Here is a 72,089-nt window from a genome sequence, read left to right on the forward strand (position 1 = left end):
CTGAAAGGTACGATCCACTTAGATGCTTATGAAAATTTTATCTAGAAATGCTTCCTCTCCCCTCCACCTTCGGACTGTATGTGCAGCACCTAGAACCATGAAGCCCTGCTTTTGACCAAGAGTTCTGGGCACTACTATATTCCTTCCTTACAAGATAGGAAGAAAGCCTTTCAAACATCTATATGTATCCAACATATCTTTATTGGTCTATGTTTTAAAGACAACTCTTTCTTTCTTTCTTTCTTTTAGCATAGCTTGTTAAGTAAAATACTGAAGGTTACCTGGGTTCCACTTAAAACTAATTAGAATTGAATGGAGCCTCGAAAATCTCTTTGGTACAGGGACACTCTTCTGTCTCTATTATCATCCTCCATGTACCTTAAACTGGATTTGCAGCAGCATAGTTCCATTGATTTCATTTATGGTTTACTACTCGTGTAAGTGAGAAGAGAATTAGACTTATTGGGCTTCACTGTAAACTCTCTCCTATTGGTGTACGTTACAAACAGCTTCCCTGAGATTAATGGGAGTTACACTGGTGTAAACTGCAGAACCAGAGTGGAAAAGCAGGCACATAGTGGTCATTTTTCTCCATTCGTACCTGAATTTCTCTCCTCACTCAAGCAAAAAAGTCTCCATCCATTTTTGGTTCCAGCTGAGATAGGACTACTGTGTAGTTAGTTTCATGATATTGAGCAATTCTTCAGAGGATGAAAGAAAGAAGACAATTACATGCAGAGCACAAACAAGGAAAACTTATAAAAGACACGGACCAGACTGTGCTTGATTTACTATATTTTCAAAGCATCAATGGTACATACTTAAAGGAGGTCCAGCTCCCTTCATATAAACTGTTTTATTATTTTTTTTATTAAAACTAATATTCCATCGGGAGTTATGGTGAATTTTTTAAAGTTAACATGAACAAATGCACTGTAGAGTAATACAACCTCCCAGGCCTAGCCCCAAAGCATGTAGGGTGATATAAAGTCTCTGAGCTTCATGTGTGACTCCTGCTGACACCAAGGGTGGCCCTTGGACACCCTTAGAGTGAAGCTCTCTCTTATCTGAAAGCACAAAGCTAATTGGTGTCATGTTGCTGCATGTGTTCAAGAATGAAATGTAATAAATTGAAGGGAAGCATAATGGAATTAACCCCCTCATCCCCAACCCCAGCCTGGACAATCATCCACCTTTCAGTGTACAACAACCATAGTTACATACGGGACCTACGTTATCTCAAAGGAAAAGTTATTTCATCGCTAACTCTAAATAACAGCCCTTGAGAGGTTGGGAGGAAAGCTGGAGACCAGCAGCACAGCTCACCCATAGAGCTTTTGTTCTCCCATGGCTGCCTGTTCCACCTTCCCCAATCCTGCAACTCACTAGTTTTAATCACTTGACTATAGCCATTTCCTTGCAATAGAAAAGCATTTTCTTGACTCTTCAGCACTATCCATAGCTCAGCTAATGAACTTAGCTAAGCTAAGCTGTCGTTGGGGCCCAAATGGCACACCGGGCCCAATGGCAGGACCCATTGTAGAGACCATAAACTTAAAGACAAAGGGTTCCCGCTCAGGCATTGAGCATCACTCGTAACAGAAATGAAATGCTTTTTTCTTCTCTTGATCTCTTCACCCTTCCCCAACCCAGCAAGAATATAATATACAATGGGGCCTTTACCAAGCCTGAGGTATGCCTCTGAATTTGGGGCTGGATTGAGTGGGATGATATCATGGAGCTTTTGCCCATCCCTTTATACTGAATCGCCATTTTCTCCTGTTGGGAATTCCTTCTTTCCCCTGCTCAGGCCCCTTCTGCATGGGGCTATATATCCTACCACCAAGGGAGACCCACCACTCTCCTTGATTCCAGCCCAAAGAGCTGGAGACAGGATGCACCTTCCTCCTGGAGATTATATTAATATCTCCTCTGGCACATGTTTTGAGTCCATATTATGATGAAAAGCCAAGGTCAGTCTTGAATCAGATCTACCATGCAACAATGCAGTTTCTGACAAGTCAGTGGACTAGTCCAAGCCTAGGTTTTTAAGGTGAGCCTTAGACAAGGTTGGTCTGACCATTCATATCTCTGTGGAAGTGTTCACTGCAGGTATATTTCTATTTCTCCCTTGCACACCAACAAAAGTCTAATGTGAGGCTGTTGGGATGAGTGGAGGGCAACCAGAGAATTTAGGAGAAGGGAGGGGGGGGGGAAATTTTAAAAAGAAAGCAACTAACTTTCTTAAAAGCTTGGATGAAAATATTTATCACCTTTGAGGGTTTTCCATACACATGTATGATGAATTTCCAAATCAAGCACTGCAAAATCTCAAGTTATTCTTGACAGGTATTGCTAGTAGACAGTAAGGACGAGAAGAAGGAATCCTTTTCCAGAATTAGCAGTGCACAACTGTTAAATTTGTAGCCATTTATATAGGGAAGGACACACATAGGCAGACACTAATAGCTTTTTCCTTGGTTTATAACCCAATTTCCATCCTTCATTGCTTGCCTTTTGAAGCACTTAATGCCCCTGAAGAACATCCAAGAGTGGAGAGAATTTGCATTCCTCAGCAGACTCCAAGAACATCTTAGCTTTTGCTGCTATAAAGCTCTGGTCTCGTATTTATTTATTTTTATTTTATTTTAGAAACACAGCTAACGGCAACTGGGATATCATCTTGGAACATACTCTCTTGGCAGCCCTGTCAGGTTTCTTCTTTTCAGTGCTTCATCCACTGTCAGGATGTAGCTGTTGATAAGATCTTTCATTTCCTGGGTAAACGGCTCAAAATCCTTCTGCCTAACACCCGACCGCTTGAAACTCCCATCTCTGTTGTTTTCGACACAGAGCAGTCGGTCCTCTGTCACCGTCATGTTTAGGAATTCCACCATTTCTTTCAGCTTGGGGATGAGATTCTGTTTTAAGTCTTCATAGTGAATAACAAAAAGATGTTTTCCATATTTTAACCAGTCTAAGACGTGAGAGGCCCACCATGAGGCGTAGCTGTTGACAAAGTCTGGCCATTCTAAACATTGGGGAAAGAGATGGAAAGAGGGGAAATATTAAATGATCTTATCCACACTCTGTTTTAATAATTTCCTAAACATTCTCCTGGAGCAGCAATAGAATGATCTTGCTGAATGTGGCAGCAAAAGTATAAATTGGAGCAGTACTTGTCCTGTTTGTTAGGGACGGCTGACTTCTTTTTGCCTAAGTTTGATCTAAAGCTGGTGACGTTTTTTTTTTTCTTCAAATTTTGAAATTTCAATGAATTTTTTTTTTCACAAAAAAGTTAAACTTTTTAGTGGAAAATGTTCACAGTTTTTAAAATCAGCTCTAGTTTGAACCCCCACTAACTCGCTGTGCTTGGCCTGATTATGAAAGTTGCTGAGTTTGCACGTTGCTTAGAAAACATATTGAAAAACAGAAGCAGAGAAAGGGGCGTGATGGTGTGTGGGGGGCGGAAATCTATAAAAGATTTTCAAAAATGAAGGAACGATTATGATGATCTAGTCTGACCTCCTGTATAACACAGGCTATAGGACTTCATTGAATTAATTCCTGCTTGAACTAGAAAGCCTGTGCCTAATTCTTCACAAGTAGAACACTGGTATATTGAAACCACTGGTGTAAACCTGCAGCACATTTATTTAATCAATTGCTGCAAAGAGAGGAGCGATTCTAATAGGGCACTGGACAGGAAGTCACGAGATCTGGATTCTAATCCCAGCTCTACCACTGATGTGCCTGATCTTAGGCAACTCTGCCACCCAGTGCCTCCACTCCACTCCTTTCCTTTGTCGTCTTAGATTGTAAACGAATGGTCCTTGGTTGTGGGGGATAAGGGGGGGAACCATGGGTTCAGGATAGAAATATACGATGTTGGAGAACCCCCCCACAAGAGTTTATGCAGTTTGCCCATCCCCTTATTCTAACGCTTCGGATATACAAAAGGAGAAGCCCATGCTGAGTTCTTTAGCATTGTAAAGTATGAATGTAGCAATACATTCTGTGGGGGATTTAAAGTTCTCATTTGCTTTGCCAGCTGAAAGTATCAAAAGAAAAATGAAGTGTGAGGGGTGCATTTTTAAAACGTGTTCAGGGGCATTGAGTAACGGTCAACGAGTCCTATTATTACTAATCTGTACTACAGTAATGCCTGTAAAATGCATAAAAATGTACCCCAACAAATCCCGTTTCATCATCTCCTGGATCTTAAACTAATCCATTTAATAGCTCTCACCTATTAGATACTGCGGGGGCAAATTCTCACCACAGCACACAGCTTGGTTAAATGGGTTGTGTGCAGCGTTTCTCTGCAAAGAGACATTCTCTCGGCCAGGCTGCTTCTCCTTGGTCACTACTGGAACTTCAGTGCCGTGCTAGTCCTGGTGCTGTGCTCCCTTTCTGTGACCAGTGATGTGGTTTAAGACTCTAACCACCTCCAAAATTCAGATCTGAGGTTTCTGGGGGCCTCCCTCTGCCCTAGGACCTGATGGAAAGTTCACTAACCTCAGTGGCAAAACTCCCAAAGACTTTTTAATGAGCTTTTGATCAGGCCCTCAGTGCATTGCCCTACCAGCAACACCCCCATAGCACCCCACCTTCAAGGCTTATCATTTGAAGGCCATTTTAGACACCCATTTGTTAGCAATGGCTTGGCATGTTACCTTTACTCTTCCAGTTCCTATCTGTTGCATATCCCAGGTGGCCAGCACATTTCCGGTTGAATTCTGCCATTAGAGATTTGTATGGGTTCCTTATCAACAAGATAGCGGAGTCAAACATTTCAATCTCTCTCTTGCCACTTTCATGTGTTTTCACACAGATAGTCCTCCTGCTTCTCCAGTGGTCTTTTTCTCCTTTAAAACCTGTTTTAAAATAGGAGGGTTTCATTGTTTTAAAAAAATTCAGGTTTCACATTATAAATGAGATCCTCTAATGGTGTAAAATTCTAACGACTACAAGAGACAAAGTAACTTAGTGGATCGAGTCCTGGACTGGGAGTCAGGAGGTCCGGAATTCTATTCCTGATTCTATCAATGACCAGCTATGTGACTATTAATTCTTAATTTTACTTGGCCAGTAAACTCTGTGGTGCAGGGACCACCTTTTTCCCCCCTGGGGTTGTACAGCTCCTAGCACAACAGGGCCCTGGTCTATGACTGGGACTTCCAGGTACTACCACAATATTAATAATTGTAAATAGATGAGACTTGGGTGGCCAAGGAATTAGTGGAAGCAATCTCAGAATGGTTAGCAATTATCTTCAAGAACTTATGGAGAATAGCTAGGTCCCAGAGGACTGGAGAATGGCAAACACAACCGATCTTAAAAATGGGAACAAAGAGGACCCAGGCATAGGCGCCGACTCCGTAGGTGCTCTGGAGAAAAAATGGGTGCTCAGCACCCAGCAGCAGCTCCTCGCCCCCCCGCCCAGCTCACCTCCGCCTCCTCCCCTGAGCACGCCGTGTGCCCGTTTTCCCCCCTAGCTCCCAGCGCTTGCGCCGTGAAACAGGTGTTTCATGCGGCTGGGAGGGAGGGGGGAGGAGGAGGAACGCGGCGCACTCGGGGAAGAGGCAGGGCTGGGGCGGGGATTTGGGGAAGGGGTCCAATAGGGGCAGGGAGGGGGCGGAGTTGGGGCAGGGAAAGGGTGGACAAGAAGTAATGGCTTAATCTGCAGCAAGGGAGATGTAGGTTAGATATTAGAAAAACTTTCTAACTATACGAGTAGTTAAGCTCTGGAATAGGCTTCCAAGGGAGGTTGTAGAATCCCCATCACTGGGAGCTTTTAAGAGCAGGTTGGATGAACACCTGAGAAGGATGGTCTAGGTATACTTGGTCCTGTCTCAGTGCAGGAGCCTGGACTTGATGACCTCTTGAGGTCCCTTCCAGCCTACATTTCTATCATTCTATGATTTTCTTAAGTGATTTTTGGGTTCCCAACTTGAGACACCTTAAAGGGGCCTGATTTTCAGAGGGCAGCTGTTCAGCACTTTCAAAAATGTAGGGCCATTTAACTTCTCTCATTGGGCCCACAGCCACTAGTCAGTTTTGAACATCATGGCCAAATTCTTTAGGTGCCTTTGAAAATCTTAGCCTAAGAATCTAGCTCATTTGTTGCCTATAAAATTCTTTATGGGCCAGTTCTGACAATGGGGCAAGGTAGGGGTGTGTGTGTGAGAGAGAGAGAGACAGACAGACAGCCAAGTATGATGATGATAATAATAGATGCTCAAATTTGCACAGTTTACCTAATATGACCCCACAAATCAAAGCAAGTTTTTACTCATGAAAATGTTTGTGAATCAGTTTATGTATGCTATTCAACCATTCTCTGTACACTGTCTCACATTCCAAATGTGTTTTATTTTTAACACAGGTGTTTATAATATTGACAGACATATTTATTCCAAACAGAAACAAATGTCAAGACAAGTAAATAAACGTGCATGTTTAAAGCTGATTTCATGTTTTCACGTGACTCCGACAACAATACCTTTGTTGTACAGGGTTCCATCAAAGTAATAGCTTCCAGTGTAGTATCCAGTGGCGTGTTCTATTAAATGACGAGCCCAGGTATTCCCGGCCCCAGGGAAACTAGACAAAGCAACAAACACTTTGGATTTGGTAGTGAGGAATTTCCTATCTGTGCATCGGGTGTCTGTAAGTACAGAAGATATTTCATTGTAAGCATGGTGGCTTCTTATTAATTTTACTGACAGCTACTGATTACAAGGTTTATTGCTTTCATTTTTCTATGTATACCATAGGATATCAGTTTGAGTCCAGTTGTGATTCAGATACTTCTCAAAATTAATTCAGCCTTAAGAGGCCAAAGAGTTTATCCTTAGAGGAGGCTTTCAAGAGACTGACGTCATGTTAGGCAATGCTTTATTATTAGAACTGCAGCAAATTATTGTACCTACCTGCAGGTTCTAATAAAAGCCCCTGGATGCATGTTTAACTGCTATTTGCCTGGCAGGCTGGCTGTTCACTGACCGTCTGAATGTACCATTAGACTTGTGAATCAAGTGTCTCATTGTAATAGGAGAGGTTGCCTATAAGTTAGAGTTCAATTCAACCTCTTAGCCTGGGATTTTCAAAAGCAAAACAATATTCCATGCTTTGAAGGCCCTTCATGGTTGCAAAAGCAGTGCTAAAATATGGCAGACGAGACAGATTGCCTGTGCTGTTTTAAAAATACAATTGCCATTAAGGACAGCCACAGTCATTCTTTTTGTACCTGTGTAAATGTCATCTTGGTGACAATTGCTGACTGTGGGGTCTGTTTACGGAATAATCCACTGATTTCCGTACAGAGAGAACAGATGTAGGTACATTTTGGGGGGAGGGGAGGGAATCAGGACCACTGTTTGCAAAGAAGCATCACTACAAAAAATAGCACCACCGGCAGAAGACGTAGCTCTTTCCATTGACAGAAGCGTGTTCAGCATTACAGAATGATGCATCCTTGGCACTTAATGCTCCAACAGTCATGTGTCATGCAGCATCAGTGCATACTTGCCTATCTACAGTATACGGGCCAGAGCCTCAGCTGGTGTAGCTTGGTGTAGCTCCATATGAAAATGGAACTCTGCCAATTTATACCAACTGATGATCTGGCCCCACATATGTAACTGTATCGCCCAGACCTTTTGCTACCTCCCGGGGGAACATCTGAGTGCTTTGCAAAGGAAATAGCCGGAAATTAATGCAAATGATAAGGGTGGGATGGGGCAGATTGCTCACCCACTGTGAAACAACACTAGGCAAGATTGTGTCTTTGTCTGTATAGGGCTCTTTATAGGGTGGGGAAGTGATGCACCACTCCTAACTCAAGGCAGTCTCTTAAAACCCACAATCTACCTGTAAACGTGTATGTAAAGAATGTTCCCGTTGTATCTGAAAATTAGTCAATTGGCCATAATCAACATGGGGGGCGGGGAGGAAGGGCAGGGATTAAGCTTCAGACTTCAGTTCAACATCCTTCCTGAGAGGCTTGTGCTGAAATGGAAATCAAAAGAAATTAGGCTTTCCGGCACTTCAGAAAGGCTGGGCGTCACCTGTCTCGCAAGCACGTTCTGTCAGATCTGCTGCAAACAGGGCCAAGGACAGTCTCAAAATTCAGTCCGCAAAGTAAGGGATGCTGTAGAAGGTAGGGTCTGCTGTCTAGTGAGCTTTTCTCGCTCAGAAGAAAATATCAAACCCTGACCATGTATATATTAACATGAAATGGATTCAACTTTAAAACAGAGAGTGGTGGTCTATGAGCTATTTTCTCTAGTTATATTTCAGAAGCTGTATGGACATCTTACATTGTGGAACTGAAGGGTTTCACAATCATTACGCTACTTTATTGGCATTGCCTGTGGATATGAAGCATTGTGACTTAGTAGGTGGTCCACTACAGTGGGTCTCGGGAGGCCTGGGTTCTATTCCCATCTCCACCTTGGGAAAGTCACTTTGCCTCTCCCTGCCCTTTTCCCTATCTGTAAAACAGGGATAATGAGGCTGACCTCCTCTGTAAAGGACTTTGAGATCTTCTGGTGAAAAGTGCTACACGAGAGCTTGGTATTATATACGTATACCTATTAATGCCTGCCTAACCTCAGAACGGGGAATGAGGATAACCCAGGAAGGTGCTATGTATGGTCATCCCTAATGAATAGACAGAAGAAATCCTGCACATTGCTCCTTATCCCATCGCATGCAGTGCCATCCATTTAAAAGTTGCCATGGACGAACGCCTGCATGTGATCCAGCATGGAGGGTGCCCCAATATCCCTCCCCAACGTGATTTCTAAAATCAAAGCACGCCTTGAAGTATTCAGACTTCAGATTTGGAACCCTGATCCTGCTCTGGCTGAAGTCAATGGGAAAATTCGTAGCCTGAACTACTGGATTCTTACCCAAAATAACTTGAACTTCCAAACATCTTGAAAGTGCGCAATTAAATCTCTGGATTTTCAAATTAGTTCAGAGGGCTGTAGTCCAATAGGGGTATGAACCAATAAATGCTCAGAAGTGGGCCTTACCTACTCTACTTTGAGTCTGATACGTGTTGGTGAAAATGGGCCATGAGCAGAAGTTTAGGCCCCTGTCCAGCAGGGCTCTTAGAGATATGCTCAGCTTCATGCCTATGAATAGTCCCACGGAGATCAGTAAAACTACTCATGCGCTTAAGTATCCAGTTAACTTTAAGTGATTTGCTGGATTGAAGCCTTATTGTCAATGTTACCAACCTACTTCTAGATGCTTATGAGGATGAGCATTAAGAGGAAGATGTCGCAAGTAAATTAGTAATGCTGGTAGCACTGGTTTTAATGCAGCTATAACTGCAATATGTATGAGCCAGAGAGAGCATGGTTTGTGGTTAAAGCACAAAACTAGAAGTCTAGGTTCTATTTTTGACTGTAATATAGCTATTGTTTGGCTCTGGGCAAGGGGTGGGGGTCGCTGGGTTCAGTGTGTAGGTGATGGGTGGTGGTGCTGGTCTGTGAGATACAGGCTGTCACATTGGATGATCTGGTGGTCCCTTCTGGCCTTAGTCACAATGTTTAAGTGCAGGCAAAGCTCTGTGCCTCAATTTCCCCACCTGTAAGATAATTACTTACACCCACAGGGGTTTTGTAAGGCTTAATTCATTGTTTGTAAAAGTGTTTGAAATTCTCCTTTGAAAGGAGGTTTATTGAAGTTCAACACGGTATCAGTGTAATTTAGTTTAGGGTGAAGGGAAAGTTCTAATTTGTATAGTTAAAGTTGTTTGAAAAATCTAAAGCCCATGAAACTAGCCAGGAATTTTAAGGCCAGGGATTTCCAAAAGCCACTACTTGATTATGTTGTATTGATAACATCTTATTTTGCTTGCATGGCTATTTTACTCTTGTAAACATCACATACAACAGTGTTAATTTTGTGTTAATTTCTATATTACATGTATGTATAGTGTGTGTATATAAAACACATATGTTAATGCTACTTAACACATACGTTTATATACACATACGCAACAAAGAATCCTACAGCACTGTGGAACCACTTTATCTACCCCTGAAATGCTGCCATGTCTGGGCTGGAAAATGATCCATTTTTCAACAGTGACTGACAAAATCGCATATCAGTTTGATAAAGGAAGGGAAAGACTACCATATACAACTGAAACTGCATGAGGAATTTAGGTATAGGCAGGCTTCAATGATTCAAACCAGAATGTGGCCTGGACATTACAGCTAACACCTCTATGGCTAGATGTTCACCTGGTGTAAACAGGTATAGCTTCATTGACTTCCGGGGGCTCTTGCTGAGTTGCAGCATTTACCTTGTACTGGAGTCTGATAGACATGATAGTAATTCTCTTCTCTTGGCACCTCAGCCATACTACTGACGTTCTGCAGTCTGCTGCAGAACAACCTGTCCACGCTGTCGTGAAGAGTGAAATGCATTGTGGGATAGCCACAGTAGCATTCTGGCCCTCCGATGATTGCCAAGGGAAATTCCTATCCAAGAGAGAAAACAGATCAGAATGCAAATGCCCTGGCATCAACAATCCTAAGAGGACGCTCCTAATATAAAAGCAAAAACTATACCTTCAAAGGGCAAACTGTCAGGATCAAAGCGATATTTGTTTTCATTGAAAATCTCATACCTATGTCACTAAGTTGTCCATTTCTCAGGGCAAGTTTTTGAATCTTTTTCTGATTATTTTGCTGAGAACTTAGAGATTCAAAACACTTTCCATCTCTACTACTAATTTATGGAATTTAAGGACAGAAGAAACCTCTATGGTCATCACTCTAACTTTCTGTGGAACACGGGCCATAGAATGCCATCTGGTAATTCCTACAATGGAGGGTGGTGGTGTTCTTTACTATAAAAGTCAACATTACTAATCCCAAGAATTTGTTGCTGAACTAGAGCATAACTTTTTAGAAAGATAGTCATCCACAATTTAAAGACTCTGCAATCCAGCTCCTCAGCTGGTGTAAATCAATATAGCCACATCAACATCGGCACCATTTTTCTGGTATTCAGCAGCTGAGGCTCTAGCCCAGACTAAGCACAAAATTGAATAACCACTGAGGTCAATTGCCAGGATAGAGCCCACGGAGAAGAAAACTGTTCTTGGACTTCAAGAATTCTGTTTTCAGAAAAAGGATCAAGGGGGAAAGCAGGGATTTAGATGAATTAAATGCTAAATACATTTACAAAAACAATGGAAAACCACGAAGAACTGAATATCTCCTACTCTGACTCATTCACATGCCTGAGTGCCCAAACAGTGTTTATTTTGTATAGCTTTCAGAGGGAATCTCCCAAGCTGATGAATCATGAGCAGAAAACAGTCATTTAAAAACAAAGCCAAACTCTGTTAAAAATATAGTAGGAAGAAATGTTGACACCATCGTAGACAAAGAGACTGAAGTAACAGCACACATGGGCCTCCATCAGGGTTTCCAGAGCCAGTGGGAGATCTATGGTACCATATTCACAGCTTTATGCAGTCACTGCATGGGTGAGTTAAAGAGGCAGGATGGGCACCTTTGCCACTCACTTTCCTTGTGTCTTGGGCTATGTCTACACTTAAAACACTACAGTGGCACAGCTGTGCTGCTGTAGCACTTGAGTGTAGACACTATGGTGATGGGAGGGGTTCTCCCATTGCTGTCCATAATCCACCTCCCCGACAGGCAGTAGCTAGATTGACGGAAGAATTCTTCCATTGATTTAGCACGGTCTACACTGGGGCTTAGGTCGGCTTAACCATGTCTTTCAGGGGTGTGGATTTTACACACCCCGAGAGACGTGGCTAAGCCAATGTAACTTTTCAGTGTAGACCAGCCCTTGAAATAAATACTTCATACTGCAATTTTACTTTATGGCTCTCTTAAAGTATATCCATTGGATTGGGGTGCCGAAGGCAAGATGGGCAGGGGAACGCCCTGTTTGTGAATCCCACCGGAGCTTAGATGTGAGTTAGGCATTGAGCTGCTTGGTAGTGTCGGGACTCAGGTGACTGCGCACAGCCAGCTGTTGAAATTTAGGCACCTAGACTTTAATGTTGGCAACCTAAGCACCTAAGGTGGGATTCACAAGAGAGACTAAGTCTAACATTTAGGCACTACAGGCAGTTGCAAAACTGCTCAACTGCCGTCTAACCCTGTGGGCACCTAAACTCTGCAGGCACCCCTAAATCATTTTGAAAAATGAGGCTGACTCTCCTAGGTCACTTGGGAATTTTTGAAAATATGACACTACATTGACCACATGGGTCAATACCTACCATGCTGCTATCAAAGTGTGACTGGAGATATATAAAATTAAACACATCCAGATACTAGGAACCAGATTTTCAAGAAGCTCAGACTAGATTTTTTTTTTAAGTGCACCTGCAATTGAGGGTAGATTTTCAAAAGAGCTCAGCTCCTATTTAGGAACCAAACTAAGGGTCACATTTTCAAAAGTTTTCAGCCCCCAGGAGCACCGGGGGTGATATTTATGGGCAACATTTTAAAGAGTTCAGCTCTTTGAGAATCGGGCCATTTATTTATATGCTTACACGGGAGCTGAGCTCGCTTGAAAACCTGATCCCAGTTGTGGGAGCTGAGCACCTAAAAATCTGGCCCTGAGATCTGTTGAAAATCCCTGATGTCTTTTCCCTTCCGTGTGACAGCACATCTTGGGTTGGATTCAATGTTAAATTAGGCCCTTAGACTTCAGTGGGGTTACTAAAACAAGGCAGGCTTGCTTCACTGCACAGAGCCATAGAACACAGTTTTACATGTTTTATGTACGCAGTTGGGAAGGGTTATAACATAATTTAGTTTTGGAAGTGTGAATGGAGCAGAAGGATTGGGAAAGCTTGAAAAACCACACGTTTATGAGTAAGTTCTCCCCATTTAAGCAACATCCCAATTTTTTGTCCTTTTAAAAATATTCTTTTGGACTCTTGTTTGTAAAATAACTCCTCGGTCTTGAGACTGGATATTTTTTCCCTTAAAAACTTTTCTATTGGCATGCATGTTTGGGACAGAAATACTAGGAATTTTTATAGAGAGGGACTGCAGTGTAGGAATTGGTGCACAATGTTTGAGGGTGGAGACCTAGAGGTTCTAATCCTGACTCTATCACTTGTGACACTGTCTGTAGGTAACACAACATGCATGACATTCTATGGTCGGATTTATATAGGAGGTCAGACTAGATGTTCGTAATGGTCTCTTCTAGCCTTACAATCTATAAATCCATGAACATCTACTGTGCTCCTGTTTGTAAAATGGGTTTAATACTTGCCTTATGGGGACTATGAGGCTATGTTCATTAGCGAGTGCGATACACTTTGAGATCTTCCGATCACAGGCACTATGCAAGGACAAAGCTTTGTATTACTGCAAGGTTGCACATGGGAATTGGCAACTTTCTGGTTTTGCATATTTATTTAATTTTAGACATGAAAATGACACATGGAGGGGGCAGGGGGAAGAGAGACTGCATAGTGTTTATAAATAAATACAAGCTCAGGAAACTAAATAATTAAGTGCACTCTTTTGTGTGCTTAGCACTTTTGAAAATATGGCCCTTATTTAGGTATCTAAAAGGGAGCGGAACTCTTCTGGAAATCTGTCTCAAGGAAATCCAGTTGCTTCTGGGCATGAGGGTTAACGTCTGCCATATGGATGCTAATACAGCCTGTTGGATTATAGCTCTGAATATCTCACTGTTACAAGGATGGAAATCCTTTAGTTCCTGGAATGAGGCGTTATGCCAATGCTTGCCTAAGAACTAAACTGATGTATTGTTCTTTAACATCTGCAATGTTAAGAAGAAGCTCCTATCATAAAGTTCCTCTGCAAAGTGCGTCTGTTCCTGAAAAGGAGCTCACAGCCTGTTGAACAAATGGATTTAAATAGGCCAGGTGTGCTGAATCATGTGACTGTAAAGGCTGATTTTTGTTCCCTTCGTCAAAAACTGCATTTTCATTGGGGGGGGGGGAGGGGCAATTACAGTTGGCTAATCTTTTTCTGTCAAAACATAATTTTGAAGAAAAATGGCTTTTAAGGGAAAAGCCAACATTTTCATGGGAAAATTGCATTTTTTATGCCATTTTCCAGTTTTTTAAATGGAAAAAAAACGGAAACCCAAAACTTTAGATTCCCCCCGCCCCTAAAAAGATGGAACATTTAAACCAAAAACGGTTTTCAAACACATGTCAGTTTTTGGCTTCAGTTTTTCACCAAAAAACTGGAACGAATGTGTAGGAAATTTCAATGAAAATGAGAGAATTTTTCCCTGTGGAACTTTCCAGGTAAAAACTGGAATTTTTAAACCAACTCTAATGGCAATGCATTAAATTGTCAGCATAGTAATCTCTCTTGGGGAATGGGGAGAATAGGTGAAACGCTGCAAAGCTTAGCCAGCAGGCAGAGCAGAAAGGGAAAGCAGTATGGCTTCTTACTGCATCATGCAATGGTGAGGTCAAGGAGCAAGGGCAGTAAGACCAGGACTAGCGGTAGATTTTCAGATCTGAAGAAGAAGCCAGCTCCTCTTTCCCAAAGTAAATACTGTCCAAAGGATTCTGGAAGAGATGAAGAATCTGGATTCTCCTTCGGCACTGATGTAAATCAGGAGTAAAACGCTGACTTCAATGAATTTACACTGGTATAAAGCTGGTGCATTAGACTTGCTATATGTGTATCATATACATCTAAGCACATGTTGAAGTCAATGGCATTAAAGCTGGGGCTTTAAGTTACACTGCTTAAGTTCTTTTCTTAATAAGGATGTGATCACTTATGTGGTTAAAGTGAAGGATGTGCTGAAGTGCTTTGCTGAACAAGGGCATATAGAATCAAAATGGCTGAATTTTTTCCTTTTTTACCATAGAAGGGCGACGTTGTGGAACTTTTAAAGACAGGGTCCCAATAAATGTTTGCATGAAGTGTGGGTGTATTTGCATGTGCAAGTAGCAGGAAAACTAAATGTCCATGACCAAGCATTTAATAGACGTTCAAAGGGTTGTTCAAGCATACAGAGGGTTGAATTCCACTGAATCTATTTGAATGGCTTGCTGAGCTGCCACTATCTGTACACTTTGAGCAAATGCCTTTTAAAAATCATCTTGATTCTCATCTATGGAAGCGCGTGACAAAACTGCTGAGTGGCTTATCTCTTGCTCTTCCCCAGTGCTTAGCCTCTGATAAGGAGTCAAATATGATGTGTGCCCCATTTGTGCCCACACTACCAACATTTGCTTACTGAGTGAGATATGAGATTGTCAAAAAGTATTTGCAGATTCAGTCCAAGGGCATAATGGTCCCATTTCTGTTTGCAAACAGAGCTGCAGCTTTTCAGCATAGGTAAAATCATAAATTTCCTCTCCTAATTTGGTTTAGAATAAAATTGCATCGTTTTCTTAGCAAGATGGCACCTATGGAAAGCTTGCAAAAGTGTAAGCAAAGCTAAGCAAATGGGCCTGATTTGCTATCTTCTGTCCCCTTTGCAGTCATTTCCACCAACACAAAGTGAGTGTGAAATGCTGCCACTCTGATCTGGTGTGTAAGATACAGTGTGGTGGTGAACTAGGCTCAGTGTTTCAAACTAGTGCAAGATGCGAAAAGCCCGGTTCTCCTCTTGCTTACATAAGCATCATGCTGGTCAGACCCTACTGACTTGAGGAGCTATTTCTTGTTGCTCTTTCTATATCTGTATCTCAGTGCCTTTCGCAGGGTTCTCTACTGTCAGTGGAGCTTTGGCCGCAGCAAACAAGTGGTAGAACTTGGAACGAATCCTACATCCTGTGGCTAAATATACCTGGTACCTCCACTAGATGTGTCTAGTGAATGGGCCAAATTCTACTAGTATACTGTGTATAAATATGCATCAGAGAATTCATATCCAGCAAGGGGAAAGTGTGTGTGTGCGCGGAGGAAGGGGGGGCTGAAACCCTAGATCCTCAGGGAGAAATCTTTCTAAAGGTTTCCAAGCAAAGGAGCTATCTGGAGCAGTGCCAGGGGTTCACTGAGTAATGATCTCTCTTTATGCACATACTCAACTTGACCCAGATACAGCACCAACATATAAGCCTCCATGCCTATTATTTGTGCTCCTAACAGAAACAGTCTGTGCTGTGTGAGCATCAGTTTTGAAGTTAACACAAATGCCCATTTTGAGTGTAGAATTTGGCTCCCTGTGAAGGTTCTTCCCAAGTAAACCACAAATGGGGTTTTACTCTCTCACCCCTACTTCATACTGTGGGCTGGTGCCTCAGCCCCAATGAGGCCTGTAAACAAGTGGAAAAAACTGTCAAGCCAATCAATTACCACATTTCAGGAAATGCTCCCCCAACAACATTAAATGTCAGCTGCCTTGCTCAGCCAGAAAACATGGCTTGGTCGCCAATTTCGGCACAGAGAGTGCATTTTTCACTAAAGTTTCTTGCACATTTGCCAGCCCCAAAGAGAACCCAAGTTAATAAGCGTTCCTTCCCCATTCCTTCAATGCCATTGACTTTAATATGTTGGCAATTTTTAAATCAAAGGAAGATCTCCCCTTCAACTGCCTGAACTGTTTTGTTTCATCAAGTATATTAAACTGTCAAATCTCTGTACATTTTCAAAATGACTGGAGAATTTCGGATAATAATGTTACTTTATTTACAACATTAAGGTTTCAGCAACATGACGTGATTCTGAAAATGCAGAGCAATTTTCAATCCTGGAGGGAATTTCTAAGAGCTTATTTCCATAAAAATTAATATATAAAATCTTCCTTTTTGGCTTCAACGTGCGTTGGGGAAGGGAAAAAACAGGGAGCTGGCTTCATCAGTGAACAATTTTCAGCAAATGTACTGCACTCGTTGAGAGCCCTACAACCGTTCTGGGAAATGCACGAGTGCAAAGGGCTGCAACTCTTTATCTTCAGCCCCCTGATTATTCAGATTTTGTGCATAACTTATGCAGAAAATGGAATGATTGCAAAATAATGTATTCAGCCACGACTTCCTTTTACTGTTTAATCAACAACTACAATCCATCTCCATTCTGTCAATCTCACCTTCCGTAGTGACACAGCCCCTGATCCAGCAAAGGATTTAAGCACGTGCCTAAATGTAAGCACGTGAACAATCCCACTGAAGTTCAGAGGGCCCAATTCTCACTGCTTTACTCCAGTTCTCTAGCAGTGTAGATCCACTGAAGTCAATGGGCCCACCCACAGGCTTAAAGTTAGGCATGTGCTTAAGTGCTCTGCTGGATCCAGCCTTACTGTACCCACAATCCTACTGAAACAAATGGGACTTCTTGGGGCTCATGGGGTGAAATCCTGGCTCCATTGATATCACTGGGAGTTTTGCCATTGAATTCAGTGGAGCCAGGAGTAAGTTACTACCTGACATGCCCCAAAATGGCAGAATCTAGCAGCTTATATTAAGTTCCTACTTGTGTAAACATTTGCAGGATCAGGGCCTGCAAGCCCTTACTGCTCATGTGAGTAGCTTACTTGCACCAGAGTCCCATTAATATCAACACCCATGCCCTTAAACATTAGTTTTCTAGTTAACACAGCTCTAATTATTTTTGTTTGCCTTCCTTGCAGCATTTTCTTCACCACTTACATAAATGCATCCTAACCCTAGCCTCTAAAACTCTTTTTTATTATAAACCCATTCAATTAATGAATTACCAAGAGATCGAGAGCATATATAATTAGTTCAACTCTGATCACGGCTAAACCTTTGATGCAGCTTTCCTTGAGACGGGGGGACACAGTTGCGACGACCCGAGAAGCACGAACATGTGCAAAGAAAGGCAGTGCCCGTCATCGAAAAAAGTTAATCCCTCAAGTGCTACTGCTGATCTGAGGTTTGTTTGAAAATAAGCCTGTTCATTTTGCAACCAAGTCAAACATCATTTAGCAAATTTCTATCAACTGGCCTGTTCTAAGAGTAAAAAGGAAAATACCTTGAAATTAGCTGTCCCTCTGAAATAAAAATCTCGGCTTATTTTACATTGCAAGGTCTTTGGGCAGGGAACAATTCTTATACACTCTACAAACATATAACACAATGGGGCCGTGACCCTGAATGGGTTCTCTAGGTGCTACTGGAATATAAATAAAGCTAATGGAGCTACGGTGATTCACACAGATTCACAAAATCTGGCCCATTTCCTATTATCTTACTGAGTTAAGACAAGTTCCAATTCCCAATGAAGTCAACAGAAAGCCTCCCATATTCTTCAGTGAGAGCTGGATCTGATCCCTAAGGGCCTTATCTTAACTAAGTACTCATGAATTAGCTTTTCTGAAAACCAAGCCCCTTTAAGGTGTCCCAAAAACAGAAGCACCCAAAATCACTAGTCATTTATGAAAATGTAGGCATCGGTGTTTGAGTGCATGTTTACGGTAACCTTTCTTCTCCAGGGTTTTCCATACAATCATCTCAGAAATTGACAAGCAATAATTACACCTCACAAGTGGATTAGTTTAAACCCCATTAAACCCACGTGGACATTTTTATTCCCAATTAAAGTGGTCTTAATTCGGTTTAGTTTAATTCACTTCTAAACTGAATAAAGGCCACTTTAATTCTGAATAAGAGTGTCCACACAGAGATTTAATGTGGTTTAACTAATTCATTTAAAATTCACACTTTTAGGTAGTTCAGATTGATTTCCCTGTGTAAAAAAGGGCAAAGTTGGGAATAGAACCCAGGAGTCCTTCAATTCAGTGCTTTGCTCTACCCCTTATTCCCACACACTCCCTATATTGGTATTACATATGCGCGCACACGTACTATGGTAATTAATTAACACACAACAACGCTTCAGTGGCATTTTCTCAAAACACATTGAACTGAGGAGGTGGCATAAAGGATATGTTGACTGGGAAAAGACTTCCCACTCCCCATCAAGGGATAAAAGCTGCTAAAATTACTCTACCTAGTGATTATGAAGATTTTGTTTTTCATGCCTTAATAGTTTTAATCACTTTGTGTTACTAGAAGACAAATTAATTGAATGTTTGGTTTACTCCATGTCGTCTGGCTTTAGGCTAAATCTGACCACAAAACGATTCTTCCTCTGCACAAAGATACAACCCAACTTGGGCGGGGAATGGACTGCCTCTCAATAGAAAGTGCCTGGGTCAAATGCCCCACTCCATTACACCAGTTCATCTTTACTCAAGTCAATGGAGTGAGTTATGCAGATGCAAACCCAGCCGATTGAGGATGTATGCCAAGGCCAAGACGGTAACAGGGTTCAAAAAAGAACTAGATAAATTAATGGAGGATGGGTCCATCAATAGCTATTAGCCAGGATGGGCAGGAATGGTGTCCCTAGCCTCTGTTTGCCAGAAGCTGGGAATGGGTGACGGGATGGATCACTTGATGATTAACTGTTGTGTTCATTCTCTCTGGGGCACCTGGCACTGGCCACTGTTGGAAGACAAGATACTGGGCTAGATGGACCCTTGGTCTGACCCAGGAGGGCCACTCTTACATTCTTATGACCCCTATGTCAGTCTACAGGCCAATAAATAAGTAGCAGAACTTTATTAGCCACTGTGTGGTCATTTGCACCAGTGCAAAGTGGGTGTAAGATGTTACTAAGTCAGAATTCTCCACTCAGGGTTTATCTAAACACACAAGTGGAATCCCTTTAACGATGCCATTATAGGGGCAGTACAACCCCCTTAGAGTATATCTACATTGCAATCAGATGTGTGATTGTATAGGCACACCTGAGCTAGCTTTGATCTAGGTACCTTTGGTAACAATAGCAGTGAAGCTGTGGCAGCACAGGTTAATCCCTCAAGTGCATACCCAGTCAGGATCCACAAAATCGTTTTATTTACTTATTATTGTTGTTGTTATTTTTGTGTTATTTTCTATGGAGTCTGGACCTTGACTATACTTTGACCAAGAAATTTGGATATTGGAAAAAAAAATTGATTGCCCTGCGTGGCTTCACTGCTATTGTAATGAGCTACCTTGATCAAAGCTAGCATGTCTACACATGCTGCATTCACACCTCCTGATTGCAGTATGGACAGAATTATATCACTATAAAGGTGCTTATAGCTTAGACTCATATGAAAAGGAGAATGAGCTAATGGTATAAGGAACCTTTGTGCTGGTATAACTGAATCCACACTTGAGGTTGTACCAATATAGTTATTTCAGTAAAAAACCCGGCACCCCAACCTGTTATACTGGTACAAAACTGGGTGTAGACGAGGCCTCAATTATAACAGTAATAGAACCTAATTCTAATTTAAACTAAGACTGTTCCACACCACTCTGGCAGTGTAAAGGGGTTTTACAGTGAATGCAAATGGACTGCACTTCCCTTTCTGCTGCCACTGCCAGAGCTATGCAAAGTGTCTTTAGTCTAAATGAGAATCAGGCTCCTAGTCACTTTGTCAATTACTAGGCTTCTTTACACCACTGTGGCAGTACAAAGGGGCCTTCAATTGGGAATAAACATAATCTACATCCACTTTAAAGCCCCAAGTGTAAATAAGAATCAGACCCTTTGTAGTCACCTTGGACAGCTGTAAAAATGATCACAAAAGAGTGGAGAATCATTCCCAGAATCAAAGTGGACCTTAAACTCCTCCCATTCAGGTAAACTGAAAGTAACACCATTGTAGCTAATGGAGGTACCTCTGAGTAAAGCTGGCGCGAAACGGGAATAAGGTCAAAGCAATGATGATCAGATTGTCGTCCAAATTATTTCGGACACTTTGGACCCGCTCCCTTACACCTGTGCACGGTTGGTCTAAAATGCTACAAGATAATATTTCTCCCCCACTCATACTACTTGTTGTTGTCGTTTGTTTTTTAAAGGTGTGTAGATGGCAACACAGAAGCCAAAATCCTCATCTGGTATAAATTTACAGCAGTGGAGGATCTGGCCCCCAGGACTTGATCCTGATGACCCATACACTACTGTTATACTGCTGTAATTCCAGTGAGTTCAGCAATGTGACTGGTGATTGACAGTAGTTTAACGGAGATCAGAATCAGGCCCACAAGGTACAAAGCAGTGCAGCGGGAGGCACAACTGGACATAATTCTTCCATTCAATGTGCACATTGAACACACAAGGTGCTGAACTTGAATCTCTATGGGAAGAATTTGTCCTATTTAGCATCAATTTCAGGTTTGTACTTGTTAATCAATATTGTATGTCACATTACTTTCTGCTGGCCCACTGGATGGTCACTTAGGATTGGTTTCCCTGTACATCATCTTTAGTGGCAGAATTCTGATTTCTCCCCCACATAAGCAATAATAATTAGACCGGATATGCCACGGTGAGCTTCCTTTGAAGAAATCTGTCCTTTGGAAACTAATTTTTGAATCCACAGCTCCAAAGACACTAAGCGTCTCTATTTACTTCATAAATTAACACAAACACACACAGAGAAAAGTGAAATGAGAACTGTTCTTACTTTCTTGGAGCAAAATTCAGAGCACATCTCCACCGTCAAATTGGACTGTATCAAAGAGGCTGGAAAGGTGACTGTTAAATTTTCTGGCGCTCTAAAACATCCTCGATAGATAACATTCCTCCCTGCGGGGATATGAAATAGGTTTCTCTTGAGAAAACAGCATTCACAGTAGCCTGTCACTATCACAAAGGACAATATTCATTTTGAATCTTTAAAAAAATTCTCCATATATATGTATTTTCAGAGTACTTTAGAAATAAGAGAAATAGAGAGAGACACGAGGAAAATGCATTGCAAGTCCTGCTATACTGAAAGGAACACACCCCTTTAGTCCTGTACTAACTATGGAAAGTAGGGCTGCAGAGAAGAATTTAAATTAAATTCCGCTGGTGGAGGGCATTGCTATTGTTTGCAAGCCCCAGTTTTCTTTTGAAGATATTTTTCCCCCTGAAAGGCTTAAAAGCCCTGATAAAAATCTACAAAGCTTCCCATGATCTGCACCAGAAAAGAAATGGAATTTAAATGAGTTCAGAAGTCCCTTTAGGGACCCACCTTTCTGCACATCTGTTCAGTTATGAAGACACCCCCCCCTCCCATTCACTTGCATTCTTTTCAGATCAGTCGAGCTCACTGCAGCCTTCAAAATCTAAACTCAGCTTTTACAAGTCATTCAGGGAGAATGCATGCTCTTTGCTGAAATCCTGAGGGCCAGATTCTGATCTCCATTGCACCGGTGTAAATGCTCAGTAACTAAAGAGGTCAGCAAAGTTACTCCAGATTTACAGATGAGTAACTGAGATCTGAGTCTTGCTAGTACTTACAGTGTAGTGTTCTGTCCCACTTACCATACAAGGACAAATGTCCCTTTGCAAAGTTGTCCTGGAAATATACTAGCCTAGTCATGCAATTGGCTTTCCTACTCTTTGAGAAGGTGAATGATGATACAGAAAGTAATGATATTTTACTAACCCAGTCACATAACAACAGTACCTACTTTTTACATCACTTTTAACCCTAGACCTCAAAGCACTTTACAAAGGAGGCAAATATTATTCTTCCCATTTTACTGATGGGAAAACTGAGGCACAGGGAAATGAAACAACTTGCCCAAGCTCAAGTGAGAGACCTGGGAATAGCACGCAGGTCTGCTGAGTCCTAGTCCAGTGATCTATCAACTAGACAATAGTATGTCTACCAAAAAATCAAAAACCCATGGTAAATGGGCAAATATAGTCAATATTGGACTGAACTAATAGAGATGTAGTTTGGGGCCTTGACGAGATTACATGCATATGACTGTCTGGCAACATGGCCTAGATTTCAATTTCAGTTACGCCAGTCTGAATTCAGAGTAAATCCACAGATTTCCATGGAGTTGCTCCTCAGTGACAAAGGAGTATATGCAAATAGAATCTGGACCCTAATATTTTACCTTTCTCAGTGGGAGGAAGAAATCAGAGATGCAATCACTGAGATGCGATTTTTAAAGTGATGTGTTTGTTTCTCAGTAGGGATCTGCAGAGACCAGACTGCCGGTATCATCTCACTCTCACAAAATCTTTTGTTCATAAAATCATAGATTTTTAAGGCCAGAAGGGATCATTCAACCATCTAATCTGACCTCCTGTATCGCACAGGCCAAAGAATTTCACCCAGTTACCCTGTATTGAGCCCAATAACTTGTCTGACAAAAGCATCTCTTCCATAAGCATTCAGTCTTGATTTGAATCTATCACTTCAGGGGATAATCACTCTAACTGTTTAAAATGTGTTCCTTATTTCCAGTGTGAATTTGTCTGGCTTTAACTTCCAGCCTTTTGTTCTTGATATGTCTTTCTCCATTAGATTAAACAGCCCCTTAGTACCCAGTATTATCTCACCAGGAGTTTATTTCTCCATGGTAGCTTTACACCATAATCAAGTCACCTCTTGATCTTCTTTTTGATAAGCTAAACTGTTGTGTTGGCATCTCAACAGCTTGATGATCCGCATATAGTGATCACCATTTAAAAGAATCGTGTACCACTCAGCCATCTCCCTATTTTAAATACGAGAAAATATTATGCTAGCCCAGATACCACTCTACAGTATCTGGTGCCAAATGCTGACCTTGCAATGGTAACCACTCCGTTTGCAGAACTGAATGATTATTTTTTTAATGCTGAGACTTTCAAAGTGACCTACAGGATTTGGAGGCCTAACTACTGTTAGAAATGAATGGGAAAATGGCATGTTCAGATGGTACTGGCTAGCTATGAAATTCCCAGGCAAAAAGTATCTTTTTGTTTCTTTGTTTTTATTTCAGGAGGGAACAAAATATGTTCAGTGTGCCCCCAAAAAAGTGGAGTCCAAGATATAGTCAACAGGAATAAGAAAACAAGGAGTAAAACAGTCAGGAGCAGGATACACACTAGCGTGATAAGATTACAGGAGGCAAAGGGTGTGATCCAGTCTATTCTTCATAGGTTTTCAAAACACTGTAGAGCACTAAGTTACATGAGCAAGATCTGTCGGGTGGTTCATTCTCTCTCTCATCCTCGCCCCAGGAGAACGGCACGTGCAGTGGAGCTTTAGGGTTTATTTTTAAATGTCCACACTTCTGTGTTTATACGCGAGAAGTTGGGTTGAAGAAATACACTCTGCACTTGGGGTGGAAGGTACGGAGATTTGTGATGGTCCTCCATTTCTGTGGGCGTTCGTTCCACAGCCTTGAGTCAGCCCCTGAGACAGTCTGGCTCCTGCACAGATGAGTGCACCCTGATGGTAGATTTTGATCTCACGCACATTTGTGCAGGGTCTAATATTATAGTTCAGTGACGTTACTGTGATCTACACCAGCAAGAGAAGAGCTGCAGGTCCAGCATTTATGTGTGTGAGTGTCTTTAATTCCCCAACAGCAACATGTGTTCTCTTTGCTGCATTTAAAGACAAATCAAGTCCATATCCCTTGCTAGATCTCTCTATACATACACATGCATCTTCCCCCATCCAGGCCAGGTCTTCACTTCAATTTCATAAGCACCCCATTTGTCCCAAGACAAAAGTGAATATTTTCCAAGCAATTCATAATGATTTGGGCCATGGAACCCTGCCGCATAGCACAACTGTAAATTGTCAAAGCTATCTGAGAGGGGTTGGGACTAATGTTTCCTAGAAGTAATTTATTTTATTCCAGTAAGGAAGCTGCATCTGTGTGCCATGGCTTTTGATGTGCTGTGCTTGGTTAGATAGGGTCAGAGGATGATGATCTTATCATGTGATCTGAACACACCATCACTGTCACATTGCCCGCTTTCAGTCCTGTATAGCATGGCACTGCTGAGAATCATACATAGATAAATGTGGAGTGGAAGGGGCGGGGAGGGTAGGAGGGAGATGGCAAAGATATAGGGAGAACATCAGAGAAAGAAAGACCGAGATAAGAGAATGACAGAGGTAAAGACAGGAACTGCTGGAATTCCATACTGATTTCCCTCCCCCACCCAAAGGAAAAGAAAGTCCAATTCAAAGTACTAGCTCAAGATGAACTATTTTTCCATCTACTGCAGCAGTATAATTATTTACTAGGTGTATTAGAAAGGCATGCAGAGGCCTCATTGTGCTAAGCACTGTACAAACGAGATGACATGGTGGTTGCCCCCAGAGCTTTCAATCAGCTGTCCCCCTATGAGAACATGCCAATGTGCATCACACCAGCTGATTATAAAGAACAGCCATCCTACGTGCCTGTATGTTATAAGGCTAGAACTGGGCAAAGCTATTAAGGCTTACTAGTTTAGATAAGCACGAAACTTATCTGATTTGTACCATACATTTTGATGTCTCTTCTCACTCTTCCCTTTTCCTTCTTCCTATCCTACTCTTCCTTTCCACCATTTGAAACAACCAGAAGCTGCCCCGCCCCCATCCCATCCGTCTCTTCCACTCCCCACCACCAATCCTCTCCTTTATCTCCAGTAGGCCCCTTTGATATTCTAGCTCTTTTTGCGTGGCCCCGAACAGAACCCCTAACCAAGAACACCTCCCCAGTCCTGCACTAACTTCCATCCCCCAACAAGTCCCCGACCTTTGGTGACATCATAGCTGGAAGGAGTGGCAGTGAAGGGGAATGAGGTCAAAACTGCACTCTCTCACTTGCTTTTTCTCTCCGCTCTGTTCAAATCTGTTTGGGGCCAGATCTTCAGCTGGTGAAGAGCAACCAAGATCTGCTGAGCTCTGGCTCCAAGTGTTTCCTTGAATCAGAGGTGTAATACATTATGGTCCTGATCCTTAGCTGGTCTATATCAGTGATGATTCGCGCTGGCTGAGGTATCAATTCCTTCCGTTCGAGTACCCCCGTCTGGGGAAGGGTGACTCCGGTTGATAATTGCCTCGCAAATGCTGGAAGGGGAGATTGGGCTGTTCTGTGAATTGCAGCTCTGCTTCAGATCCCAAAATAGAGGTTACTTGTGCTTACGACCTGACTTTTGCTCAATTACACAGTACAGTTCCCTATAAATAGTAGGTTTCAGAGTAGCAGCCGTGTTAGTCTGTATCCGCAAAAAGAACAGGAGTACTTGTGGCACCTTAGAGACTAACAAATTTATTTGAGCATAAGCTTTCGTGGGCTAAGCTTTCGTGGGCTACAGCCCACTTCATCGGATGCATACAATGGAACATATATGTTCCATTCTATGCAGCCGATGAAGTGGGCTGTAGCCCACGAAAGCTTATGCTCAAATAAATTCGTTAGGTGCCACAAGTACTCCTGTTCTTTCTATAAATAGTAGTGCTGTCAGACCTTACCACAGTGTATGTAGGATAAAACCTGCAGGCATTAATAGAGAAGGCCTGAATTAGGACATTTGATCATTTTTGGTGGAAAGACTTTGGCCTCGATTCTGGATTGTGGTACGACTACCTTCCACTACATCATTGATAGATTATAGGTCTAAGGCCAACAAAGCCAACCATAGGAGGATCACCTCAGGGCAAGGGATCTTCTGGTGGCATACTGTTCGTGATGTGGCTCCTGCTCTGCCTTTGCCCTCCCTATCCTTTGTTTCCTATCATTTAACCAGTTACTGATCCACGAGAGGACCTTCTCTCTTCTCACGACAGCTTACATTGGATAAGAGCCTTTGGTGAGAGACTTGTCAAAGGCTTTTTTCAAGTCCAAGTACACTATATCACCTGGACTGCCCTTGCCCACGTGTTTGACACCCTCAAATTATTCCAACAGATTGTTGAGGTATGATTTCCCTTTACAAAAGCTGTACTGACTCTTCCCCAGCAAAGCATGTTAATCTAGGTAGCTGATAATTCTGTTCTTTGCTATAGTTTGAACCAACTTGCCTGGTACTGAAGTTAGGCTTACCGGCCAGTAATTGCCAGGATCGCCTCTGGAGCCTTTTTTAAAAATTGGTGTCACGTGTTCTTATGTTCTTACTAGCACGAACAGCAAGGGAGAAGAACTTTATCTGGAGATATGCATCAAAAGAATACATCTCAAAGGTACACAGTACAATAATAAGAAGGGGAAAGAACCCTTTTGTTATCCATTACTGAGGGAACAGAAAGGTCAGTGCTCACTGCATTGCATGAATGGTGGGTACCCAGCCCTGTGGGGTGGTGACATTGAAAGGTTGCTGTAGGAAGAAACTTATCTGAGTCAAGGATTGTAGCCTGTTGAGTTAAGTTTTAGTCATGAGGAAGTCTGACTGTACTTTTGTTTTATTTGTAACCATTTTCTGTTTCTATTATCACTTAAATCTGTTACTAAACATATTCTTATTTTATGATAAATTCATCTCAGTGTTGTTACATTCAAGTGAGATGTGCCTCCTTAGCTGAGCCAGCAAGCTGGTGTGTATATTCTGTCTCTTTGGAGGCAGTGGACTTGATCATTTCTGTGAGTAACCAGTGACGGCCTGGATGCTGCAGGGAGATGCTTCTGGAGCGTTGGGGAGCTGAAGTACACCAAGGGTTAACCTGCAAGTCAAAGTTAGGACTGGTGGAGTCCTAAGGAGTTTGCTAGGCCGGCTAACCGACTGGGCTGGTAGGGAGCTGCCACACAGTCTAGCACCAGCTCCCTTTTATGCTGAGGTAGAGGGGTAACAGGGTGACTCACATTTCTGGACATCCCAAGAAAGCATCTCGGTAACCCCCACTCTGAGCTGTGTGGTCCTCTGCCATAGTTCTTTGTTCCTCTAACCAGTGATACCCTTAAAGATGAACTGTAACTTTAACAGAGGATAGAGCACCAGCTACATTGCAGAAAGGCCTTGTCCTATCTGTGGGGCCACTCAAGAAACGTGCAAGCGAAATAACAAGCTGGGGGAGAAAGAGCTCTCCCTAGGAGCAGACTGTTACAAACAGCACAGCACCAAAAAAAAGCATACCTTTCCCTGCTGCCCATGATGCTCTTGAAAGACTCCTTGCTTCCCACATTAATATTTGATTGATGAAACAAAAGTTTCATGAACATACAGAGATTCCTATCAAATCTGATCTGGACCAGAGCTCCAGCAGCCTACACCTACATTCTCAAGGGACCGGAGAGCAGCAGGCTCTGTACACAGCCAACAGATAATAATTTAAGCATATTGCATTGTTCTGTCTTATTTCAGAGTAGCAGCCGTGTTAGTCTGTATCCGCAAAAAGAACAGGAGTACTTGTGGCACCTTAGAGACTAACAAATTTATTAGAGCATAAGCTTTCGTGGGCTACAACCCACTTCTTCCGAAGAAGTGGGTTGTAGCCCACAAAAGCTTATGCTCTAATAAATTTGTTAGTCTCTAAGGTGCCACAAGTACTCCTGTTCTGTCTTAGACTTCCTGATTTGCAAGGGAGAAATCTATAAATAGATGGCCAAATTCTGCCCCTATGTAAATGATGGGCTCTGTTGTGTTTAACTGTAGCTACACGCTGGTAACAGGGCCAAGGTACATTGCTCCAGCTGGGGCTACGGTTTACCACTGTGTGTTATGCATCTCCCACTGTGCCCAATCTACAGAGAATGTGAGTCTGTTACCGCTCTCAGCTCGAGGTATAGAGCTTTAAAGCTGTAGAGACTGCTGATTTTTGCTCTGGAGGGCCCTGACTCAGTCAAGATGGCAGCTGTTGCACTACCTGATCCCAGGAGGCCTTGCAAAGGAGCACAAGGGATGGGTGGAAGCCCCTTCAAGCCCTCCCTCCCCCCGCCTGATATGGACTCTGTTTTTATATAAGACCCGTGCAAAAGGCATTCACACTCCCCTATTGTTCCGAAGGCCTTCCCCCAAACAAAATGAGTGGGAAGAAGAGTGTTGATCCCAAACCACAGAGAGCCTCACTGGTTTGTGCTCATTCTTTTGACTGATTGATGAATTCTGAGACCCAGCTTAACTTAGAGTTATAGAGTTTAAGGCCAGAAGGGACCACTAGATCATGATCTCCCGCATATCGCAGGCCACCAGCACCACCCCGCACACTAATCCCAGCAACCAAAATGAGACCAGAACATTACAGCCAGCAGAAGACTAAACTATTAGGTACCGCTGGCAGAGAATAGGAGGGACTGAGCTGCATCAGTTTTTGACAGGAAAATGATTAAGTGAGATACACCCGGAAAATCCTGGCAAGTGACCCACACCCCTACTGCAGAGGAAGGCAAACTTCCCCCAAGATCGCTACCAATATGACCTGGGGGGAAATTCCTTCGTGACCCCCCCCAGATTCCTTCCTGACCCCCTTGCACACCTTGAGTAATACCTTACTCTTTGAACAGACCCACTGAAGTCAGCAAGACTACTGGGCAAGTAAGATACTAATCAAGGTAAATAAGGATAGCAGAATATAGCCCTGGAAGCTCTGTAGAATGAAGGGATCGATTGACGAGGCGATCAATTAGACCCTGAGCATGTGAGCAAGAACCAGCCAGTCAAGCATCCGAGAGAGACTGCTCAGTGCCGCTTCAGAGCCCTGGCCCATGCCTTCCAGCTTAGGCTCTACGTTCTGTTCTCTGAGCACCCAGAGCATCATGCTAATGCCTCCATTTACACCAAACACCCTCACAAAGACAGGTGCCATGATCACGTCATGGATTGCAGCTACACTGCAGGACAGGGACTCTCCTTTCTAAATGGCACAGAGAGGCCAGGATGTGGTTCTAACTTCACAGATAGAAATTCCTCCAGCATAAGGGGCATACGATATTGCTCATACTATATAATATTCAACTAAGTGCAGAGGGCCAGCAGATGGCCTATGTATCCCTTAAATCACACTAGCCTTATTCTGAGGCCTTAAGGGATGCATAGACCTCTGCAAATAAGTGAATTTCACTGGCACTGACTACTTATAAATGGTGATAAATATCCCACTGAAGTGATTCCCCCAGCTGGCCATCAGAAAGAAAAGTCAACATTGAAAAGAAGTGGATTCTAGTAATGTATTTTTTTACTGAAAGAAGGAACAGACCAACTTCCCTGCTGCCTTTGTCAACGGTGGATGGATCAGTCTTGCAATTAATCAGTAACTAGTTTATTATTTTCCTGAGAGTTTTAAGCAACTAAGTTTAGGTACCTTAGTTTGACAGTGTTGGTGCAAATATTTCTCTTGATAATGATTAACTTCCACCCAGTGGACAAATTCACACTTGCATAATTCTTTTTAATTCTGAATCAGAACGAAATGTCGGAAATGTGAAATTTTCAGTGGTATGAACCAAAATGGAATTTTTTTGAAAACTTCCAGGCTGCCAAACTGGCACCCTGGGAGCCAGCTGTGCCGCTTGGGAGCTGGGCAACCTAGAGAGCCTTGGGGTACGTCTACACTGTGCACTAAGCCCAGGCTCTGACTCAGCTTTGACCCCAAATCCCCCTTCCGTCCACACACAAATCAGTCTTACTTGGGTCAGCAAGCACTGAGGACCCAGGTCCTAGGATCCTGCTAGGGAGGAGGATCAGAGCCCAAGTCCTGCTATGACTTAGGTCCAAGCCCCAGTCATTTTGCAGTGTGGACGCAGCTCAAGCGGCGCACCCGAGTCATGGACACATAAGCATGGCTGTAAGACCCAGGTCCAGCAATTTTAAACCCAAGTTTACAATATGGTGTGGATGCTCAAGCACACGTCCACAAGCTCAGGTCTCACAGACCCCGGCTTAGTGTGCAGTGGAGACATACCTTTGGAGCTCAGGGAGCCCATCAGCTGGGCTTCTAGGGAGTCAGGTGGCCCACGAAGGCTAGGAATCCAGAAAATCCATCGGGTTGGCTGCTGGAGAGCCTGAGGACCTCGGCATTGCAGCTGTCCACCACCTCGTGGGCTGATTTGCAGGCTGGTGAGAAACTAAGGAGGCTGGCCTGCCTGCCTGGTTCCCATGGAAAGTTTAGATACAATAGACACATTCCTGTGTTTTGATTCTCTCAAACCAGCATTATCTGATGAGAAAACTGTTCCCCTGGAAAAATTTGGACCTGCTCTACCACTGACCCTTTGGGCCAGGTTAGAGGCAAAATAGTGGGAAAGCAGGCAGAAGCAGCAATAGCATACACTGTATCTGCTTTGTGGATTATATTCCATAGATCACTTCATTCTACATAGCTTCCAGGACTATATTCTGCTATCCTTATTTACCTTCATTAGTATCTTACTTGGCCAGTAGTCTTGCTGATTTCAATGGGACCATTCAAAGAGTAAAATCTTAGTCAAGGTGAGCAAAGGCATCACAATCTGGCTCTTAAACACACACACACACACACCCCTACCTTCAGAATTAAACAGTGATGCAAATCCTGGGAAACTTGCCAATGTGCCTGTCCGCCTGACGTTAGCAATTTAGGTCTGTGTATCTGTGATCTATAATTAATGTGTAGCAGTGTGCATTATTGTACAAATCTTGACTCTTCTTTCACCATATATGCTGATGCAACCTAAGGTCTTTGTTGTTTTGTTCTCAGCAAATAGCAACGTTAAGAAATCAGAAGGTTTGTAAAAGTAAAGACTGCTCAGCTGCTTAGACATTTATGTGGTTTGTGTTGGTCTGAAGGTTTATCTATTTTATCTCCCATGATAAGTCCTAATTGAATGGCAAACAAGAATTGGCAAAACTCAAAATTAGGCAAAACTCCCCACAAACCCCAGCTATTAGGAGAATAGGTATCCTGCAGGAACTAGCAAATCTTTGTGTCATATCATTACCAGCTCTCATCTAGAAGAGACAGAGGCATATTCCTCTACCACTGGAAACAGAAACGTATTGATTTTGTTTAAGAGAAAGTTTGGGGCAAGAATGGTACTGTACATGCATTCTCTTAAGCGAATGGCAGAAGAAATAGATTTCCTAAATTTCTAATACACTTGCATTTTGCCCTGTGATAATGAATGCAAGACAGATTTTTTTTGCAGATGAACTCTTGTTGAGGTGACAGTCGTAATGCTCTATATTTTACTGGTTCCCATGGTTACTCAAACTCTTTCTGTAGCAACTCTGATGCAACTGAGTCAGATGTTTCACACTCCTCCTAAATAACCAGTTGAACGACCATCCGAGCTGAGCTGGATACTTGCCCCAGCCATAAGTGGACATCATGGCCCAGCTTCTCAAAGACTTAGGCACCTCACTCCTACTGAAATCAATGGGAATTAGTTGCCTAAGTAACTTTGGAGATATGGGCTCATGCCCTTACAAGCATCTTTCAAATGTCAGCTGTCACTTTCCATGTTTAAAACCCCAGTGAAGGAGTCTCTGGAGCAGGATGGGAGGGTGGAATGATATTTTTTTCCCCCACTGATGTCTGATGCTCCCTGTTTGCGGGATGAACCTTACTCAGGAATGCTGAATGCCCTGTCCCTGTTGGGAGAAAATACTCATCAAATAGCTTTACATTACTTACGTCGTTTGGCTCCTGCCCGCAGCTCCTCCACCCTGTAGACAGACAGCCTGTTCACCCCACCACAGATGGAACCTTTCTCTCCTTTACATTCATTGTTGCACTCTTCTTGCTTTGCAGTAGTTACTGGGAGCTTGTTCCCACAGTAACATTCTGCACCATACTCTAAGCCAGCGTAGGTATAAGCCCTGCAGGAAGAAAACAATACTTTGAATACAGCTAGACCCTTTCATTCCAAAGTTTCTCTGTACAGTTGGCAAACTTGGGAAACTTCTATTCACAAACTATACACAATGCCCCCCACCACCACAAGAAATGCAGCCAACTCTGCGGAGCAAGGCAGCAACTGTTAAAAAGGTGAATAACAACACGGCACGACAGTGGTAGGCAAGAAGTGCAGAATAACATGTCCAGTTGAAAGCAAACAGGGAATTTTGTTAGGCGGAATATAAAGATCCCCATGGCAGTTTGCCGAGTGCACTCAGTTTTAATACCCCGGCTTTTGAAAGAAGTGATAAGGAAATACACCTCTACCCCGATACAACGCGACCCGATATAACACGAATTCGGATATAACGCAGTAAAGCAGTGCTCCAGGGGGGCGGGGCTGCGCACTCCGGCGGATCTAAGCAAGTTCGATATAACGCGGTTTCACCTATAACGCGGTAAGATTTTTTGGCTCCCGAGGACAGCATTATATCGGGGTAGAGGTGTATTAATAGTGATATTTTTCCAGGACTTCATTTTCATGTCTTATCCAAATGACGCCCCAACAGCACAGTGCCCTGAAGACTATGCTGGGTATTGGTTCAGTAGTGTCTCCTACGGAATCACAGCACCATTTCTTGAAACATGAGTGTGTGTTGGAGGTTTCTCATCCAAGCACTGCTCAGGCCTGAGCCTGTTTAGAATGTCAGATGTGACGACATCGCAGCTCAAGGGGAGATGGGTCCTGGTCCAAGCAAAATATTTCAGCTCCTTTTTGTAAAGTATTTGACCACTTGGACTTTTCTTCTGTGCTGCTCTATTTCTGAAGCTATCTTGACTAGCCTTTAAAAGGAGCCACTTTTGATCCAGTTAAGAAACTTTCAAATGGTCAAAATAAAGAACTGGCTATTACTTCAATTTTAGATTAAAGGCTTCCTTTTCTCTTTCAAGGTATAAAGGTGTGCTTCAGTGAACAGTTGCTATATAAAATAAGAAAACACAAAAATAAGTATGAAAGGGCAATCCGCTTTGATTATGGAGGTGTCTGTTAAAAAATTTAACACATGGCTTGGTGTATGGAAGTTAACATTTGCATGGATGTAGTTTAACTGGCAGTACAAAATGATGACATAAATAGAAAGCCGTTGTCTCTTAAGGTGAAGTCTCTCTCTCTCTCTGAGTTTCTTGCCCACACCAAGACAGACAGACACACACACAGCTGTTAAAACACTGGGTGAGATCTGGAGCTATGCTGATTAACATCAGCTGAGGGTCTGGCTCAATATTCTTAAATATATTTCAAACAAGAATCAATAAACTGCTTGTAAAGAGATTCCCACGTAGGTTTCTTTTTGGTGGGGTAAGAGTTAATGGCTAATTCCCTATTGCTGTTCAAGCAGAGCTGTATTATTATTTTCAGTATTATTTATTGTATCTGCCTCTTCAGCTCCCCTCCAGTCTTAATGTAACCTAATGTCATTTAATACTTGTAATCACAATCATTGTTACTAACAATTAATACTAAATAAGCTTTGAAGAAGGATGGTTTTGTGATTGAGGCACTGGACTGGGACTCAGGGATCTGGGTTCAGTTCCCAGCGCTTCTAAACATTGTCTCTAAGACTTCAGGCAAGTCATTTAATCTCCCTGTGCCTCAATTCTCCATTTGTAAAATGGGGATAATAACCATTCCTTTCCGTGTGTCCTGAGTCCAATATGAGCATCTGCTCTGGAGTATAATTCCCCTGTGCACCAAGTTAAATCCTGAGCAAGATCAACCCTTCCAATACTCCAAGCTGTCCTGAATCATAAAGTGTCTCACCAGTTTTCATAAGGGGGCTCTGCTAGGCCCTGCTAACCTGAAGCACTACCGCTAGAGGAATTAGCATATCCCAAGAGCGAGTCTCTTATGGTTACACAGTGACTTTAGGCATTGCCCTGAACAATGGGTAGCACATAAGGGTACTACTGGGATGATAACAACAAGGAGTCTGGTGGCACTTTAAAGACTCCTTGTTGTTTTTGTAGATACAGACTAACACGGCTACCCCCTGATACTGGGATGATGTAGCTTAGGAAGCAGTGTGCCTGAGACACATGTCTGAGTCTCCATTCTTCTGCTTCCTCTTGCCCTTAGGAGCAGAGAGACTGGTGGAGAAGTGCAGGCCTATATCTGCCATCAGTTCTTACCACCGATTCACATGCTGGCTCAGCTAATCTGGCTGGTGAGCCTGTGGGCAGAGCCAACATTCTGACCGGTTCTTACCCCCTTTTATTCCCCATGTGCAAGTGTGTAGGTCACGTGACAGTTTAGACCACAAATTGGGCCAGCGAACATTTCCTGCACTCTCTGTTCATTTCCATGTATCCAAGCCGTAATTCTGGGGAAGGACACTGACCCCAAAATGGCTTTGCTTCTGTGGTTAGGCATGGGTGAAAGAGTCCCCTTCTTGCAGTGTTGCCAAGCAACCTTATGTTTGGAGGCATGAGGTAAACACCGTTTTCAAAATGGTTTGTCTTCTCTTTAATATATGCACGTTCTTCCCCATTGTGAACTCAGTTCTAAATTCCCTTTGTTATCGGAGAACAGTGAAAAGTGCAGTGAAAAATCTCCCTTTACCTCTCAGCACAAGCTTCTTGACAATGAGATACTGTCATTTTTCTTAAGTCATAAAACACAGCTCCCTTCAATGTCTTCTCCCTGGAATCATTACTGAAGCATCCAACGTAAGTGCCTAAAGTACATGAAATAGCACAATAGTTAGAGATAATCTTACATCTTGGAACATTCAACTGCAAATTCAAGGTCCTTAGTTTTACATGCCACTTTTCTATTTGCTCAGGTCGTAGCAATATGTTTGGTAGCCTGGGCTGATACATAGACTAGTCGTGTTGACATTCAACTCTTCTAAGAAATCTTTTTGTTATTAGGGGGTGAAGTTAAGATTGAGGGTGAGGGGACAAAGTAAGGCTGGGGCCCACCACAGTAGGGCAAGGGGATAGCTGTGAATGCTGGTGGGAGTTATATCTGATAGGGTCTGTGGGGAGTGGACAGAGGAGGGAAACGTAGGGGGAAAAGGAAACTTATCCACCTACGTTATTTTAAAATATAAGATCCTGATGTTTTTCCTAGACCCTTGCACACTCATTTACTCGCTTCTGTAGTTCCCTCTGTCCATCACCCATGGCAACAGAGCCCTTCGTCCACCTACGGTGCCCCCACCATGGTCACCATCCCTGATCCACCATTCTATGTCATCTTGTCTTGAGTCCTCACCACACCTCCACATCTTCTGTCCCCTGCCCTGTCTAAGGTCCCAGTACCCTACATCCTCTTCCATGCAACCTATCCTGCATCCCTCTTGGGGCCAGACCAGGGCCAAGTTAAGCCCCCAGCGCGAGTTATGGCACCATCTAACTTGCACCTGGCTGTAACAGCCCCCACTAGCCAGAAGCCACTGTAGCAGTCACCAAGTGCAACAGCGCTTCAGCCATGCCCTTCTTTCTATAGCTAGCTCACCTATTTATGGCAATAGTGTTGCCCATACTGGCCCTTATGCGACCCTGGGATCCCTCTTAGCCAGCTAAGCTAGCTCTGTAGTGGCTTTGGGCCAGCAGACCCGCTCAGAGCAGCTGCAGCAATTGGTCAAGATATGGCGCATGATAAGCCAACAAAATGAGTTAGGAAAAATGTTCAGAGTGAAGGGAAAGTATATTTTTACAAATACCATGACTTGGAAAAACCTTTTTGGATTGTTCAAAAACTTCCCTGAAAAGCTCTACCCTGGAATGAAATGAGGTGTGAGAAGTTTCAGGAAGCTGGGTTTCTTTTTGAAATAGGTAGGGCTGTATTGAAAACGGAGTCTGCAATGGAGCGGTAACTTTAGCCTTACCTATGGAGCTGTCTGTCTGTCTATCCTATTGAACCTCACCTCCTCTCCCATCGCTATTATTGAGACCTTTGAAATACACCTGGCTTTACTTAGCATTTGAAAGCAAAATATTTCAGCCTGCCTCCTGTACTAAGCACCTTGTCTTTTTGATGTCAATAACAGACTACATGAAAAACTTGTGTAGCCTGTGATATACTGAAAAGAATTCCCCACCAGAAGAATTATGGAGATGCTTTATAATGTACAGTGGAGTCATTCAGGTATATGGAGTCATTTGGTTATAAAGGATGAGAGGAAATTTGATTCTGGAATTTGATTCCTATTAAAATAGGAATATTAGAGGATGCAAGTATCATGTGATCTGTAGACAGGAAGGGAAGATACGATTAGAATTGATAAAAAACCATACTGAAGAGTAATAAATAAAACTACAAGGGGGAAAAAAGCTGCTCCACATTCTAATGGAGAATTCAGAGCTAAGAAAATAAATCCAACATTTCAATGGCACAAACACCACGGTAGTTTCAAAGAACTGCACATTGGTAATTTGCAAACATGCAATTAGAAAATTCGCAAGCTGTGAATATACACCCACAAAAAGCTGTTAATGAGATGTGAGTTATGCACCTGGAATAACAATTTTTTATATTTCAGTGGGACCTTTTGACTTCAGGGGCTTGATTCCACCCAGTTGCCGCTGAAAATGTAACATGGGTTCTTGTCAAACTCAGAAATAGCATAAGAGAATCTAAGTTAATGTAAAATATATCTGCTTCTAGCCCCCATGAGTAATTTCCATCACTGTAGACTCCTATAATTCTCTTACCTACTTATCAATATCTGCCTTAATCCTCACCTTATATTATCACTCAGACCACATGACCTTAGAATGCAATGGTGTTTCAGTGATAATGTCTCTCAAATAGTGAATAACATGTAATGGGATGATAATTTCTGATGAAGCCATATGATCTCTTTAAAAGCATCCTAGAAATATGCATTATTATTAGCTGGAAATATCTTCTACTGCACAGCAACACACCATGTATTATTATTTGTATTAGTAGTAATACTTGGGAGCCACATTGTGCGAGGTGCTGTACAAACACCTGGAAGAGACATTCTCTGCCCTGAAGAGCTTAGAATCCTAATAGACAAGAAAGTTAATGATGGTGGAGGGAAACAGAGGTGAAATAACTTGCCCACAGTCACGCAGCAAGTCAGTCGGCAAAGCTGTAAATTACAGCTGCGTGAATAACTGATTTTTCAGTTACCTGTCAATTCCACAAAAATGCAAAAATGGGAGGGTGAGGGGGACATTGTTGAGTTGACCCAGATCTGATTTTTTTCAAAATTTCTCTCAAATTGGGGAGGAAAAAAAGTTTTGAGTCAAACAGAATGTTTTGTTTTGATTTTGAGCTCTTCAAAAAAAACTTTTTAAAAAATAAAACAAATTTGAAAACAAAGTCATTTTGAATAAAAAAAACCACACCCCACATTTTGTTTTGAAAATGTCAGAACAAAATGTTTTTATTTTATAGAGGGAATTATTGGGGGTGGAGTTTTGACACAAACAATTATACATATTCTATATGGATCTATATTTTTTTGCCAAAAACAAAAAAAGGTTGGTCGAAAATGTTGCTGACACCTTTTGGGACTAGAACCACATCTAGCATCCTACACACAACATGACACTGTCTTCCCCTTTTAAATCAAAATTTTTTCCAGCCCTACCAAAGTTGGAGACTGTATCCTTTGAGGCTGTATCCTGTAAGAGCATCTTGGATGCTGTGATGATCTTAGTAGGAAAGCAGACCTTTTGCTGGTTCTCTGCACCAGAGTAAAATTTCCCCCTCAGAATTTTTTTTTTTAAATGATCCAGGTGTATTGTATTGACAGTAATTTCACACCAACGTGTTTTTACAATCTAAATGGCCAAACTGTTGCTCAAGAAACTCAGACTGGGATTTTTAAAGGTGCTTAAGTGAGTTTGACCCATATCTCAGTAGGTACTCCGGCCCAGATATGGGTGTTAGGCCCATCCTTTTGAGGATCTCATCCTGGGTGCCTTATTTCCTTAGTAAAATTTTCAAAGGGTTTAAAGGCCAGATTTTCAAAGGTTTTTAGATGCCGAAAGATGCAGCTAGGTGCCTAGTGTGCAGGAACACCGCCAGCTTTTCTGCCGCCCTAGGCGGCGGAAGGTCCCGCCCCAAAATGCCGCCCCCCACAGAGGCAGCGGAAGGTCCTGCCGCCGAAATACCGCCGCGGTCACCGCCCCCCAAATTGTAATGGGTTGCGCCGGCCCTGCTAGTGTGACTTTCAAAAGCACTTAAGTAGGTTATGTGCCTAACTCCCATTGATTTATAACCGATAACTCCCATAGCCTAGTCTTCCTTTGAAAATCCTTCTATGACCTGAAAATCGGACTCTTTCAGGACCAAAATAGCTTTGAAAATCTGGCCCTAAATCACTTTTGAAAATGGGATTTAGGTGCTTTTGAAAATGTTACCCTTACGATCCTTTGTAAATCTTGGCCTTGTTGAACTATGAGCTCTTCAAATTATTACAATAAAATACATTAATGTTGAAAATATCCATAAACTTAGTTAATGCCGATGCCAGTACCAGCCATTAATCTAGTGCCTTGCTGATGTTATAATTGCTAATGGAAAAGGAGCCAAGAGATTATTTATTGCTGCATCTCACTGGATTATGCACATTTGAATATGCATCATTTGAATATTCGAATGAACATGAAGTGACCATGTTAATAACAGCATTGTTAACAAGCCTTTGGAAATTACTATCAATTAAACTTTCCATATATAGAGTGTGCTATTTCCCCCCTCTCTTAGTAAACTTACTCATTCTTTATTTTATTATGGATCCCTTCCAAGATATAATGAAATACTTAGTGATTATAATGCCTGCTGAAGTTTCAACCTCACACAGTGATTTCCTTTCAATAAAATGTCACATCGCCTTAAAGTGGCTGTTTTATTTGTATACACCTCCATTCTCGGCTTCATACTGATAGCATGTGGGCTTGCTCATATGTTTAGCTGATGTGTCCACCCCACAACTGCTCAAGCATAGCATTTGAATAGCTAGTAAGTCAAATCCTTGGTTAGCATAGGTGGCAAACCCTAGATACTAATGTATGTTCGGTACTTCTATGGCCCCCGTTCCCATAGTATTTGAGCACCTCACAATCTTTAATGTATTTATCCTCACAGCACCCCTCTGTTTTCCCAATCTGTAAAATGGGGATCTGACGCACTATATAGCTTCCTGAAGGTCACACAGGAAGTCTATGGTGGAGCAGGGAAATAAACCCGTATCTCCCAACTACCAAGCTAGCACCCTACACTCTAGGCCGCCCTTTCTTAGGTCTCCAGTCAGTCTCACCCTTTCTTCACATGCACCAGGGCTAATCAACAACAACTAAATTGAAGTCAAGAGAGCTAGAACAGCGTACAGCTGTCATGAGTGAGAGGAGAATCAGAGCTATCATGATAGTTTCTTCTACTGTCCAGACTTTAAGTCATGGGGCATGTGGGCATTTATCAAAGCCAGCAAACCAGGTTTATTTCAGAGGGCACCTTGAAACCCATCAGAACTATATGGGGTGTAAAAATGTGCAGCATGAAAGTACAAATCCTAGAGAATCTGGATGAAGTGAACATAATGTGAACCTGTTTCATGAAGGTCTCTTCCCCTCCCCTCAAATATCGTCACATGATACAACAAACCTGTCAAGCCCATGTACTGGATGTGCCCTTGCCTTGCTAAATCACCAGTGATCTATTGGGTGAGCAAAAGCAGGGTGTGTACTGTCTTTACGATCAAAAAAGAGATCCTTTGAACTTGTTAAATACTAACCTCCCAGGTGACTCAGTTGGTTCTTACAAACAATCATCCTTTGGACAGAAGTACATTAAAGTATGTGGGAACCAATGTTAGGGAAGAATTATTAGTTGATAAAAAAATTGATTCATTCCTAAGTGTTTTGGTACATTCTCAGGTCAGTCACAAGTTTGAGTCAACCACAAGATATGTAAGGAATAGCTTGGCTTTGTGTTTCTTGCTAGTCTAAGAGTTTCTGTTAGTCTGAAGCCCACAGTCTACAGACACAGTGCAGTCTGCTGAATCTCACTTAGGGCTGGTCTACACTACCAGAGTAAATCGATCTAACTTACGCAACTTCAGTTACGTGAATAATGTAACTGAAGTTGACATAGTTAGATCCACTTACTGTGATGGCTATACTGCGCTGTGTTGATGGGAGAGCGTCTCCCGTCCACTTCCCTTATGCTTCTTGGGGAGGTGGAGTACACAAATCAATGGGAGAGTTCTCTTCCATCAATTTAGCGTGTCTTCACCAGACCCGCTAAATCGACACTTGGTGCATTGGTAGCAGCAGTGCCAATCTACTGGTAAGTGTAGACATGCCCTTAGACTCCACGGTATTTAAATTGCATAAACCCTTATGATCTTTGCCACCCAAACCAGTTCACTGTGAAGTTTTACTCCATAAAGCCCTGAGCGCTGTTAGAATCTGGTTCTCTGTGAACCTGAGAATTCCACCTGCAATACTTCGATCCATCTATTGTGAACCATTAATCCTAACTTCTTGTCTCAGTTTCCAAAAATGTCCACGTTGGGTGCAACCAGTTGGCATCTTTTTGTGGGGAATTTCCGAAAATATTATTTCTTTTGATTATTTGTTCTTCATATTGTTGATGATATTGGTAATGTGGCGTCTAGTTATTCGGAGTCCCTTTCCTCTAGGTCTTTATTGGCCAGGGAACATGCCAGAAGACCACAGCCTTTTCCAGTTAAGCCTAGAGATAGCGAAGTTTAGATGGGGTCATTAGTACCTGGCATATCTGTACCAGTGTAATGTTGTTGTGGCAGCCTTTGCCACTATTTCCACATACTTGCGCAAGCCTCTGCTCCCTGTCCATGGGTGTTGAAAACTCGCATGCACTTTTACAGTGTCCTAGTGGACTTGCTACAGATGACCACAGTGAGCTCAACATATAATGGTACACATAATGGCTTGCTCTTTTTTTTTTATCCTGCAGTGACCTGGCACCAGTCACTCAAATCCTTCTGATTAGTGTAATTCCCTGATAGTAGGGCTTTTGAGCAGGGCTTCCCTATCACTTTCAGCTTCTTTGGAATGAAGCAGCATGTTTGATCATATTACTCCTGCCCTACAGCTGTTTAAGGCTGACTGTCTTTAATGCGGCTGACTGAATCCATCTTATCCTGTTCTTTTGTAGAGGCCTTGGCTATATTACAGTCAACTCCCACTGAAATCAGTGGGAGTCTTTCCATGTACTCTAATAGGTTCTTCAGGGCAGCTTTTCAAAGATATTTAGGCACCAAAAGATGCAGACAGGCAACTAATGGGATTGTCAAAAGTGCCTCAGCCGGTTAGCGCCTAACTCCCTTTGAAACCAGTGGGGGTTAGGTGCCTAACTTGCTAAGGCACTTTTGAGAATTCTACTTTGGGCAGGTGACCATCTCTGCTGTGGTGGACCGTAATGTGTGAAACTTATTCTCTCTAATAATCCACCCTTGTCTCAGCCTCCAGCCTCAGTCTCACATATTCCCCCAATAGGACCCTTCAGTAGGACTGTGCAAATCACTGAGCCATGCGAATCACTGAATATTTTCAGTTCGGTGGCTGAAGCAAAAAAAAAAAAAAAGGCACAAAAAAAAAAAAAAACTTGTTTCAAATCAAACTCAATGTTTACTTCCTCCCCAGAGAAAACATTTCATTTTCGTTTTGTGGTGTAGTCTGGTTTTTGTTTGTTTGTTTTGTTTTTACCTCTTTCTTTTTAAAAAATAATTGAGGTACAATTTGAAATGAAAAGTCACTGCGAATTGAAAAAATCAAAAGATTTTCTTTCGAGAATGTCAAAATGAAACATTGTGGGAGTCTGGGGATTTTTTTACCAGCCAAAATGATTTGGTGAATTCAACATGAATTCACAAAATATTACAGTTCACCCAAATCGGCATTTTTCAACTAAAGCAAGTTCCTTCCAAAAATGTTTGCCCAGCTCTAAGTATGACCCTTTGTTTAAATCACTTCATTTTCTTCTCCTCTCTTTCTGTCAGACACCATAGCTTCAAGATGAATATTTTATGACCTCTTGCTGATATTCTATATAAAATCATTGTTACTTTTTACTATGAATTTTCAGGCCGCATCCTGAGCGTTTGGCTGGGGATGCTCTAAAAATACAAGGCTCGCAATTATGAAATTCTTTCTGTGTAGTGTGTGGGGAGGGAATACAGAGCCTTCACCCCACCGTGAAGCTTTCTTTAAGGCTGGCTAGAATAGCAGCTCCATGCACTAGAGAGAGTGCAGGGTTTCCTCAAGGTCACACGGTGCCTGAAAGTGGGGAAGAGAGCACAGTAAGACATGGCTCCATTTCCCCTCCCACCCATGCCACACCAGCCTGTGGAACCAGACAGTCACATGGGGAGAGTATCCTGCACTCCTTAAAGGGGAGTAGCAGTTTGCACTCACTCCCACAATGCACCGGGGAGCTTAGAGAGGCAGACTGGTTTCTAGTACCCTCACTGTGGTGGTGCAGCTCTGCACTGACCCGAATGCCAGGCTGGGCTTTAAAGGTACAATGAAGCCCAAGGAGACTAGCCTGTGTTTTTTACAAAAACAGATAGAAAATATAAGGCCTGATTCTGTTGTGTTAACTCATGCTTTGGTCATGCCTGTTTCCCCATTGAATTCAGTGGGGCAGCACATGTATGTATTTTTCAGCATGAGTTAGGGTGATACTGATACAGACTTACACGGTTACCCCTCTGAAACCATACATATACTTAGTTTGTATAAAATAGTTTGTAAAGGCTCAAGAGCGAATACAGAAATACATTCCTGTAAGCAGTCAGAATACCTCTCACATGCTTAGGAAAGGTATCAATCTTTGCCTGAAACAAAGTCCTACGGGACAGAAAATGGAAGTTGGGAACAGCCCTTACCTTTGTTTTCACCTGTATGTTGCATCATCTTAGATCCCATTACTTGCATGGGTTGTTGTTCATTAATGAACCTGTGAAACCATCTTCTTCTTAACTGTCTCAGTTCTGAGTTCCGGGACATTAGCCACCGTGGCCCATACCTCTGATCTGATGTTGGGTCATGGAGCACATCCATGTCCACCAGAAGCTTAGAACTCAAACGAGGGTTTTGCATTGTTCTGGTATCTAGGATTCCAACTCCTATCACCATGTCTGAAACCGGTGAGACCTGAATATTCGAGGTCCCACGTGTGCCTTGTTGGATAACCAAGCGGGATCGCTGTAATAGGAGAAGGCTGCCAGCCATTAGGTAAGCTGCTGTGAGAAAGAAGAGCAGAAACTGGGTCCGCCGAAGAAATTTCTGTAGTCTGAAAAAAGGTTTGGCCATACCCTTACTGAAACTGGGCACTTCACGCCTTCAGAACGGCCCCTGAATCACCGTTTGAAATTGTATTAGTTCCTCCCATAAGTTCATCCCATCACTTTCATGTGTCCTCTCCCATAAAAATGGTCTTTTTCAGTAGCAACAGCAACTACAATGGCATCATGCTTTATATCCATAGAACCGTGGGGTTTCTGGGCAGCTGATCTGGTTCAGGTGAATTTATGAACAGTTCCATGACTGTGGCCAGTGGCACTTCATAACATCAGATTCCAGAAGGAGAGGAAACCTGAAATATTAAGAAAAATAAAGTTGGCTCTGATCCCATTAGCAAACACTTACCATGTTGAGTTCTTTTCCCCCTTCTTTTATTTTAGCTAAACATATAAAGACAATAATGCTGGTAGAATGACTGATTTAAAAAGGATCCAGTTGCAGATTTCTATTTTTACATTTTTCTTTATTTTAATTTGAAATGTACAAGAAAACACCTGCATGATTAGAATATTCTCCTCAGGATGTTTATTTCCTTTTATTTCCTTTTGTAAATAGCTGATATCTCCGGTCTTTGTTACTGACTGGAACCAGGTAGTCACAATATAGACATCTTTAGAGAAAGATACTTTCTTTTCAGTGTTACAGTAGCTAAGCTACAAATCTAGATCAGAAAGAAACAGCAGTGTGGGTGTATGGTGAAGAAAAACGAAATGGCATCAGCTCTCAAAGGATAAGAGAATAATTCTTAATCTCCATGAATCACAATAAAATGAGGCTTTATGCTGGAAGGATAGTTCCAATATAGATATATATATATTGAGTGTGTGCGCACGCGCACGCCTTACCAAACTTAAAAGGAAGCTAAAGTTTCCACTAATTTGAATCTAGTGTATGTTTCTATGTACCTTTTGTGTGAGTGGGTGTGGATGGGAGTATGTATATATGTATAGATTTAAATTAATGGAATCTTATATTTTCTTTTAAAGTTTTCCAAATATTTCTAGACTATTTTGGGGCTTTGCCAGGCTGTTAGTTGTGCTGATCTACACAGTGACAGGATTGTCCAAGCAAGAAAAAGCTCCTTAATGCTCTAGGTAACCTTTAACCTTCTGGAACAAATAAAAATGGGCATCTTGCCATATGTTCTCTGAGTTCCCGGTTAATCTCTCCTCTGTGGAACCATGAAAGCACTGAGAAAAGATGCAGTTTGTTCCAGAAAAGAAAATATTATGGCTCTAGTTTAACTTGCATTCAGAGCACCCTCGAAACCAGCATCAGAACAAGGAAACTTGCTGTCCACTCATCTGCCATTCTTTTCATAGCATTCCTCCACTCTTTGCAGTTCCTGATTAAATATCTGAGGATACTTCTATATGCCTCTTGCTAAAATATGTATGATCATGTAAAATTTCTCCTTAATTCTCTTTAATATATTTTGTTTTTGCTTAGTTGTGTAATCTCTTTGCTTCTTAATCACCAATCAATGAAAGGTAAACCTTTCTCATTCAAAAATATATTACAGTTCATTTGACCATCCATTCTTTTTGTCCAATCCCCTTTTTGTCTATTTTTCCTAAATAGCAGATTGGGCTTAGGAGAAAAGGTCAATACATTCTAACTTTGCAGATCAGGCCGACTAGGTTTTTGATTACCTGATTTAGAGAGCTCCTAATTTAAAACCAAAGTATCCAATTCTTAATCCCACATGGCTGAGTAGCATCTGAAACATGGGGTAAGATTTTGCTGTGTTCATATCTGCCACTCCATTTTCTTCAAACGTCAAACTTCACAAGCAATTCTCATCTTCTCACCAATAATAACTGTGGAACTTTGCAGCTCACATCCATAATTCAGCTGACAAACTTTTGAGAGATTCAATGTGTTCCAAAAGAGACACCATATTTTATGAACTATTTAAGGCCAGATCCTCAACGGGTGCAAATCAGCATGGCTCCATTCAGTAATGCTGATTGAGACCAGCTGAAGATTTGACCCTTAATATTTAAATTATTTAACATCTATGATCAACAACATTGAGTGCTCAGAAATGACAATAATGGGGTTATATAAATACTGAGATAGATTAATAGAAGATTATTTATAATAATTACATATTGCAGATTACTACTCTTCTAATTATGCTGAAGTAACACTGTAAAATCACATAAGAACCATTTGATTCACTATTTGTGCATAACATTCAGCCGTTTCCAACATCTCTGTTGTTCCCTAAATAGACTATAATTTAAAAGGAAGCTGGGCACACGTTAACTATTCAAAATTCTGAGGGAAAATTACGACTCTTTGAGATGTATTGCGTTCAAGACAAAGGCTTTGCAGATAGAAGAATCAGCTAAGGCACACCCTTGTGGCCAGTTTCAGATCAGATAGCACACCTCACCCTTCCATTTGTTAAAAGGGAGACTACAACAAGTCAGGCTGAAAGGTGAACTGTCAGGCTGGAGGGAGTTTACTGGTGGAGATCCTCAGGAATCAGTCTTGGGACCAATCTTATTTAACATTTTCAATAGTGATAGGGGCACAAAAAGTGGGAGTGTATTTTCAAAAAAATCAGCGACTGACACAAAGTTGGGAGGTATTGCCAATATAGAGGTGGACCAGAATATCATGCAGGAAGATTTAGATGACCTAGAAAACTGGAGTAATAGAAATGGTATGAAATTTAATTGTGCAAAGTGCAGTTAGGGACTAACAATTGTTGCTATAAGCTGGGGAGTTATTTGTTGGAAGTGACAGAGAAGGAGAGAGACTTGGGTGTACTGGTCGATCATAGGATGATGTGATGCAGCTGTGAATAAGGCTAATGCAATCCTAAATACATCAAAGGGATAAAGACCGGGGAGGTAGAGGAGTTATTTAAGTTAAGGACCAATGTTGGCACAACAACAGTAGATATAAACTGGCCATCAACAAGTTTTAGGCTTGAAATTAGACAAAGGTTTCTGACCAGGAGAGGAGTGATATTCTGGACCAGCTTTCCCAAGGGAGTGGGGGCCCACCTATGACAGCTATTAGTAAATATCTCCAACAGCTGGAAATGGGACACTAGATGGAGAGGACATTAAGTTATTACAGAGAATTCTTTCTCTGGTGTTTGGCTGGTGGGACATTCCCTCGCCACACACAGTGTTTAACTGATCACCATATTTGGGGTTGGGATGGAATTTTCCTTCGGGTCAGATTGGCAGAGACCCTGGGTTTTTTTTCCACCTTTCTCTGCAGCATGGGGTCTGGGTTATTGGCTTGTTTGAACTAGAGTAAATGATGAATTCTCTGAAAACTTGAAGTCTTTAAATTAAGATTTGAGGACTTCAGTAACTCAGCCAGAGGTCATGGGCCCATTACAGGAGTAGGTGATGGCCTGTGATGTGTAGGAGGTCAGATTAGATCATCATGATGGTTCCTTCTGGCGTTAAAGTCTGAGTCTATTCATAATAAGGCTTGGCAGAATTAATATTAAGCATTTTTTTCTATTTTTATTGATTTAAATGTTCACAGTTGCAGGAAATTGTGAGGGGCAAGACAAGGGAGGGTCAGATAATTTTTTAATGACAATAGATGTTGAGATTCAAAAAGTTAAAGCTTTCTAACTGTTAAAATACAAATTGTCAACATCACATGTCAAATTATACCAAGTAAATATCCTTAAACTCTAAGATCTCAACCCACATTTTTTTATTTTACCCATCTGTAAATTTTTATTATTGTTGATGGAAATATATTTCATCTTTTTTGGGTGTACATCAAAATTGATGTTTACCAACATTTACCGATAAATCTAATCCTTCGAAGCCTATTCATAATGTAGCTTCTCAGAGCTGCAATTATTAATATGCTATAACATTCAATACTATGATCTCTTTATTAAGGCAATGATTATTGCAATCATATACAGTCAAATGTTTTTCTGATATTTTTTCTTAGCACTGAGACATGACTATATAGATTTTATATATATATATATTCACAATACTTTTGCCCATTTTTTTATTTCAAGGTTTTGTTTGATACTTAGAAAGAGATCCAGTAATCATTAGAAAAAATGGTTAAAACCAAGGTCCCGGAATATGTTCAAGGAATCTGAATAAAATGCATTGCCGGGTGGAAAAGAAACAAAACACACATCTCTGACAAGCACAATACTTAGTTTACAAGAGGTAGTTCTTCTCTACCACTTTTCATTCAAAGATTTCAAAGTGCTTTACAAAGGACCAATTTTACAGATGGGAAAACTGAGGCACAAAGTGGGCTGGTCCAGATCCCAAGTGGTAATTAGGTGCTTACATACCTTTTGTGGATCTGGGCTGACATAATTTGCTAGGGCCACAGGGCAGTGGCAGAGCCAGGAGCAGAATCCAGGTCTCCCAATTCCCCATTCAATGCCCTATCTACACACACATGAGTATTCACACTTCTGTTTATGGGGCAGAGGGAAAAAAACACCTATTCCCAACCTCAGAAGCTTTATCCATTATATGGATGTCAAGGGGGACAAAACTTGCAGAGATTAGTGCTAAATACCAATGATTCCGAAAGGTTAGGGTATTACTAGTAATAGGTTGAGGGGAAGTCATATTTAACGGGATAGTGCTGACAGCGTCTTACCTCTGCCCTTAGCAGAGGAACTGTAAACACCTGCATTTCTTTGTGTCAGCTGATCACAGAAAAGTCTCCTTCTGGCAGAGTACATCTTTTTTTTTTTTTCCCCAGCCTTCCCCTTCCTGCAGGTGTGTAACGGTGGCATCGCAATAATGCAACACACTCGGAGCTAAATGATGGCTCTGAGAACCAGTGGAAAAGGGTGGAGGCTAGAAGCAGCTGTAGAAGCTGAGTGCAAATGGATGGACGCATTGTGCCCGAACACTGTATAATGCGCCTCGTTCTGCTCTCGCTTAAAACCATTTTACGCTGCTCTATTTCCACTTACTTCAATGGAATCACTCCATATTTAGGTACACCGTGTAAACCAGTGAGAGCGGATCCAAGTCCAATGTGTGTAGGAGCACTGAGGGTGGTTCACTCAACAGCAATACCTGCTACACCTGCCTCCAAAACGTGTCATGTTTGCTCCTTGGGGATGCCTGGGGAGAAGGGTCTGGCCAGAGCCCCACCTCCCGCCCACCCAGACTCAACCCCTTTGGGCTATGCAGTGCTGCCGGTAGTGCTAGCAGGCCTTGCTCTTCCACTCGGAGCACAAAGAGCCCCGTTATGGTTGCCTCTTGTGTTAGGGCACTGTTGGATAGGGACTACCAGCACCCTCTCTTCCCACCCACCAGCATGGAAAGCCACGAATTAGCCTTATGTTTGTCACCTGTTTATTGAGCATGCAAAGAACACACAAGACATCTAACATATGCAGAAGAACAATTTCAGTCTAAAAGACGCTTAGCACAGCTCCCACTGAGTTGGCTAAGAGGGAAGCTATTTATTATTGTTATTATTTATTTACTGCAGATGGACTTCCCAAGAGTTTCACAAACATTTAACCTACAGACCAGATTTGGTGGGTGGACTGGGGATACATGGGAGGGGTGAGTAGTGAGGGAGAGCTCAACTATATTGATTACATCCACTCTCGTGTACTGTTGCCAACTCTCTCGATTTCATTGTGAGCCTCTCAATATATTATATTTTCCAAAAAGCCTCAGCTCAAGTCTGGTGATTACAGGAGAATCTCAGCTTTCATTAAAAAAAAAAAAAGCCAATTTCTAGCCCTCACAGCTGTTGTGTCACGTTTCCAAGATTTTCTCAAGGCTTAGAAACCAGAAAATAAATAAAATGGACCCCAAATGCATTACCCTCGTGATTTTTAAGCTAATTTCATGATATGTTTTGGAGGAATGACACAATTTTTGAAAGTTTGGGGTTGACATCACTGCTGTGTCCAGCCATTAATTGACATGCACAACAGTATGAATGCTATGCGCCTCTCTTTTCCACAGAAGAGGAGCAGAGGGGTGAAAAGAGGTACAATAATAAGTCATTATTCCCTGCAAAATAATTTAACATCAAATCCTATCTTCCTGAATAGGGTTGGGTTAATGAAAATTGGGAGACTCGCATACTGTCTGTTTTAGCTTCCTTTCCACTATTAATAAGTCCGAATAAAGAATGAATCCTTTCCATTTGTTTAAAAAGTTTCAAATGTCAGAAGTGAATTTTAGCACAGGCAGTGTGATGTGTGTAAATTATCCCCAAATCCAGTGTCCCTTAATACAGTTGTCAGAAAAGTACATTGTAGGCAAATTGCAAAAATACTCCACTGGAGCAATACTGCAAATGTACAACTCACAAAAATTAAGTGTTTCTGTTTGTGGGAAAACAGAGGAGTGCCACTAGCAAGGATTGCCACTGACATATAAAAATGCCATTTGATTTTTCCATGAACTGTGTATTCAGTATTGCCAGAGTAAGTCTAGAAAAACATCACTTTTGACAATTACATTAAAAAATAAGAAATAAGAAAGACATGGTGAGACCTGCTAATCGGAAATTTGTCTTGTGTATATAAACGTTCACTTTAAACTACTGAAATCAATATGAAAAAGGCATTCTTTAGTAGGAGAAGAGCCTTTTACCCCTATATATCTGTTCTCATATGACAGGGGACTTATCCTTTTAGATGCCGATTAGCCCCAGATTAATTGACAGCACAGATTGAATAGATTTGGGATTCCTGCTTAGGAATGCTACAATTCCCATGGCAGTCAGAAAAGGAAAACAGACTGTTAGGGTGTATAATTAATGGGATAGAGGCTAATGTTGAAAATATGTGATTATGTACTTGGAGTACACCCACACCTACAATATCAGGATCTGTTCTAATCACACCATCTCAAAAAACTTACAGTAGAAACAGAAGGGAGGTTGAGATGGGCAATGAAAATGATTAAAGAGATGGAGATGCTTCCTAATGAAGATAGAAATAACAGGACTGGGATTGTTCAGGATAGAGAGAAAACATAACAGAGGCATAAAACAATGAATGGTATAGAGCAGGTAAATTGGGTGCTCTTATTTCTCATAATACAAAAACAAAGGGACATTCAATGACAATGAAAGACAATGCAATCTAAAAGAGTAAATGCCAGTGTACACAAACCATAACTAACCTGTGAAACTCACTGCCACAAGATATCATTGAAGGCAGGATCTTAGTGGGATTGAAAAAAGCAATAAACATTTATGTGGCTAATGAGAACATCCACCATGACATTAGTTAAGATATATGAAGGGATATAAACTCCCATAATCCCTGTTAGTTAATGCTTGGGTTAGGACCTGATTTAGGAAGAAATTCCTTCTACGGATAGTCTTCCATAATTCCATGATCTTCCAGTATAGGGTATCTTGTATTTCTCTGAAGTGTCTTATTTTGGCCATTGTCAGACGTAGGATTTTGGACAAAGGAACCTTGGGTCTGATCAAGTATGAAAATTCCTCTATTCCTAATATATAAAAAACCACAGCCTTACTTACTGTATTAGCAGTGGGTGAACCTCCAAATATTCATAGACCAGATTCAGATCAGGTAAGTGCTGAAATGTCTGAACCCTTATGGCATCTGTAGCCTATTCTAACTGCAGAATTTTGTGTAGAATTTTCACAAGAACAATTCGTTTTTCTTCTTGCTTCTGGAAATACCACGAGAACCTTACACAACACTACATTTCCTAGCAAGATACCAGAAGTGAGAAAATATCTGAACATTCAGAACCGCAAAATATAGTTCAAATTTGGTTCCTAAACTAGCTAAAGTCACGTTTCTTTCCACCCAGCCTGCAAATAGCCACTCAAGAAGAAGATGGCTCAAAATCATACCATATATGTTAATTCATTAGCGGTCAAATCCTACCACTCCACCCCAGCCTGGGGTGGCACAAGAGGGCTTGTGGGGATGATTGGGAAGGAATCCACCCCCGAACACGTTAATTAATTATTTTACAATAATGCATAAACGCCCCATAGTACTAGATGCTGTTCATGCATGTAATAAAAAGACCCTGACCCAAAGACCTTACAACCCACAAAGCACTGGCGTGGTTTTTGCAACCCAAAGGTCACATTAACCCTTGCAGTTGGTGTTACACCTTTACTTTGTGAAAAGTAGATCACCCAGGCCTCTGGCTCCTGCAGACCATCTCATCCCATCCCTAAATCCCATTCTACTTGGCTCTGTAGCAGTCTAGAGGCATGGTCCCCAACCCAGTCACCAGAAATCCTGTACCCTTCCATTTAGTTTCCCTCCATGTCATTCTAAGTCCTCCATAGCCATGCACAAGGGGGCAAGATTTGCCTCTGGGGCTGTAATGCCAAAAAGTATGACATACTAGAGTTGGTGCTACTTGCAGAGATGAGTGAGTGAGACAGTCTCTACCTTGGAGCATTTACAACCTATAGGCCAGATTTTAATGGGTGTAAATCAATGTAGATCCATTCACTGTAATGAGGATCTGGCCCTATTAATCAAATTCCTTCCTGATGGTAGTGGTAGGCCTCTGTCTTGTAAAGTGTCCTGTAGTGCTCTATAAATGTTTAATAGCAATGACATGAGTAACAGATATTTTTAACACCCACACATCATTAACATGTGCACAGTGAGGTGTGTTTTTTTGAAGGATTTGTACGTACGGCTTCTCCTGAATAGCTTTGAAAATTTGCCTTGTAGTTAGTGTCTCCACAACACTGGTAAGTTACACATAGTGTCAAGAAATGTGAGAGCACATTTAATCCCCACAGTCTCTAAAACATTCAGCACTTAGCATCCCATTGTGCATTGACAGTGCGAAAAATCAGACCTGAGGCATTTACAGTTCTGATTTTCTTTCAGCACATATACAATACCAGATTTATAGCCATGCCATAAAGAATTCGATACAAGGAAAAGCAGGTTGATGATAGGCTTCTAAAGTGACGTCAGTTGACAGGCATGAGTCACTTTTCCTATTGACCACAAAACAAAACAAAATCACATTAGGCATGCATTAGTACCATTACAAATAAAAAGACACTGGAGATTCTATCCTCTCAGCCAAGTGGTAACCACAGAAACCTTTGGGGACTATGACTCACTTTTTTCAGGCTTCAGAGAAGGTACCTGAAGAAGAGGAGTCATTGACTGACAGGTGAATTTTGTGCCCTTTTCAGGGCTGTCACTAAACATGTTGCACACCTCAGACTTAGGTCAATACCACAATGTAGTTCAAGAACAGCAGGATTTTACAAATGCAGAGTTCTTGGCATGAAGCTTCTATTTTGTATCCTAAACTAAATGAAATGGGACGCCTGAACAACATTATTTTTAGAAAAAAATCCGTCTGTCTTCCACATTTCTCCTCTACTTTGTCAGCTCTCTTTGAAGACAAATGTAGTCAGCTTGGAAATGATTTCAAGACCCAACAAAAATAGATTTTGGCTTGCAGCCTGTCTTTTGGATATAGACGGTCATTTTCTTGAGGCTTTATGGGGGGAGGGGTCAGGATTAATATAATAACATGTAGGCTCAGTCAGAGCACAGAAGGCCGAAAACAAACTAGTGAGAAAGGGAAAAGTCACAAAGTTGGTTCAGCCTCATGCCTAAAGTTAAGCTTTAATTTGTAGCTCAAGTCGGGTGTAAAGCTCCAGGTGACTGAACTACTCTGCAAAACATCTGTCATCACCACTACTGCAAAAGTGAATAGCAAGCTCGCCCCATAGTTTCCAACATGGGAGGGGGTTTTCATTTGAGTTGTCAGAAATCAAATGAAGGAGAGCACAAAGGGGATGTTTCCAACCACTCCACCCTGCCACTTTGGGGCAATGGGCATATTCCATATTCTCCCACCAGACAAATCTTGTCGTTGTTGCCTAGGATCAGAAATATACTGTTGGTGAAGAATTTCATGTTAAAGTAGAAAAATCACACTGTAAAGAGAGCTTATAAGAAAAATCCTGCTGCTACAGAGCCTGATGCAAAGTCCACTGGCTCCCATTGACTTTGATGGACTTTGGATCAGGCCTCTTAAGAAGGCACTAGCATTGCCGTCCCAGCTGTTGCACGGTGTTCTCTGGTGGTTGATGCAAATGCAAGAAAAACAGGTGGCTTCTCCAGCACGCTTTCCTCTCTTCTTTTTTTTTTTTTATTTAACAAAAACAAAAGATTTTCTAAGCAGAGTTATCGAAATAGCTCATTTACTTGAAACAACCTAAGAGACAGGTCTGTGGGAGATAAGCTGATAATTGACTTTTCTGGCAGTTACAATATTATGTTCAGATATGACTCATCTAGAATCCAGTAGATTGGCTTTCAGAGTGAATTTTGGTTTAGATCGATGGGAGGAGGCGCTCTAGGAGTGAGGGTTATTCTTAAAGCAGAATTAGAATTCTTGCTGAAGCATTTTGGCCAAGCGTGCAGTATACCTGGTGGCAGAGCACACTTATGATAAAGGTTAAGGACCCTGGAGGTATGACCTCAGGCAACGTGAGGATGCCCAGTAAGGATCTGGTGCTACACCATTGAAGATAATGAAAAATTTGCAATTCACTTCAATGGGGGCAAGATTGTGGTTTAGATCATTGATAAGTTGTGTGGTTGGCTCAGTTCTAGGCACCAGTCTAAGTTTATACACTGAAAAAAATAACACAGTCAAGTCTCAGAGAGGCTTTTACTTGTTCAGATGGAGGGAGGAAGGGGAGATATAGGGAGGAATATAAAATGCCTCAACTTTAGAATTAAAGTTCAGGGCTTTAACTATCCGGTCAATTTTGGGTACAACTCCCTCTGAAATTAATGGGAGCTATAGGTTTACAATTCATGGGGCAATCATGCCTTAGGAGCTCAGAAAGCTGGATATCCTATAAACCTGAATAAACAAAAATGAAGGAATGTGATACAGGGACAAATGGACTTCTCTTCATCAGCTAACATAGGGCGAGATCCTTAGCTGGTAAAAACCAGTGTAGCTACATAGGGCTAAATTCTACAGTTCCTGTTCACACCTAAAGTCAAAGGGATTTTTGCCTGTATTAAGACTGTAGGTCTTGGACTCATTAACATTCCCAGGAATGCACTTTAATTAATCCCAGTGAATACAGTGCTCATGAGACAGAATAATAGCCTTGGTTTGAGCCTGGTTTATTGCAAACAAGTGCCATGAAAGTTATCACACACAGCTCTACCAATGCACCTCAGCCCATTCTATGTCAGTTTGGTTGCATTGTTCATTGGTTTTCTCAGCCATGTCCTCCCTTTTGCATAGCAGAAAACCCAAATCATTTGTACTTGTGGCTTAAGCAATGATCTCAATTTAAAAATATTTGGCTAACAACTGTGAACTGGTAGCAGTCCACTATTCATACAGCCTCCTAGGACCACACTCTGTCAAACACTGTGTACAGTTGACAGTTGCTAAATATTTTCATTTATTTTTGCTTTAGTAATTATGTATTTTAAAAAATTATATTGAAGATCAAATTAAGGTTGCATTTTTTTTCCAAACCCACCCCTGGTTGCATGAGTTAGATAAAAACAAAATGTTGCTTTAAATATTTGTAAAAATATGATATTTTTAACTCTGCCATCCCCTTTCCATAGAAATTAGTGTATCCTATGAGTATTGGCAGTAAGAAACTCATGATAATAAGAAACTCTCAATGAATTCCCATTGCAAGCTTTTGGGCAGGAAATCATTAAAAAAAAAAAGTTGATTTTTTTTTTTTCCAGAGAGGCATTGATGTAAATGTAGAGAGCCAGATCCTCAGCTCGTGGAAGATGGAATAGCTCCACTCATCTATGCCAGTTTATCTCAGATAAGGATCTGGCCCTCATGCCTTGACATTGAGGTGCTAAGCACCCATAACTCCAGTTGAAATCAATGGAAGATGCAGGTGCAACACATGAGTGTGGGGTTAACCTCGTCTTCTTTGACTTAACTGTAATTATTTCTTTCCTCTTTTGTAAAAGGGCCCTCCTACCCAATTCATTAGTGAAGTTTAATCCCTGAGTAACACTGCCATGTTGAGACTTTAAAGAGTGACAGATGTACGCGCGAGTCTTGTGAGTAATGGATCTCAAATGAATTATTATACTTTAAACACAATATAAAGTCAGTCAGCAGACTGGAAGTGAGATGGGAGCAAGACAATTTCTCCACACACCCAAGCGCAGATGCTGCAGCTGACGAAGAATGCCTAAATGAGTTTACTTTTCCCCTCCTATTCTTTTTGAAGTGAACATGCTATATAATTTAATCTGCCCACCAAGTTTATTTTAACATAGGTATCATGTTAAAGTTTTTAAATAATCCTGAACACTGATCTAAGTAAAGCAGAAAAAAATTATGCAGAGATGTCAGGCAGCAAAAATGCACAAACCCCCGAAACTGTCATGTCAATGTTAAAATACTTGTGTTTACACACTACCAACACCTCCATACAGTGTGTATATAGTATACAACACAAGCAGTGTTACAACTGATACCAAATTCATTTACTTAAAAGTAAATGGTGATGTTACCAATTAGCACAGAGCTACGACCCAACTGGGTTGTGAAGTCAGCATTTAACTTGTGCAAATTTGATCATAATATCTCTCTAACTGGATATTGCATTTATACAAGGCTAATTTGTTATCATAAGTAAATGTCGGTCAAGACGATCATTTCCAGACCATCGCCTTGCCCTGTGGGAAGGCATGGCGAGAGATCACACAAAAGGTAACAATAAGTTAAAGAACATTCAGCTTGAGATAGAATAGTGACTTGGCAAGTGTTAAAATGACAGGTTTGTAACATTAAATGTGCTGGAATGATATGTTGGGTTCATGAAAAACAACACTCAACACCTTTTATAGGTCAGTGATCAAATAACTTGATTATCAAGTAGAATGAACCCACACCACTGTGGAATAAAGGCAGACATGCATATATATATGTGCTGTGTATACAGAGTATTGTGTACCATAAAGACATACACAGTGCATGTAACCTGTCACATACCTTCAAAAACAACAACAGAAAGAGACATATCTGCAAAAAGTCATCTGGAGGCTGGAAAGTCTTTTAGTACACGGTAAATCACATTAGTGTAACGTACATCTCTTTGATGTTAGAAACTCAAACGAAGACACAGCAAATGATGTGCAATTTCTGAAAAACAATATGGTTCTGTTGCTACAGGCTGAAGTTTTCCAAGAGACCGTTGTAGAAAATGCACGATGAATGGATTTGCACATCCCACAGAAGCTAAACATGAGAGCAGTTTCTGTGTGCAATAAAATACATTGAACTGACAATACCCTTAACAGCTGAAGTGTCGTAAGAGTCGCATACCAAAAATTATTAGATTCTATTTATACGGTATAGTGGGGCTTCTGAAACTGCTTAAAGAAACAGTGCTTCCTAATTTGCCTTGCCGTGCTATAAAACGAACACACACACACATACTATCCATTCCTTTTTAAGTATATTTCCTAGCTGCTTTGGGAAGGGCATCTCAGCAGCAAACTGCAATCTTCACAAACAATGCAGCTAAGCCCTGCATGCTTGAGATGGGATAAATTTAATAAATCAAACAGCCATTTGGGTCTGTAAGGTATGTTAATACCCCAGTGTCTGCAAAAAGTTGTCTGGTTATTATTTGTGTGATGGCCAGCAGATGAATAGCTTCCAGAAGAAGATAATTCAACTATATAAGAAATAGAAGAAGAAAAACTCACCTTTCTTTTATGGTCAAGGAACTCCTATTATTATGAGGCAGAGTCTTAGACAATCCAGTGAAATATTAGAAAAAGCTGTAACGCATATTTGAAAAGCTGATAAATCCTGCTCTCTTTGCCCTTCCCCACTAATCCTTCTTCTGTCTCCCAGATTTCAGTACACAGAGCTGTAATCCTCCTGAGTACCCCCTCAGTGCTCTGCCTGTATCTAAGCTCTGCACTTCAATACCTCCAGCTGTTTATATCAGTAACTAACCAAGCAGCAAGAGATCATATCCTGTCTGCACATGCTCACTGCTCACCAGTCTTTGCTGCTGCCAAGCTGGGAGATCTCCAGGGTCCTAGTGACTCAGACCAGTGTTCAGGAGTTAGGAATTGAAAATACCGGAGATGTTTGTTTTTAGTGTGGGGTATTTGGTGTGGGGGGTTGGGGAGGGCAGAACAGGGAGAAATAACCCGTGCTCTTGTGCACGTAAAACTGAAGGGAAGTAATGACACGCACAGTATGTCGTACTGTGTCAAAATCAGCAGCCATGATCGGTGTGCTTTGCTTTTCCTTTTCAAGTGAGCTGTAAAAGTTCCCCTCCTTCACATTTGTTTTATAGAAATCTATAGGCTTCGTTCAGAGCTATAGACTTCTACCTATAGACCTGTCCAGGAAGGCAAATAAATCTAATCATCCGCAACACAGAAGATATAATACTATCAGCTGAAGGGAGGCTTTTTTATGCCTCTTTTCCACTAGAATCAGAGCTGTTTTGGAGCCACTTTTTCCTAGATACATTCCCAACAGGTGAGAGAGAAATACAGGTAAATGGTTCTGCAGAAATGGTTCCAACACAGGCTTAGAGATTTCACACAGCATCTTGTTATTGAAGGCACAGGTGGATGGAAGTAAATTATTTATAAATGTGAGAGCTGAAAGACAGTTCACTGGCTGTCCATAAGATTGACTGATCGGCAATATCATCTTCACTGTGTATTTGGTGTCCCTTGTCCTGTTGGTTCAAATGGTATTAAAACAACACCTGTGTTCAATGAGAGATTGGGAGTGAGCTCCACATTCAGCGCTGCACCTGGATTTGGACCACTCCGTAATTCTAGCATGTTTGGATCAGACCATTATAGCTGTGGACGTTACATGCAAAATTCAGATCCAGTTTTGGATCTGGATTTCAAGTGACCCATATCGCCTCTAATCCTCAGCGCTCGGGTGTTCAGATTTGTAATACCGGATCACATTCCTTTCTAACTAGGGTTGCCAACTTTGGTTGGACGAATTCCTGGAGATTTCATTACATGACATAATCTTTAATTAAAGATTAATCTGTTTCCTGGAGATGCCAGGACGATCCTGGAGAGTTGGCAACCCTATTTCTAACCAAGGGGGGGAAAAAAACCCACTCTACCTGTAACTTTAATTAGAGACGATAGTCAGGATCTCCGCTGCTGCTTAGGGTATAATTCTGTCAATCTTCTTCATGTTGCTTATTACCTTATTCTGTGACTAGCCCATTCATTTCAGTGGCGCTGTTTGAGCAGAAAGCACTCCGGCAGCAGAGCCCTGACACCCAGTCCTGGGTCTCTGAATTAGAGAGAGGCTCACGCTGCCAAATTCTACTTGTATTTCAGACACCACACAACTGGTCAAACCCATGGTTTTCTTTGTTCGTTATCAATATTTGCAAAATATTCCAGTTCTCAGGCAGATCTGGATTTCACACACACCTGAAGTTTGGAGCTATGACCTGGGCTCATCTCTGTGCAGTGTATTGCAAGATTTTGTTCAGAGGTGTTCCAGGTGTACACAGATTTTGTGTTGGCTTTCTGCACCTTCGGGGAATTTCACCATCTGTGTGCTGTAATATATAGGCACAGGAACTCTCTCTTGTTTGGTCACTTCTAGGCAAACAAGGTTGGTGCCGTAATTATTTGACTTCGATTTACTTTTTCAATATTTATTTTCAGACTAAAGGTTTGGGGGAGGGGGCGTTGGTTTTTTTGTTTGTTTATTTGTTTGGTTTGGTTTGGTTTTTAAAGCAAACAAATGCAGGTATTTCTACGACTGTTAACTGCACCCAGGAAAACAATTGACAGAAATGGCAAAGCCAGAGGAAGAAGCACATTTCTGTTGGTTGCACTTTGTGGGCCGGATCCTCAGCCCCTGTTAGAATCCCTTTACAGAGCTGCAGTGGCACAAATGGCCCTTAAACCATGCTTGGGGGAATCTTCAGCAGGCATTAGGACACCTATGCTGGATTTATGTCATCAGCTCTTCTCTCCCTTGTGTGCAGGCCAGGGAAAGGCAAGGCTGCGCCTTTCTAAGCAGCAGAACATAGAGCACCCCTGAGGCTGCTCAAATTTATGTCAAGAATGTTTTAGGCCCAGGCACTCTATGGGTTGGGGAAGTTGAAAAGTGGCCTCTTCTTCTCTCTCTCCAGCTGAGCTGAGCATAAGCTCATGCAACAGATGACCTGGTTCTATAGTTTGTATTTGTTTTCAGTGTAAAGCAAAGGTCATTTTTCTAGGTAAAGTCAACTTCCATTTCTCTGTGAATTTCTCTATATCTGGGATAGCAGCATGATGTCGTAGATATGGCACTGGACTGGGATCCAGGAGATGTGGGTTCTATTCCTAGCTCTGCCGCTGAGTGTCTGTGTGACCTTGGACAAGTCATTTCACCTCTTTGTACCTCTGATTCCCCTCCCACCCTTGGTCTGTCTTGTCTATTTTGATTGAAAGATGTTCAAGACAGGTACTGTCTCTTGCTATGTAGAGGTACTGTGCATAATTAGCTGGTTGGATCCTTTAGGGGTATTATAATACAAAAAATAACTTACTGCCTCCATAAAAATGACAAAATCCACCTATTTATCCATAACAAGATGAGCCCATTTTTTTCTATCATAAAAATCTTTGGGTTGTTGGTGGATTTTATCTCAATGAATAAATTTGCAATTTGTTTTAAAAAACAAAAACCACCACCACCTGCTTTCAAATGTGGAAACTCAAGAAGCGAAGATTAAGGATTTTTAGCAGTTTATACCATTCACACCAAGTTTGACAATCCTTCAGACGCGATAAGATGTGAAACTGAACTGCTAGAATCCGTTTGCTGATATTAACATGTCAAACATTTGCTGAGGTTTAGCATAGTGACAGGGCTACAATTTCACAGTGAGTTTCTGGATTTTGAATAGCAAAGTACATGCAGGATAGTCTGAGTATACAATATCCTGTATTTTTTACCCTTAAGCCATGGAAGAAGCCAGTGCTATGGTTTATTTTAGCAAATAAATAACAAGGTGCATTTGTATATCTGAAGGGGTGTTGAACCTTCACTCAACCTTGTTAAGTCACAGTAAAGACCAGTAGCGTAGCAAATTTTGTGAATAAGAAAGTGAGTGAAAAAGCACCTTTAAAAAAAAGCAATGATGATGCATCACAAACATGTACTAGTTTGATTTGACAAGTTTTAGTTTGGTTTTAATTTTGTTGGGTAACGCTGCATAGTAGTCTAGCAAATGTTCTGAGGGCTTAGTAACAAGAACTAACTGCTGTCTTGCTGTTAATGCTTGCCTGTAAATATGGAGAGGGAACTCCAGTTAAAAAGAAAATTACTGACTTTGCAGGTTAGCAAAGTTAATTAGCAATGTAACTATCAAAATCTAATATATGGAAATATCAGGTATATCCTCCTCTCACTTGCACCAGTGTAAGTGATGGGTGGGTCCATAATTTTCCAACCCACCAAACCCTTAAGTTGATGCTTCAGGGTCTACTGGTCTAAATCAATAAAATTACACCAGTGCACATTGGTGAACCAATGAGAGGAGAGGTAAGTCATCTCATTACACAACTTTGTTTCCACAGATTTGACACAATTTTCTTAAGAAATCCAAAAGCAGGCAAAAATCACCTGCTCCAAATTTTCATTCCAAAACCAAATATCAGCAGTTTTGTCAAAAGACTTGCCATGGTTTTCAAACCGTCTAGACAAATCTGCATCTGCACCAAGTTATCAATGGATTCCAGGGAGGTGCTATTGTTTTGATGGAAAATATGCTTCTAGCATGGTTTTGTCAAATCTACACACAATTCTTTGAAAGATGTTTTGGTTGTTGTGCTTTGAGTTTTGGATTCAAGCGAGCCCCAAACTCAGACAAGTTTCACACAATGTAAGTTATTGCAGTGCAAAATCTCAGCACCATTTTGATGAGTCCGTTTTGATGTCAACATTTTCAATTACTTAGATGGTGATACCACATAGCCAGCATGAGTAACACATGCAGCCTGTCTGTGACTTCTGGATTCTGTTGACTCCGGGGAGGAAAAAAAAAACTGGAGAGATCTGACTCATTTACACTAAGGGCCCTTTACACCCCTGTGGCAACGTAATTTGGCCCTAATGTAAATGAGAATCACTCTTTTGGTGCATCCAAAGGTGTCAGATAGTCCCTTGGTTAAACAAAAGTGCTGTCTGTCTGGAAACAGAGGCTAGATCCACATGTGCCATAAATTGGGGCATTCGTAGATATCAGTGCAGCTATGAGGATGTACACCAGCAAAGGATCTAGCCCACAGTTTCCCGAGTCATAATCAGAACCATCTGGCTTAAAATTAGCTCCCTGCAAATCAATGAAATGTCTTTGATCGTGTCTCAATGTTCCTGCATTGTCTGTTTCAGCCAGATAGGGTCTTAGTGTGTGTAACTTGGCGTTGACACTGCCAGGCTGCCGCTGACCATTAGAATTCTGCATGCGCTCTCCCTTCCTCTCCTTCCTGGAGAAGAGGCAAGGATTTAGTGTTCCCACTGTAATATTTGGACTGGGGAATCTGTTCTTCAATGTGTGCATTCATACAAGGCCAAAACAGCAAATCTGGTCCGGCCCTCGCGCTGCTCTTCCATGTGTCCCGAATGAATGATCTTTGTAATTTTCAATCTCAGTGATTGTGGGATCACAAGCTTTTAACCTTTTAGAATAAGATTATCAGTAACTGTTCATTCTTCACAGGCTGTCCAGAATTCCGTCACTTGTAGCAAACACACAGATTTTTTTCTTTAGGAAACGTAGCCATGGGGATAACTGGAGAGCCTGCAAAGTTGCCACACTTAATTCTCTTAAAACAGAAGTCTTTGCAAGATTGGGCCTTAGTTTTGTTCATTTCTCTCCTGACACAGATAAACAGGTCACAACAAAATGATATTGTGCCTCATGTGACCCCTCTATGTTGTCAGGAAGCTTTGTGAAGAAAAACTCTTTGAGCTATCAGCAAACAATGTTTCTTTTCATGACCAGTTCAATGTGGTATTTAGTAGACTTAGTGCTGAATTTGGGCAGCTGAATGTCAGAAGACTCCATAATCCTGGACAGTTTCTCTTTTCTTAGTCTGCTTCTGCACATACTGTCCATGGCGTCTAACACCATGTGAGTTTTTGGCACAATGTGATCTCTTGTTTGCGTGCATGAAGGCAGTAACTAAGCGCATGCCTACAATTGCATAGAAGGTATGATTGCAGCTAGGTAGATATTATCCACACTAGCTTTAATCTAGCTAGCATAGCTAAAAATAGCAGTGAAGATATTTCAGAGGGCTGTACAAGCCTACCCAATCCCCCCGCGTATGTACTCACTTCGTTAGCCCAGCCTCTGCAGGATTATGAAGGTTTCACTGCTATTTTTACCTATGCTCGATTAAAGCTAGCGCAGGTCGGCCATCCCATGATACAGTCACACTGCCTGTTGCAGTGCAGACATGCTCTAAGAATGATTCAGAGGGAGAGAGGCTCAGTGCTTGTCTATATGCATTAGTTTAACCCAAGGTGTGAGTGTGCACTGATTTGGTTGAACCAGTGAAAAGGGTTATGTAAACACTCGTTTCAGTTTAAATCCGGTTTATTTCCATTTAGTTTGTTAGACTAGATCAGCAGTTGATTAGACTAGACTGGTCAGACTAGAGGATCATAGTGGTCTTTACTGGCCTTAAAATCTATGAATATAGAAATTAGAGATTTGAGCTAAACCAAAATAAGATTGTCCATACAGGGATTTGCACAGGCTAAACCAAACCAGTTTATCAAGTTTGTGTGTAGACAAGGCCTCTGGTGGGGATAAGAGACTTTACTAGTGACATAGTGACAGCACCTGAAAAGTCCTGCACCACAACTGATAATAGGCATGTTCTATAAGCGCTAACTGCTATATAATCAGATAAATAGAACTAACAAGAAATAGCACCATCTGGTGATTTTACGTTAATGTTACACTCTCTTACACCAGTGTAACTCAGCTAACTTCAAAGGAGTCATTCCTAATTTGCACTGGTGTAATTAAATAAGGATAAAATCCTACATGGTTCTGGCAAGGTCAGTGGCAGTGAAAGGTGCTTAGCTAATGACTGGTTTCCTTTGTAAAGCACTTTAAGATCTACTGCTGAAAAGTGCTGTATAAGAGCTGGGTAATATTATTTATTATTAGCACCTTGCAGAAAACACTCAGCAGCTGGCATGACAAGCCCCAAATCCTTGCAAAAAGGAAGAATATATAAATGTACATATAGCTGTCAATGTTTTCTCCAGCAATGAAGATAGAGGTCATTGAACTGGTGCAGATCTCTGCAGCTCCCTTTTACTCCCAATACAATTAGATTATCAGGATAGTACTTTAAAAAATAGATTGAATCTTTTTGGTTTGTTTTGGTTTGTTGTTCAGGCAGTTCATCCTTTTGTAAGATCCAGTGATCTTTCATTCAACAGAGGTAGTGCTAGCTATCTTTTGATACTAATATGCTATTACACTGAAAAAGTAACAATCAATAAACTGTTGTAGTCAAGAAAATAGCAGGCTGAATTCTGAAATCTGCTTTTGCTGCATGCTGGCGTAAAGCTGGCGTGACTCCACTGAAGGCAATGGAGTTACTCCAGATTTATACTGCTGTAAATAAGAGCAGAATTCTGCCTAGTATACCTAGTAAAGTGTTGGGTGTATGATGAAAAACATTGTGTGTGTGTGGGGGGGGGGGGAGAAATCAGTCGGCTGAAAAGCCTGGTTGTAATGAAAGCTTGTAGAAAAATACAGCATTTTCTGGTAAGTGGAAGGGAAGCTAGAAAAGAAAATCAACTTCTTCATAGAAGCTGTGATGGAAAGACCAGAGGTGGCCTTAGAAATCTCAAGGTCTTTTGCCAACACAAATCAAGAGGACCCATTGATGTTTCTAATCCAGGAATATGTGGGATACCAATTCACCGCCATCTGGATTTCAATTAAATCCTATGAGAACATATTATTTTCTTCATTTTATTCTGCTTGCACATTGAGGACAATAGTTTATTTCACACAGTTTCAAGAAGCAGCAGGATTGTGCCTTCTAGGGACTGAGAATAAAGACTACGATCAAGGTGAAATAGGCTTTGCAGGCCTTCTGCACTAAAAGTACTTTTTGGAAAGAATTTGGGATTCTGACTGGCTGAGGGATAGGAGCCCAAATCCCACTGTTGGCCACACAAGATTTTAGTCTCATGTCTAAATGAGAAATGAAAAATGGTCTAGAATTTAAGTTATTGGACTGTGACTCAGGAGATCTGGGTTTGAGTTCCAGCTCTGCCATAGATTTCCTGGCCTTGGTCAAGTCATTTAAATTCTCTGTGCCTCTGTTTTCCATCTGTAATGTTGAGATGAAGATGCTTCCTTTCTTTCACCGTTTGTCTGCTGTGTCTCTTTAGGGTGACCAGATGCCCTGATTTTATAGGGACAGTCCTGATATTTGGGGCTTTTTCTTATATAGTCGCCAATTACTCCCCACCCCCGTCCCAATTTTTCACACTTGCTATGTGTCACCCTATGTCTCTTTCAATGGCAAGGACTGCCTCTTATGTACAATTTTGGTTCCAATCAACCACAGTGGTTCAGCTCTTGTTTTATTCCTACTGGTTCATTCGTCACTGATCATTTTTGTGCAGTTGCTTTTTAAATGCCTGAAACAGAGATATCTATGCAGCATCTGAAGTGCTGACACAGTTTAAAGTACAGCAGTGCAAAGTCACCACTGTAAAAGGAGAAGGAGTTTGCTAAACTTTAAGATAAATGTGAGTAACAGGCCCTTCAGGGTGGAACTGCATTACCACTTTGCACCGCTATTAAAACAGGACGTTGAGGAAAATCTACTACACAGAGAGAAGTTCAAACTATGGTGCACTTGGTGAGGAAGGTCATGTGTACAGTTTGTTATTAGGAGGAACAGCTGGGCTTGTTTTGCTTATTTTCAAACCCACTCATACATAAAGAGCATGATTCTGACTTTACTTGCACTGCTTTTGCACCAGTGTTATTCCGTTCTCTTCAGTGGCATTACATATGATGCGGACAAGTATAGAAGCCTGATTCAGCTCCTATTGAATTAAAAAGGGAGTGTTGTTAGTGATTTCAATGGGAGTTCGATCAGGCCCTAAATGAGAGAAGGTTTGAAAGTTCAGCTCAAAAATTATTGGGTTCATGTTTCAGTTGGGGGAAAGAGAGGAGAAAAAAGAGTAGAGAAAAGAGGGGAAATGGTTAAAAACTGAGCAACGTGTGGGGAGAGAAATATGAGAAAAAAGAAATATGAGACCATGAGAAAAGGAGCAGATATGGGGAGAGGGAAAAATTCTAATGAGGGAAAATAAAGTATATTTATATCGGGATGAAATGCCAGGTCGATTGAAGTCCATGGCAAAACTCCAGGATTCCACCTACCATGTATAGGGGATCCATTTACTGTCTGGATTGAGGAAGATTCTTCTATTCCTAACCCATGCTGCAAAATTCCCATTAGCTGTCAAAACCGAGGGCCAGGCACCAAACAGAGCAGCATCATTGAATGATTTACACCAGATGGACATCGGTCCCAGGGTGTTGAACTGACCAGGGACACATGGACGTAAATGATAGGAGTTTGCAAACGCAAATATCCAGAACAAAAAGGTTTTCAAAACCTCAAACTCCATGAGTTTCACCCATCCCAGTATTATTGTTACTAAAGTCCTGCAAACACTTACTTACCACCAGATCGTTCCTGTGAGCAGTCTCATGGGACTAGCACTGTGCCTGAGCTCAGTGGCTTGAGCATTGGCCTGCTAAACCCAGGGTTGTGAGTTCAATCCTTGAGAAGGCCATTTAGGGATCTGGGGCAAAAATCTGTCTGGGGCTTGGTCCTGCTTTGAGCAGGGGGTTGGACTAGATGACCTCCTGAGGTCCCTTCCATCCCTGGTATTCTATGATTCTAAGTGCTTGCAGGGATCGGCCCGATGAAGATGAAACAGATGAGCATCTTGAACGTTTTCTGATATCTCAGTGGAAACATAACAATACAAATAGTATAAGGTGTACATAAACAAGGGAGAACCAGGCCACCATCCAGCAAATGAAGAGAGATGAAGATTGAACTTTTTGCATATGTAAGAATCATTGTAGCTATCATGGTTTCTTTTGTTGCCTGACTGGATCTTAATTAAAAAGGAGATTGAAGCCTATTGAGAAGAGAATGTAGTTAAATCAGATGAGTTTTGTGCGAAATGCTGCTGGAATTAAGGTCATCAATGTTTTGTTTTTGATCTTTTAACAGTCAGTCTTGAACATTTGGTCATTTTGTTTGCTAGTATTTTATAAAGCAGCAACAAAGTTAAAATGTTAAGCAGTCGTACGTAACTGCTTTCATGGCCAAACTGCAGTGGATTCTTTCTAGTGGTGAATTAGGCCCAGAGTTCTTTACTGGTCCAACGCATTCCACTTTATTCTGAGTTGTTTTTCAGTTTGTCTCTCACTATATCTCCATGTAGTGCCTAGCTCAGTTGGGACCCCATCTTGGTGAGACCTTCTATGTGTGACTGTAATCCAAATTATAACAACATTTTCTGGCACTCCAGTCTGAAATATTTGTATAAAGTTTAATTTAAATCACCTTCCTGGTCTCACTTTAATAAACATGTTGAGTGATGTGATTCTCTGTGGGAGACGGCATGAAGGTGGAAAGTCCCTTTGGAATTTTGGCCACAGTATTCACATACAAATTTCAATCATTAATTCTGAATGATAAATGAAATTGGATGTATTGAGAATTGTGTTTTCCTTTCATTTTGATGCGCCAGTGATTCTCTGGGCTGGATCCACAGGTGCTACGAATCCGCCCAGCTCCACTGACTTCACTGGAACTATGCTGGTTTACGCCACCTAAGGATTTGACCCTTGGTTTCTTGTCTCTATTGATTCATAGATTCCAAGGCCAGAAGGGACCATTGTGATCATCTGGTCTGACCTCCTGTATTACACAGGCCATATTGATGAAACCTACTCCTCTAACTTCTCAAACCATGACGCCTTGGTAGGGCTTTTAAGGTCCACTCCTCCCTAGCCCCCAATATCTGCTTTCAGCCTGTGCACCAGATTCTACCTTCTCTTACACTGATGTACACTCGGAATAACTCCACTGGTTTTACACGTTTACACAGGTGTAAATGAGAATAGAATTTGCCACACTGGATTAAATTGACCTCTGTGCAGAGGCCCATTAGCCACTTAAGTCCACAAAAGGGGACTTAAGGGGAATAAAGAGGCTTGTGCTGAACCTTTAGTCCCAAAGGCTGATTTTTCCCACTTACTCTCTAGAAGGCAAATCCCGGAGTCAGCCTTTACTCGGGTAAAATTCCATTCAGTATGGCAGCCATTGACTTCAAGGTGAGTGTCGCCTGAGGTGAGGAAAGCAGAACTTAGCCTGAAAAGAATAAGCTGACAGGATAGAGAGGGTCTTCAGGGAATTCAGGGACATGACCACACAAGTCTGTTGGAAGTTTGTATTTTTATTAGGAAAACTTGACAGTTGATCTTCTTGAGGCCCGACCTTTTTCTCTCCACAGTACCCCCAGCAAACAAATGCCAGTGCAGATGAGATTCTGACGACTCCCTAACCATTGGTCTGGGATCCAGTTGTTCCCTCCTGCTGTGGGCACCTCATCCATTCTAAAAAGCTCTGACTGCATGGGGTTCACCTCCTGGCTGGAAGAGAGGGCATAATGTCCCTGCTGCTCCAGGCACTGCGTCCTCAGAGGTTGAATGCCCATGGAAGTGATTGGGAGTCCTTCCATTGATTTCAGCTGGCATCAGATTGGACACTGAATGACGAGAGAGCAGCCTTCACCTTCCATGGAGCTCAACCACACTGCCTCTGCTCTGCAGCTGAACTCCACCAGTTCACCTGGGCCATCTACCAGGGGCGGCTCTAGCTTTTTTGCCGCCCCAAGCACGGCAGGCATGCTGCCAAAGGCAGCCTGACTGCCACCCTCGCAGGGACCGGCAGGGTGCCCCCCACGGCTTGCCGCCCCAGGCACGCGCTTGGAGCGCTGGTGCCTGGAGCCGCCGGTGCCATCTACACATAACACTGCCGCTGAACTAGGGAGACAATTCAACTCACACCTTTTTGCCCCTCCTAAACGGTACAAGCCTGCATCACATCCACATGGACCTTTCAGAGTCTCATGCAAAATGGCCTTCCGAGTTCACCATATGGGAATGGTTGTCCTTTGAAGTGGACAGAGGAAGTTCAAACTAGTGAAAATCTGGCAACCCACCAAAAAGTAGCAGGGGAGATTGTGTAGCACTTGTTGTTGTTTTTTGTTTTGTTTTTTCATTAAAAATATTGTGAACTTGATGTTGGTCCCTTACTGCACTCATGCATTATGTTGTATTACAGTTTTTGTCATGTTTCATTTACACCCTTATAAGCTCCATGGATATTTAAGTATTTTTTGAAGAGATGCCAGCGACACAGATGGCAATTGCACAGGCTGCTGCACAAGCAGGCATTGGTGGTCTGGTTAGCATCTCTGGGAAAAGAAGCACAACTGGTGGGGCAGAAATTAGATGACAACATGGCCTTTAAGCAGAATTGACTAGGAAAAAGACACCTAGCTCTTCTCAGAAGACACTGGAAAACTCAAGGGAATTATCTGAGAGAACTAACTTCCCGGTGTGCTATCAACTCCGCGAGACACCACAGATGACTGCATAGTTTGTTTCTTCTGTGGAATCCTTTGCTAATTTAGCATTAAGAATCACAGTTTACTGATCTCTTCGCTACTAGCAGTGTTTGCAGTTAGGGCTTTATACAAAATCCACTGCAGTCAAGTGGAGTGTTTGGATCAGGCTCTTCAAGAGGGTGAAAAGCAAAGGGATTATTTTAAAGTGGCTTCGAAAATTAGAGCTGCTGAGAGAGCCACTGTAAGGGGATGGCTTGTCCCCAGTCCCTGGAGGACATAGAGCCATACCAGTCTCCCTTTCCAGACAGTTTTTTGTTTTCCAAACATAGACAAAAACAGTTCCTCAGTCCATCCTAGATTACAGCTCCCTTTGTCTCCCTCAGTCCCCACTGCTTTGTGGCCTACAGCAGGACTTTTCCTTGCTCTGTTTAGCTGAGCACAACCCACTCAGGGCTTTCTCCTTGGAGGCTCTTTTCTCCCAGCAGCTTCCCACTGCCTTTCTTCCCAGGGGACTCTGGCAGCCTCTCCCAGGGACACTCGACAGCTCCTGCTTTTCCCTTCCTTACTGACTCCTGATGGAGCACCATCTCCCCTTCAGCTGCACCTGATTAATGAACAGGGCTGGTGGAGTCCCAGGCTTCTGGCCCTTAAAGGGACAGACCATCCGGTTACAACCATTCATAAAAATGCAGATCCGTAGACTATTGTGGTACCTGTATTTTACTAGCCGTACAGCCATACAGATATGTGTATGGTAAGGGTTTATATACCTCCCTTATCTCTATGATTGCTACGTGCACATGAATACTGCCTTGTTCCGAATGTTGAACGGAGCTGAGCGAGATTTGGAATTTCCTTCCTGTGGAGAATTCCAATATTTCACCCTTTCGTGGGCATCCCGGATTGGGATGAAAGGCTGCCATATTCACATTTGCCAGGGAATGAAGTGTGGGCCGCTTACAGCTTCTGTTAAAATCAGTAAAGTGTTCAAAACTCTAGGAAGTTTCCGTTTGGATTTGGGGTGAGAGGGCAAGGTCAGGGGAACTCTAGATTTATCTGAAACAATTTCCTCAACCCTATGTGTTCTAGCTCAGTGATTAGATAGGACACATGCTCTAGCTCAGTCACAAGATACGCTCTGGTGCACAGGCTTGTGTACACACACACTTCGTTCACAGCAAGCTCGGGTGTAAATCTACCCAGCACTCGTCTGGAGTGGACGAAGTGTCCGTGTGGACTTTGCTGATGCCCAGTTCCCTAGTGTGTTTTAATCTACCCTGCTTTGAAATGGGAGCAGCTCAAAGCGTGGAAGGGGACTGTTAGTGTGCGGTAGCAGGGTCCATATGGACACTTAGGGTGTGTCTACACTGCAATTAACACCCGCAACTGGCCTGTGCAGTGTAGAGTTCCAGGCTAGGGCTGGAGCCCAGGCTCGAAGAACCTGTGCGGTGGCAGGCTCCAGCCTGTGCCCAGAAGTCTACTGCAATTAAACAGCCTGAGTCAGCCACAGGTTTTTCCTTGCCGCGTGCCATACCCTTCGTGTGTGGCTTGCTCGTGCAGGACTTATGCCCCAGCTTGCTGCAAACTAAATGCTTGTGTAGACAAGCCCCAAGAAATGTTGGGTGCAATCCAGGGGTCCGTGTTATGCAGGAGGGCAGAATAGATGATCACAATGGTCCCTTTTGACATTAAAATCTATGAAATATCAGGAGCTACATGTCCCTGTGTTCTTCTGTGCACTGCCCACATTTTTCTGTCAGCCCACAGAGTTTCCTCCTCTCGCCTCAATTAAAATGTTCGAATCTGTTGAGCGTCACCACGAGTCTCAAAGATCTAAAGATAAGGAACTGAAACACAAAACCTCCTAAAGATCAAAAAAACTGGGCCGGTTACTCTGCAAAAAGAATTCTTTCCTACCCGATGTGGGTCTTCCATCTCCTACCCTGCCATGTTTGCACACTCCTTTTCTCTCAGCACTCTTGGTAACTACCCCCCTCCCCGCCCCCACCCCATTCAACTCCCTCCCACTTATCAGGATCCCTCTGGCCAAACCATCCACAAGCTTCCTTTTGTACCCAGCTCTTTTCCAGTGTCCTCAGCCCCCTTTTCTATATTGGTTTCTTCCTCCATAATATGCAAATATAAAATTTAACGTGCAGCACTGAAGAACGCTGCACCCTAATCATGAAACAGAAAAGGAAGGGCAGGAAAAGAGCAATATTACCATCATTTTACAGATGTGGAACTGAGACACCGAGATTTTAAATGACTTGCCCAGAGTCACACAGGAAGTGTATGGAAAAGCCATGGATCTCCCCCATCCCAGTATAGTGCCGTAGCCACGAGATTGTCTCTCATCTCTTGTGCATTTGCCATTGGAGCCTCTTGCATTAGATAAAGTCAGGAGTGACTCCACCGAAGTCAATGGAATTGCTCTAGGGTTAAACCAGCACACGAAAGGGAAGAATCTGGCCCACCGTTCCAATATCAAGTGGTTTTGACAGAGTTATGCTTTGAGAA

At 41.9% G+C, this 72,089-nt stretch overlaps 1 protein-coding gene across 1 annotated transcript; it reads right to left on the minus strand.

Annotated features, from left to right (window-relative positions):
- Positions 1-1,314: 1,314 nt before the first annotated feature.
- Positions 1,315-57,776, minus strand: WSCD1 (WSC domain containing 1). Its single transcript, XM_024195452.2, has 9 exons — positions 57,566-57,776; positions 43,434-44,143; positions 35,138-35,252; positions 32,314-32,498; positions 21,460-21,581; positions 10,328-10,505; positions 6,506-6,670; positions 4,677-4,877; positions 1,315-3,031 (listed from the first exon to the last, which is right to left on the minus strand). The coding sequence occupies exons 2-9, from the start codon at positions 43,858-43,860 to the stop codon at positions 2,679-2,681; spliced, it is 1,746 nt and encodes a 581-aa protein (XP_024051220.2). The 5' UTR covers positions 43,861-44,143; positions 57,566-57,776; the 3' UTR covers positions 1,315-2,678.
- Between the last annotated feature and the right edge of the window lie 14,313 nt (positions 57,777-72,089).

The sequence above is a fragment of the Terrapene carolina genome, unplaced genomic scaffold (assembly GCF_002925995.2).
Source record: "Terrapene carolina triunguis isolate 2854851 unplaced genomic scaffold, T_m_triunguis-2.0 Scaffold231, whole genome shotgun sequence".
NCBI lineage: Eukaryota > Metazoa > Chordata > Testudines > Emydidae > Terrapene > Terrapene triunguis.

Coding starts and splice junctions, on each gene's coding strand:
- WSCD1 (XM_024195452.2), bottom strand. CDS start 43,860: ATGGCCAAACCTTTTTTCAGACTACAGAAATTTCTTCGGCGGACCCAG. Junction 21,582..32,313: donor GCGGGCAGGAGCCAAACGAC/GTAAGTAATGTA, acceptor ATATCCCCGCAG/GGAGGAATGTTATCTATCGA. Junction 10,506..21,459: donor CTGAATTTTGCTCCAAGAAA/GTAAGAACAGTT, acceptor TCTCTTGGATAG/GAATTTCCCTTGGCAATCAT.